This window comes from Carya illinoinensis, chromosome 7 (genome assembly GCF_018687715.1).
Source record: "Carya illinoinensis cultivar Pawnee chromosome 7, C.illinoinensisPawnee_v1, whole genome shotgun sequence".
Classification (NCBI taxonomy): Eukaryota; Viridiplantae; Streptophyta; class Magnoliopsida; order Fagales; family Juglandaceae; genus Carya; species Carya illinoinensis.
Window position 1 is genome coordinate 29,591,381 of NC_056758.1, and position 70,448 is coordinate 29,661,828.

General features: G+C 36.9%; 6 protein-coding genes across 18 annotated transcripts; 2 read left to right on the forward strand and 4 right to left on the reverse strand.

Annotated features, from left to right (window-relative positions):
* The first annotated feature begins 11,382 nt into the window (after positions 1–11,382).
* On the forward strand, positions 11,383–14,904 carry LOC122317377 (APO protein 3, mitochondrial-like). Of its 2 annotated transcripts, none has more exons than XM_043134442.1 (4): positions 11,383–11,647; positions 12,400–12,799; positions 13,477–13,907; positions 14,213–14,904. In XM_043134442.1, exons 2-4 carry the CDS (start codon positions 12,426–12,428, stop codon positions 14,620–14,622), a joined length of 1,215 nt encoding a protein of 404 aa, XP_042990376.1. In that variant the 5' UTR covers positions 11,383–11,647; positions 12,400–12,425; the 3' UTR covers positions 14,623–14,904. The 2 variants fall into 2 exon arrangements, with proteins under 2 accessions (XP_042990376.1, XP_042990377.1); XM_043134443.1 differs by lacking the exon at positions 11,383–11,647 and adding an exon at positions 11,672–12,126.
* Positions 14,905–16,364: 1,460 nt separating this feature from the next.
* Positions 16,365–29,108, forward strand: LOC122315668 (E3 ubiquitin-protein ligase RFI2). Of its 2 annotated transcripts, none has more exons than XM_043131734.1 (6): positions 16,365–16,861; positions 19,283–19,455; positions 26,186–26,244; positions 27,461–27,486; positions 27,587–27,968; positions 28,440–28,582. In XM_043131734.1, exons 1-6 carry the CDS (start codon positions 16,657–16,659, stop codon positions 28,444–28,446), a joined length of 852 nt encoding a protein of 283 aa, XP_042987668.1. In that variant the 5' UTR covers positions 16,365–16,656; the 3' UTR covers positions 28,447–28,582. The 2 variants fall into 2 exon arrangements, with proteins under 2 accessions (XP_042987668.1, XP_042987667.1); XM_043131733.1 differs by having other exon boundaries at positions 16,368–16,861; positions 28,435–29,108.
* A 589-nt stretch (positions 29,109–29,697) lies between these two features.
* LOC122315667 (beta-glucosidase 11-like) lies at positions 29,698–35,665 on the reverse strand. 3 transcript variants are annotated; one of them, XM_043131731.1, is made up of 13 exons: positions 35,390–35,654; positions 35,139–35,202; positions 34,077–34,132; positions 33,751–33,826; positions 33,573–33,644; positions 33,353–33,440; positions 32,980–33,238; positions 32,735–32,850; positions 32,253–32,473; positions 31,943–31,971; positions 31,750–31,837; positions 31,030–31,120; positions 29,698–30,168 (listed from the first exon to the last, which is right to left on the reverse strand). In XM_043131731.1, the coding sequence occupies exons 1-13, from the start codon at positions 35,525–35,527 to the stop codon at positions 29,925–29,927; spliced, it is 1,542 nt and encodes a 513-aa protein (XP_042987665.1). In that variant the 5' UTR covers positions 35,528–35,654; the 3' UTR covers positions 29,698–29,924. The 3 variants fall into 3 exon arrangements, with proteins under 3 accessions (XP_042987665.1, XP_042987664.1, XP_042987666.1); XM_043131730.1 differs by having other exon boundaries at positions 32,735–32,868; positions 35,390–35,643; XM_043131732.1 differs by lacking the exon at positions 31,943–31,971 and having other exon boundaries at positions 31,750–31,864; positions 32,248–32,473; positions 35,390–35,665.
* Positions 35,666–38,041: 2,376 nt separating this feature from the next.
* Positions 38,042–39,433, reverse strand: LOC122314770 (phytochrome A-associated F-box protein-like). The gene has a single exon (XM_043130352.1). It carries the CDS (start codon positions 39,162–39,164, stop codon positions 38,190–38,192), a length of 975 nt encoding a protein of 324 aa, XP_042986286.1. The 5' UTR covers positions 39,165–39,433; the 3' UTR covers positions 38,042–38,189.
* Positions 39,434–41,605: 2,172 nt separating this feature from the next.
* Positions 41,606–47,709, reverse strand: LOC122315607 (serine/arginine-rich-splicing factor SR34-like). Of its 9 annotated transcripts, none has more exons than XR_006244072.1 (16): positions 47,553–47,709; positions 47,100–47,191; positions 46,578–46,643; positions 46,427–46,501; positions 46,221–46,332; positions 46,084–46,130; positions 45,844–45,925; positions 45,043–45,092; positions 44,682–44,738; positions 44,465–44,598; positions 44,271–44,384; positions 43,109–43,196; positions 42,838–43,015; positions 42,516–42,549; positions 42,083–42,171; positions 41,606–41,896 (listed from the first exon to the last, which is right to left on the reverse strand). XR_006244072.1 is itself a non-coding variant. In XM_043131619.1 (14 exons), exons 2-14 carry the CDS (start codon positions 47,184–47,186, stop codon positions 41,893–41,895), a joined length of 951 nt encoding a protein of 316 aa, XP_042987553.1. In that variant the 5' UTR covers positions 47,187–47,191; positions 47,553–47,709; the 3' UTR covers positions 41,606–41,892. The 9 variants fall into 9 exon arrangements, 4 of the variants coding, with proteins under 4 accessions (XP_042987553.1, XP_042987555.1, XP_042987554.1 ...); XR_006244071.1 differs by having other exon boundaries at positions 42,516–42,629; XR_006244073.1 differs by lacking the exon at positions 42,838–43,015.
* Positions 47,710–63,682: 15,973 nt separating this feature from the next.
* LOC122315609 (NADH dehydrogenase [ubiquinone] iron-sulfur protein 5-B) lies at positions 63,683–66,094 on the reverse strand. The gene is made up of 2 exons (XM_043131623.1): positions 65,819–66,094; positions 63,683–63,948 (listed from the first exon to the last, which is right to left on the reverse strand). Exons 1-2 carry the CDS (start codon positions 65,966–65,968, stop codon positions 63,844–63,846), a joined length of 255 nt encoding a protein of 84 aa, XP_042987557.1. The 5' UTR covers positions 65,969–66,094; the 3' UTR covers positions 63,683–63,843.
* Between the last annotated feature and the right edge of the window lie 4,354 nt (positions 66,095–70,448).

The window sequence follows — 70,448 nt, forward strand, 5'->3', positions numbered from 1 at the left end:
GGAACGAGAAAGGGTTCAGATACAAGGTCAACATCGGCAGATAACAGCAGAGGTTCATCGTTTACTAGAAAAATAGGGACAATCTACTGTTAATCTCGCTGGCTTAGTAAGAAAACTTTTGACAATGTGTGTCCAGCATATCTTGTATTTCTTTTGACTAAATAAGATTTGAAGATAAAATAGTTTGTCTTATTCTTTATGCTATCTCTATAAAATCAGTCCTGAAGTTCATCTAATCCGCATCAAGTTTTCATCTCATCTCTATAACTCATCTGCATTCCTTCAGCATTCTCGTTTTAAGCCTTCTATTCTTTTCTCAATGGCTCATTCTTCTAACATTTCTCTAGATCCATCCATGAGGCATTCTGCATCTCAACCTCCTGTTCTTTCTGCAGCTACCATTGGTGCCATGTTGCAGCAAGAAAATAATAATCTGACTAATAAGTCAGATTCTGATGCTATTTATGACTTGGTGAGTCTTGGGACTCGCTACTCTTCCTCTATTGTGGCTTTTTCTCAGCGGCTACAAGCCAAAAATCACGAAGTTGAAAAGCTCAAAGAACAAATTGTTGTACTTCAACAAATTGTTCAAGAGTCTCACACAAGGGAAGGAATCATTCGGCAGAAGAATAAACAGTTGAAATCTTTATTAGATTCTTCATTCCGCTTGCCGGTTCCCATGAATAAGAATGACATGATATTGTATGAAGAGAATGAGCGTCTCAAACATGAGGCTAAGAATCTCAAATTTATGTAAAAGTATAAAAAAAATCTATCTCTATTTTTATTGACTCTGGTCTATCTTTTAAGAGATATTCATAGCATGCATCATACCTATTTCTCTTCTGATCATACATAATCTATCTTCTGGTAAAGGTTTTGTGAAAATATCTGCTAACTGATCGTGTGTGTTTGTGAACTCTAACATTATATCACCTTTTTGCACATGATCTCGAAGAAAATGATACCTTATTTCAATATGCTTAGTTCTAGAATGTTGTATTGGGTTCTTTGAAAGATTTATAGCACTTGTATTATCACATTTGATTGGAATGTGATTATACATGAGTTTAAAATCTTCAAGTTGTTGCTTCATGTAGAGAACTTGAGCACAACAACTACCCGCAGCAACATATTCTGCCTCAGCAGTAGATAGTGCAACAGAATTTTGTTTTTTACTAAACCAGGAAACTAATGCATGACCTAAGAAATGGCATGCTCCACTAGTGCTTTTTCGATCTATTTTACAGCCAGCATAATCTGCATCTGTGTAGCTGATTAGATCGAAAGATGTGTGCTTAGGGTACCATAACCCTAGGTTAATTGTACCACTAAGATATCTAAGAATGCGCTTAACTGCAATTAAATGTGATTCTTTTGGAGATGATTGAAAACGTGCACATAAGCACACACTAAACATAATATCTGGTCTACTGGCTGTTAAATATAATAAGCTACCAATCATACCTCGATATATCTTCGAGTCAACTGGCTTACCGGATTCATCTTTATCAAGTTTAGTTGATGGGCTCATTGGTGTTCCAATTTCCTTAGCATTTTCCATCCCAAACTTCTTCAGTAATTCCTTAATATATTTTGATTGATTGATGAATGTCCCACTTTTTGTTTGCTTAATTTGCAATCCGAGAAAGAATATAAGTTCACCCATTATGCTCATCTCAAATTCTTCCTGCATAGTCTTATCAAAAACTTGACACATATTTTCATTAGTAGCACCGAATATTATATCATCAACATAAATCTGAATCAAAAGAATATCATCATTTTCATATTTAATGAAAAGAGTTGTGTCGATTTTTCCTCTTGAAAAACCTTTTTCAATCAAGAAACCACTGAGTCTCTCGTACCAAGCTCTAGGAGCTTGTTTAAGTCCATATAGTGCTTTTGTGAGTTTGAAAACATGATTTGGGGAAATATGATTTTCAAAACCTGGAGGTTGCTCAACATATACCTCTTCATTTATAAAACCATTTAAGAAAGCACTTTTAACATCCATTTGAAAAAGTTTGAAATCTTTATAACAAGCATATGCAAGTAGCATTCGAATAGCTTCTAATCTTGCGACAGGTGCATATGTCTCATCATAATCGATTCCTTCTTCTTGATTAAAACCTTGGGCTACAAGTCGAGCCTTATTTCTAGTAATGACTCCAGACTCATCTTTCTTGTTTCTAAAAACTCATTTTGTTCCAATAATAGTATAATTTTTGGGTCTAGGAACAAGTGTCCAAACATCATTTCTTTCAAATTGATTCAACTCTTCTTGCATAGCTAGAATCCAAGATTCATCAAGAAGTGCGTCATCAATATTTTTGGGTTCAATTTGAGATAGAAAAGCAGTATGATTACAAATATTTCTAAGAGATGATCGAGTACTTACACCTTGTGAAGGTTCTCCCAAAATTTGTTCAACTGGATGATCTTTCACAAATTTCCACTGTTTGGTTGCATCTTGTATTAAATTTTGATGATCTTTCCTGATGGCTCCATGTTGAACTTCCTCTATTGCTTTCTCTTTGTTGAGATTGAGACTTTCTGTGTTATTTATACCTTCTGTTTCTTCATCAATAGATTTCTTGGAGAGTGGAGAATTAGATTCATCAAATACTACATGCATAGATTCTTGTACAGTTAAAGTCTTTTTGTTGAATACTCTATAAGCTTTACTATTAGTAGAATACCCGAGAAAAATACCTTCATCAGATTTTGCATCAAACTTGCCTAAATTATCTCTGTCATTCAAAATAAAACATTTGCATCCAAATACATGAAAGTAACCAATGTTGGGCTTTTTCTCATTCCAAAGCTCATAGGGGGTTTTATCTAATTTAGACCTTAACATAACTCTATTTATAACATAACATGCAGTACTTACCGCTTCGGCCCAAAAATAACTAGGCAAGTTGTTCTCATTGAGCATTGTTCTTGCCATCTCTTGAAGAGATCTATTTTTCCTCTCTACTACCCCATTTTGTTGAGGAGTTCGAGGAGCAGAAAAATTATGAATAAAACCGTTTTCATCACAAAATGTTTCAATATTTTTATTAACAAACTCTTTTCCCCTATCACTTCGGATACTTGAAATAGTATAGCCCTTTTCATTTTGAATTCTCTTGCATAACTTGGTAAAGGCATTATGTGCCTCATCTTTATGAGCAAGAAAGATGACCCAAGTATATCTAGAGAAATCATCAACAATAACAAATGCATAATATTTTCCTCCTAGACTTGCAACTCTATTTGGTCCAAAAAGATCCATGTGTATCAGTTGCAATGGTCTAGTAGTGGAAATATGTTTCTTAGTTTTAAAAGAAGTTTTTGTTTGTTTACCAAATTGACATGCATCACAAATTTTGTCTTTAAGAAAATATGTTTTTGGTAAACCTCTCACAAGATCATTTTTTGAAAGTTTGGAAATAAGTTCCATGTTGGCATGACCTAATCTTCTATGCCATAACCAACTAGTTTCATTTTGAGCTGACAAGCAAATAGCATCTTGTGAGGTAATTTCTTCAAAATCAATTGTATAAACATTATTGTTTCTAAAAGCAATAAAACAAATATTACAATCATGATCATTCAAAATAATGCATTTATCCATTTTGAAAGTAACTGTAAATCCTTTATCACATAATTGACTTATGCTCAAAAGATTATGTTTTAAACCTTCAACAAGTAGAACATCTTCAATTATGAGAGAAGATTCATTACCAATTTTACCTATTCCCACGATCTTTCCTTTCGAGTTGTCTCCAAATGTCACGTGTCCTTCTTCTTTAGATCTAAAATCAAAGAACTTAGTCTTGTCTCCCGTCATGTGTCTTGAACATCCACTATCTAAAAACCACTTATTTTTGCTTGTGGATGACTTCATGCATACCTATAAAAACAATTAAAATGATTTTTCTTGGTACCCAAGTTCTTTGGGTCCTTTATTTATTAGTATTAGAAGAAACAAGATTTTTAGGTACCCATATGGCCCTAATAGTCATTGTATGATTTCTTCTAATAGGACAAGTATGATAATTATGACCATTTCTATTACAAAAATTACAAATAGCATGTGACATATATGAAAAACTTGAATGATTATAATAATATCCTTTTTTGACAAAATTATTTTTATGAAAAGAATTTTGAATATTAGTCTTTGAGGTAGAATGATTATCAAAGAAATTTTTATAAGGTTTGTATTTTTGTTTTGGCATATATCCCAAACCTGCCTTGTCAAAAACACATCTTTGACTACCAAGAAGTTTTTCAAAATTTCTTTTTCCATTCGTAAAGTTTTCAATAATATTTTCTAAATCGGTTTTCTTCTTATTCAATTCAAGATTTTCATCTTTCAAAATGATACTTTCTTTTCTTAAAATTTCAATTTCGTTTGTTAAAGAAGAATTTTTCTTTTTCAAAGCAGTATACTTGATACCCAATTTTTCAAATTCCTCATAAATCTCTTCTAAAACATTTTGCAATTCTTCATATGAAGGATTTTCAATATTATCAAGATTTGTTACCTCAATGTCATCTTTAGCCATAAGACAAAGATTTGCTGATTCTTCATTGCTTGCTTCACTATCTGAGCTACTTGAATCATCATCCCATGTAGCTTTCATTGCTTTCTTGCCCTTGTTTCGATCTTTCTTTAGCAGAGGACAATCTGGCTTGATATGACCAGGTTTATTGCATTTATAACAAATTAAAGTGTCGTTTTTACCTGAATCTTTCTTGGAAAACTTTTTGAAAGATTTCCTCGGAGGAGTTCTATTTTTCTTCAAGAACCTCTGAATTCTTCTTGTTATCATCGCAACTTCTTCATCTTTATCGTCATTGTCCTCATCTTCATCACTTTCACTTTCATGAGGAACAGCTTTAAGTGCTAAGCTCTTCTTTGGTTTTCCTTCTTCTTCTCCTCTTTTCAATGTGTACTCATGGGTGATAAGTGACCCGATGAGTTCATTGACTTCGAGCTTCTTGAGGTCTCTAGCTTCAAGAATCGCTGTAACTTTTGATTCCCAACGTTTTGGTAAAGAGTTGAGAATTTTTCTTACTATCTCCACCTTGGAATAAACTTTGCCAAGAGCTGTCAAGCTGTTTATGATGTTAGTAAAACGAGTGTGCATACTAGAAATAGATTCATCATCATTCATCTTAAACATTTCATATTCATGAGTAAGAATATAAATTTTTGATTCCTTGACTTGCGAAGTTCCTTCATAGGTTACTTCCAAGTTATCCCAAATTTCCTTTGCCGTAGCGCAATTCATTATTCTATTAAACTCATTTCCATTAAGAGCATTATATAATAAATTCATAGCAGTTAAATTTAAAGTATAAAGTCTATCGTCTTCACGATCAAACTCTTCTTCTTCCTTTTTGACCTTTACTCCACCAACCACTTTTGTTGGAATATAAGGTCCATTTACAATACATTTCCATATTTCTCTACCTTGAGCTTGAAGAAATATTCTCATTCTAACTTTCCAGAATGAGTAATTATCTCCACAAAAGAGTGGAGGCCGACTACTAGATTGACCTTCACCAAATGAAGCTGCAATGTTAGCCATAAGATCTTAACTCAAAAGATAGTTAATCTTATAATAGAGCTCTTAGCTCTGATACCAATTGTTGCCCAGATGACTAACACAAGAGGGGGGGTGAATTGAGTTGTATTAAAAAAAATAACAATTATAAATCAAATATATAATATAAAATATAAACAAAATATGAAATAACAATAAATATAAAGAGTAAGGGTAAGAGAGAAGCAAACTCAGTATGTTAACGAGGTTCGGCCCCACTGCCTACGTCCTCGCCTCAAGCTACCCCTTGAGGATTCCCAAATTCACTATTCAACCTCCTTCAGGTGGAGATAGAAACCTGTTACACCTTTGAACAACACCGCTACAAAGGATCCGTGTAGAACACCCTCTACACTTGCAATCACCTTACACGTGGTGATTCAACTATTCCCTGTGTAGAATACTTTCTACACACACAAGGGTTATACACACCCTTTTTCTGATACAAAAGCTGATAGTGGGTAGGTTATCAGAAAACACTCCTCAACGAGTGAAATAAGAACAATACAGCGCAAGCTATATCTCTCAAAATGAACAAGGATTAAGGCTCAATGTTTAGAGAAGAGAGAATGAAAGCTTTGAATGAATGTTGTATACTCTTGGTGTTGTAAATGTGAAACTCTCAAATGATCTATTTATAGGCATATGAAACTTCATATTCAAATTTAAAAAGATTCACATGTCAAAGACAACATCATTCACTTTTTCAAAAAATTCAAATAAAAGGTTCTTCTTTTTCAATTGTCAAAGACAACATCATTCACTTTTTCAAAAAAATCAAACCTAATCTTTTACTTTTGGCATATGACAAAATGAGCACACTTTCATTTTCAAAAAATTCAAACCTAATCTTTTACTTTTTGTATAAGTCTAAAAAAGCATCAATCACTTTTGAAAATATTCAAATAAAACATGCACATGTGAAAGATGACAATCAATCATCTTTAATATTTTCAAAGTTCAACCCTTTAATCAAGGCATGCACATGCAAAAGATGACAATCAATCATCTTTCAAAATTTTCAAATTTAATTTTCAAAAATATTCATGCACATGTGGAAAATGTATTTTAATGCTTTATGATAAAATATTAATTTTGAGCATTAATCCTAATTTCGAATTTTGAAGAGATTTACAACATTACTCTATAATTTTAATGTGAACTTGTTCCCTTCTTGCTCATGCTTGTTTCCTTGATGTGCTTGACTCCATTGTGTAGACAACTTGAGCTTGAGACTTCTTTATTCTTTGAATTCATTTGTTATCATCAAAATCCATGTGTAGATTTATAATCACATGAAACTTGAAACCTTGAGTTCAACAATATTAATGCATCCACCAAACATGTATGCACATGGCAAAACATGTATATGATCCAAAACCATTCATTTAAAAAAATAACTACCTACAATTTTTTCAGAAAATGACCCAATCATAAATCTACCATTTTCTGGATCCACAATTTTTCCAGAAAATGGTTCACATATCCATTTATTAAAAACCGTAATTTTCTCATAAAATGGCCCATTAACCAATTAACAATATAGGCGGAAATCGTAAGTGGGACCCTACCACCATCCCTACAACATGTGCCGTAGGTGAGAATCACAAGTGGGACTACCATCATCCCTACAGCTCTTACTGTAGGCAGGAATTGCAGGCGGAACTATCATTATCCCTACTTACCACCATCCTTATTGCGTGCACCGTAGGCGGGAATCATAGGTGGGACTCTACCACCGTCTCTGCTTATCACCATCCTTATATTTCCTTTATTCTCTCTTTCAATCTATAAAAGTACTGTAGGATGGAATCACAGGCGGGACTCTACCACCATCCTTGCTTACCACTATCTCTACCGCGTGCACTGTAAGCTGGAATCACAAGTGTGACTACCACTATCCCTGCTTACCACAATCCCTACAGCTCCCACTGTAGGAGATAATTGCAGGCTGAACTACCACCATTTCTGATTACCACAATCCTTACAGCGTGCACCATAACCAGGAATCACAGGCGGGACTCTACTACTGTCATTGTTTACCACCATCCCTACAATTCCTTTATCCTTTCTCTTAATCCTTAGCAATCATTTATCACAAATCAACCCAAATTCTTTTCTTACATGAAAACCTAGTTTTTATGTACAACATATAAATATGCATGCCCTAATGTAATAAAAATCATGATACCAAAAAAACATAATACACGCAAGCACAATTCATCTCAATAAACAAACCATCCTTAAATCCAACCCGGCTCCCATACTCCTTGACTCCAAGTCTGGCACAACCAACCAACTGCAGAAAAGTTGTTAATGCAACAATATAATTAAATCTCAAGAAATTCTTTGAAAAATCACTTACAGTGCTAAAATATAATTGTTGAAGGATCACATAGGTGCTAGAAGTGGCAGCACTGTCACACAACAGTGCAAATTGGACAAAAGCCGTGGGTCTCAAAATACCTAATTTTGAACAAGAACAAACGAAGACTTGAGATGGCTAGAGAAGAGTTTAGAGGTGTTGGTGAAACTACTGGTGGTGGTTGGCTACGAGTGGCGGCGTGAGCGGTAGTTGAATGCTAAAATACCCAAATCAAAAAATGAGATGAAAGGGCTTCAATGGTAGCAGATTAGGGATGAATTTGGGTGTTTTGGGTGATTAGAGGGCCAACAGTGGTGTGATGAAAAACTGGTGGCTAATGGTGGTGCGACGGCAGCAGGTGAGATCAAGGGAGATATGGCTTGGAGATGTGCGTGGGGGCTAAAGGTGGCGAGGGAGGAGTTGAAAATGGGTGGGAGAGTTTGCCAGCCCAAGGAGAAGAGATTGAGAGGGGTGGTGTCGCTCATGGACAGTGCACTACGGCACTGTGGGCAGTCGAAAAAAACGGATGGAGAGATGGGAGGGGAGTTGTCGCGCGTGGGAGGAGAAAGAAGCAAAGGAAAAGAAGAAGAAAAAAGGAAAGAAGGAGAAAGAGGAAAAAGAAGAAAGAAAAAGGGGAAAAAAGGTGGGGAAAGAAATGATGTCCAATCCTCACAATTTGGATCACAAAATTGATCTAACGAAAATAATTTCAAAATAATAACTTAAATTAAAAACACAATAACTAAATAAAATAAAATAGTAAATCCAACAATAAAATAATTTAAAACAAAGAGCAATTTAAATAATATAATAGTAATTATTAACAAGGAAGACACATTGAAATAAATTTCACAACTTAAAATATCATAAAATAATATAATAAAACTCCTATAAATTTTAAAACAAGAGGACTGATAATAAAATAAAATAAATAATTATTTACTTAAAATACGCATAAACATGGGATATCACACCATTAACCATTTAGCGTGAGGGCTCTAGTTTGCACAAAATTCATCAAAACCCTCCAAAGTGGATGGAGATGGACTAAGCCCAAACAATTGGATGGGTTGGCCCTTCCAATTGAATTGCATAGTCAGTTTAGAGAAATCTCACAATGTAGGTCTAAGAGTGCATAGCCAATTAACACCTAGAACCAAATCACAGCCACCTAAGGTTAGTACATAAAGGATTGTAGAAAAATGGTGGCCTTGTAAGTTGAATGGAGCTATCACACAACAACGCGAGCAAGACAGGTGCTCTCCATTTGCCATCATAATTGTCATACTATGCCCCTCATGCATGGGCAGTTGCGGCGCATTGCTACACATGGTTCCACAAAAGTATGCGTGCTGCATGTGTCAATTAACATAGTCACCTATTAAGCACCAAGAGAGCCTAATAACCACATGGTTTTGGGTGTGGGGGTACCCAAAATTGCATGCAAGAAAATTTCTACCACATCCCCCACTTGTAGAAGCATCCTCACTAGTCTCCATTACTGAGGTAATTGGGTTTACTTTACTAGGTTCACCACTACCATCCTCTTCTAGTCCTTCCAGCAAGAACACCTTAGGGGCCCTACAGTTGTGGCTTAACGCCCACTTATCATCATAGTAGTAACAAAACTCACAATCTCTACGCTCTTTCATTTGGGCCGAGGTAATGTGTTGGATAGGTAGGTTGGGCTTGTGTTGGGGTGGATGAAATGATTGATTAATTAGATTGGGTTGTGAAGGTGGCCCAATGAGTCTTTGTGGGTTAGTGGGATTAGGGGCTGGTAACCTAGGAAAATTATTTCCAAGGTTTGTGAGGTTAGGGGTGGGCATGTCTCCATACTTCTTCCTAATAGAGTCGGGCTAGCTCAAATGCAATGGGTAGGTTGTTAGGCCTAAACATGGTGACCATAATTCCAATATCATCCTGAAGGCCACTCAAAAGCTATTGACCCAAACTCTTCATAAAGGCTAGCAATTAGGTTAGAGAGTAGCTCAAATTGTGTCTAGCAATCCTCCACCATAAAGACCTACATGAGTTTAGTGAATTCCACCACAGGGTCATCAAAAAAGGTAGGGGCAAAATAGACTCTTAAGGCATGTGCAAACTTGGCTCAGAAATGGACTAAATGGGATTCAAGCAACCATTGGTAGCAAGTCAGGGCTTTTCTTTCCATGTGGAAGGAGGCCAAATGAATTTTTTATGGGGTAGGGGTGTGGTAGTAGGCAAAAAACTATTGAGGTCGAAAAATCCAACCAGTAGGGTCAATTCCATCAAACTTTGGAAAATGTAAACACATAGTGCGACTATAGATTCCACTTGGGGTATCAAAAAGAGGGTTGTGATGGCTAAGGCCAATTGTGGTAGAGTTCGGTTCATGGTAGTATTGGAACTTGGAAGCAACAAGTTAGTGTTGTGGGTAACGTGCAATGGGTGGGCAAGAATATGGGATAATGTGGTAAAGCTTGAGGCCAAGTTTACAACTTGCTGGATCGACTCTTCCAACAAGTTCTGTTGTCTCACCTGGACTATAGCCAATTGTGTTTGTGTATCTCTCAAGCTTGCATTTTTAGTCCTAAGTTGAGTAATGGCTTTTGAAAACTAGGAAAATCGAGTACGTTTTGCCATGGGACTCGACCTAGCTCTAGATACTACTATCAAGATTCTTAACTAAAACAAGTAAATATTAAGCACTTTGAGGGGCAAAATTCTCCAAACTTGCCATGGGCTTAAATTGGATACTTTATTAATTCAGAAAATGACACTTAAATACCACTCAACTCCATAACATGCCTAAGCAACACGACGAGACTCATTGCGGTCCAACCATGGCCCACAAAAAATAAAGACCTGTTCATAAAATACATAACTGCCGCAAGACTCTTAGGAAACACATGATCCTTTTGAAATAAAAACTAGGGCTATAAGATTATCCGTCTAGATCGAAAAAACTGATCAGATCGAATAAAAAAGATAGTCTTATTGATCGGTCTTGAGGTGTGATTTTTTTGGACCGAACTAAATCGAGACAGACCAAATGTGTATATATATATTTAATGTTTTTTTATATATAATATATTCTTTATAGAGTAGTTATATAAATTAATTATGTAAATTTCATGTAAGGGATTACTATTGATCATATATAATGAAATTATCTAATATTCATTAACTATATATAAAATGTTAAAGAGATCACTTAATTTTAATTTTTTATTAATTTAATTAATTTTATTGTAAAAAAAAGAAAAAGAGAAAAAAATATTCATAAATCGAATCCGACTGATAGTTAATGATCTGGTCCGGTAAATATGATGGATCCAAATTTTCTATTCATGACCAACCGGACCGGACCATTTCAGACCCATTACACTCCTAAATTAAAATCACCTCGTATCAAAGCCACGGTCACACGATTACTTGGACGGCTCAGATGAAGGCACGCATGGGGGTAACATGACACATTTCCGCCAATGGCCCAATGCCACTTCTCCCGCCTCTCCAGCTGCTGTGTACGGGACCCCGAACTCCTGGTCATTGAAGCACTTCACCGTCCCGCTCAGCCTCTCAACCCCCCTTCTTCGCCGCCAGGCCCTCCACCAAACAAACCCTAAAGAATCACACACACCAAAACCAAACCCTATAAAACTTCAAGGGTGTGTGTCCAGGCACATCAATTCAGGTTTGTCTGTCCATTCTTTCAAAACATTGACTCTCATTTATTCCATCTGTGGTTGGTTGGTGCATCAAGATTTCATTTTGCAAAAAGAGAAAGAAAAAGCAACGTGTGGAGTAAAGAGAAAGAAAAAGCAACGTGTGGAGTGGGGCGTGCCAACAGATTCATTTGGAGCATTTTCAATCTTATAATTTATAATCCTATAGTCTGAAACGTGAAAATTGGTGGAAGATTGAGGGAATTTATAATCCTTCGTGGGGATAAAGCTGAAAAAGCGTAAACAGTTTGATTTCATTTTCTGAGTAAAAAGTATGTCTGCAGCGTACAGCAGTCTTCTGTAGACAACCTGTTTGCTTAAACGCTGCAGTTGCTGTGCTGCATTTTTGTCTCTTCCAGATCCACATACCAGAATACCTAGTCTTTCCAAGATGTTAAACTGACTTGCCAAATAGTGATTCGATAACATCAACTTCAATGTAACTAATGTAAATATCTGAATTTCTAAGCCAGTTTTTATTAATCTGAATGGTTTGAGAATGATGCTTATTTTGATAACTTATATAGAGAAATGCTGATTTTGTCATCTCCAATCACACCAACTGATATATCGTAATTTAAGTGACTTTCATCTTAGTGGTTGACTTCTAAATCCGTTTAAAACGTGACAGATCAGTTAGTATGATTGAAGATGACAAAAATTAGGATGAAGAGTAAGATTAGTCCATTATAAATGTAATCTTTTTAATTTATCCTTTCAGATATGGGTCAATTATCATGAGCCGAGATGTTGCTTATGCGAGTTAGGAATGCAGTAAACTTGCTTAACATATGTACGGAAAGATCTGCTGAAAACTTTATTGATGTTGGCAAGCATTTCCCTGCTTGTTATACGACTGGTTCAACTTGCTCGGAGCTGCCAATAAAACGTAAGAAGTCTGAGAGGAAGCCATTGGTGACGAGTGTTAATGAACTCAAGCGTGAAGCCAGGTTGAGGAGGAAAGAGAGGCAGAAGGTGCAAGAAGTTATTCTACAACCTCCCGAAAATGGGCTTTTGGTCAAGGGACTAGTTCCAGTTGCTCGTCAACTGTATAGTGCCAGAGCCAAGCTTCATGTTTGTGTCTCAAGGGTTGTCAACAACATTACTATATACACTTGCAGGTAAAGTAGATTTTTTTAGGTTTTGATTTAATACACCCTTTATATAAGATGTGTGGCTTTTAATTAGATGGGACTGCTGCAAAATATGCTTGAAGTGAAAGTTTAAGGAAAATGAGACTAGAAGATTTGAGTAATGGTGTTCTTTGAGGGTTGTCGAAAAATGGCCTTCTTAAAAGATTCATGAAATAAAGCATTTTTAATGCAACATTTTTTATTTTCAGTCCATTGGCACAGAACAATTACTATGCTATAATTTTTTATATGTAATGTTGGGCTACCGATAAATAAGGATATGTAATGTTGGGCTATCTTGATATAACCTTTTGAAAACATAGATGACAGAATATTTTAAAATGCAATTCTGAGAAACAATGGGCAATGTGTTAACATTGCTCCCACAATTCCGATTCTGTTTTGTCCTTAATTTGTTTTGGAAGTGGAGTAATTAGATCATTATCTATGGGGCAATTACTTATTAAAAAAATTATTTTGTTTCGTATGCAAATCTGGATATGCTTTGTCCCTCATTTTTTAAATTAGGAGTGGAGCAATAAGATCAATACCTGTGGGTAGATATAATAAATCCCTCATTATTGGCTGATTTTCATTGTTTCACTCACTTTCTTTTTTTTTTTCAAAAACAATCATCTTGTGTGATGGCCTTTTGTTGTATGCAGCTTATGTGGAGAAGTTCATGTTGGTCATCCACCACACAGAATTAGGACATGCAATGTCGCAGGGAGCCTAACTAACAAGGAGCACACATGGGAAAAGGGGGGCATTGGGCATGTTTTGCCCCTGGTAGAATCATTTCATCTATATGACCGGATTGGTAGAGCTGTTTCACACAATGAGCGTCTTGAAGTGGACCGCATTCCTGCACTTCTAGAACTGTGTGTTCAAGCAGGTGTTGACATTCCTGAGTACCCTACAAGGAGAAGGGCATGCCCTATTTACAGTCTTGCTGGTAGAGTTATAGATTTTGAGCGGAGGTTTCCCAAAGAGGATTCACCTGGCAAAGATATTAACACGTATGGGTTTTGGGATAAGAAAAGGAACTTGAATAACGATGACAAATTTATGGACTTGCATTCTGATGACATACAAGGTTTGTTATCTTCTTAACTACTCTTTCCTAAGTGGTAGAAATTTACAACTCATTTTATAACAACAGAAATCACAAAAATGGGTGAGGGTCTATGTACTATTGATATGGAGACTTTGTTGTCTTGTGCTATTATTCCAGTTTTCAAATTTGTTTCACTTAATAGTCCTGAATATTTTTTAATCAAATCAGTCTCCAAGGCCTCATTAATATTTACTCAAGTATACGTTAATCAACACAAAAAAGCTTATAGGTTGTTAACCATTGTTTTGTACAAGCATCTTATGTGTTAGCAAATCTATGCACAGCTATATCTGTTCAAGGCATGGAAGAATGGGAAAAAATGCGATCAGGAGCATCGAAACTTATGGAGAAGTATGCTGTCCAGACTTGTGGATATTGTTCAGAGGTGCAAGTGGGGCCTAAAGGTCATAGGGTAAGGAATTGCCAAGCTTTTAAACACCAGATGAGGGATGGGCAACATGCATGGCAAGAGGCAACAGTTGATGATTTAATTCCTCCAGTTTATGTGTGGCATGTTCGAGATGGGCAGCGTGGTGAGTTGCTTGTTAATGGTTTGAAGAGGTACTATGGGATGTTGCCTGCAGTGGTTGAACTTTTTGCTCAAGCTGGGGCACATGTGGGCGATCACTATTCTGGTGTCATGAGAGAAGATGTTGCAGTTCCTGATGTGGATGAAGAAAAGTTGGTTGTGTAAGGTCGAATATCATTCGGGTCAGATGCTACCTACGCATTTGAAAAAGAAGCTACTCTATCAAATGCACATGTCCTGTCCATGATATGTCCGAAGACTTGCAGGACTTGACGACTTGTACATAGTGTCCCTATTCACTAGTTTTGTACGTATTTTCTAGGATGCATGGGAGTGGCCAATATCTCTCTTGGGAAAAAATCGATGAAGGTTTTTATAAATGGAAAATGCTATTCTTCCCGCTGATAGCTCCCGCTAGGGGCTACTGCTGGGATTTTTTATTTTTTATATTTTTATTTAATGATTAAGTAAGTATTTTTTAATAATTTTATGATTTTTTTAAATATTTAAAAATGTTAAAAAATATAAGTGAAAAAAAAGTACACAAGATAAACTAGCGAGAGCACCTAACCGTGGCTGTAGAGCCATCCTTTATATATATTCAGTTTGTTTCTATTTTTTCCATCTTTTGCCTTCTGCTATCTATAATTGGCATACAAGCTTACTGAGTAGTTTTTTTTTTTTTGTTTATCCGTTTGGAGTAGGCAGGATTTCACCTCTTGGCGCAAATCTCTTGGTCCATAAGGAGAATGGGTCAAAGACTCGCGTCACTGTTATTCACCAGCACTTGTAGCTGTCGGGCCCCGGGGATTACAACGTCGGTTGCAGGCTCCTTGGACCGTAAATATACAAAGGACATAAATCACGAGACCCTGTGAATATTCCGAATTAATTATTCACTTTTAAAACATGAAACTACGTTAATATGAACTCATCATTAATATTCAATGAAAATTAAATATTATATTTCATATTGTTCAACTCAAAAGGATAATATCTCCAATTAAGCTTATTTAAACCAAAGTATTAAGCAAAAAATAAATTTTTAGTTAAATTTCTATTTTTATTTAAAATAAATAATATTTTAATGAATAATGCTATATATAATTATGGTGTACACAATTGCCATACAGTCACTCTGAGAAAGATTGGTTTATTATTAAAAATATTAATTTTTTTATTTTATATGAATTTCATATTTATTCATTTTTTTAAAATAATTACACGGCGCTTGAATACTCACGACTATAATTATTATATCTCCATTTTAATATAGTTTCTATCTATTCATGTCCTTCTATCGTTAACCCTTTTAAGAGAAATTTTCGAGATTTCTTATCATTAACATAAAGCTAAAGAAGCATAAATGTTGACATTGACACAATTTTAGATTATTTATTTATTTATTATCTAATACTTCAAAGTATGCTAACTTAATTAAATAAAGTATTTTTCGTTTTACAAATTTAGCTATTATTGTCAGGTTTATATAATCTTACAAAACTAACTCATTTGCGTAACCCCAAAAAAGTTATTTATATTACAATTTTTCGTACAATGTTAGTGTATTTTTTTGAGATGTTAGGAAATATATTACTATTGATATGATTTTCTTAAATTAAAATTAAATCTTCTATTCATGGAATTCAAAATATTTTCATGAGGAAAAAAAAAAAACCCTTTGAGAAGTAAATTCTTTCCTGTTTTTCTATTTATGGATTTAAAAAAATTTCCATGAAATATGGATAGATATATGGCTTCCTTAAAAAGATCGAAAATCTATTTGCACTTATTGAGGCGGGATTTCTTGACTTAAAAACTAAGCCATCCGAGTTAACATGCGCCACTGGTAGCGATCTAGAGTATTACGGTATTAGCACAAGTACTTAATTCGGAACTCGGACAATCTAAAACGTCGCCACTACAAGTAGCAAATAAACATGATGTAATAGCAGCGACGTTGTTCTCCCAGAAACCCGGACCAATTTCCGGTGCTTGTTTTCTTGAGATGTAATCATTTTCCGGTGCTTGTTAGTTAAATTATTCCACATTAGATTCCAAGGTAGTCAATGTGAATTCCAATTTCCAAACCACGTAATCCGACAGGTACGAGAGAAGGGAGAAACAGAAAGAGGGAGGGAGAGAGAGATTCGGATTTTTGGCGGATATATAGGTTGTGGGTTTTGGTTAGTGGAGGAAATGGTGGGCTTGGAACGACAAGCTGCTCATCACCATCGTCTTCAAATGGATGGTGATGGTGATGGTGGTGGTGGTGGTGGTGATGGTGCCGGGGTTGTGGCGCCTAAAGCTTCTGGGGTTTCATGCTCAATTTGCTTGGATTTGGTGTCCGATGATGGGGGCAGATCGAGGGCTAAGCTGCAATGTGGGCATGAGTTCCATCTGGGTAAGCGACATTTGTCTTCTTCTTTTCCTTTCCTTGGGTCTTCTTGTTTTGTTCAGTCGGTTGAAGAAAACTTGTTCGGTGATTGGAATTGTTGAAACTTATGGCCAAAATTGGTCTCTGGGTATGTCTTTAAACGGAATTATAACAAAATATTCTGGGGTTTATGGAGAAATGGAATTGAATTTATGAAGAGTATTGTGTCATTATAAATTTAGAATTAGCGGCTGTTTGGAGTTGCTGTTGTGGCGTTTTGAATGCTTCAGACGGAATCCTTCTTGGCATGGCTGTGTACTTGGATTTTTGAAGGACCTCTTCATGGTGTCAAAGTTTACTTCATGTAGACCCTTGGTTGAGTTACTAAGGGAATTGAGCGTGCTGGAAAAATCTTTTGAAAATAAAGCATAGGAAACCGTGAGCAAAATTGACTAGGAATCTTAATTCCCAGTAGGTGAGATATAAGATTTTTTTTCAATGCTTGCTTTTGATAAATGGTACAAAATCGATGTATCATGGGAAAATGTTTTTGAACATGAACGGATATTTTAGCAAGAGATGAAGGATCTCAGGCTTTGATGGTCGGAGAAATTTGTGGTAGTAGAAAACGGGCCAACAATTTTTCTTTATCTTGGAACCGATTCTTTCTGTAAGGCACATTAATTTTATACTGCTTTTCTTTTCTCTTTTGGGATTAGAGTGATTGCTGTGTTAGTTTCTAGGCGATATGGAACTAGGCCTGTTTCATCATACAAATATTGAACATCAAGCAAAAACTTGTACATAAAATGAACAGTGTTTTGTAGTCAGCCTTTTGAAATGGATGAGTATATCCTCCAAGCTCTATATACTACTTTCTTTAGTAAGGCAAGAATATGATAGTCTACCCAATAGTTTTCACACGAAGCTTCTATTAGCATCATTTATATATTGAATTGATGCAATTATATAGATTTTTAAATCTTTTTCCACACTAATTGCCTGAAGCAATCTTTCTCCCATTCAAATTCTCATGTTCCAGAGAATCATTTGCTGCTTTTTTTTTTTTTTTACCTTCTTGTATCATAAGGTTAATTATATCAATCTTTATATTGAGTTTATGTAAAGCTCTACAAAGAAGTGGTGGCACAACTCTAAGGTTGTTGGGAACTAAAGGTGAGAGGGTATTGAGTTCAAAGGGAGGGAAACTATTGTGCTGTATCGAATTGGGAGCCTCATTTCATAGGAAGTTGAAATTGCGGGGCATTAATGCATATTTTTTAACTGGTAACTGGAGAATTTCTCATGGCCTCTACTTATCAAAAAAGGAATTTCTCATGGCCTCTGTGTGTGAGGGAGGGAGTAATCAATTCAGTGAACCCACACTTTAAAATCTAGAGAAGAAACTGGACTTACCAACTTTTTGAAATGTTGAGTTGATGACATCACCAACTGCATGGGCCTTGTTGTTTCATGTTAATTTAAAGTCTCACAAGTATGTTCTTTTAGATTTACTCATCAAAAAAGGTTTGTTCTTTTAGATTAATTATAAAAATATGTCCGTTCTTTGAGATTTGTTATTCCATGAGGCTTTACACATTTGACATGCCGCAGCATCTTCAGTTTATCAAGAAAGTATGTTGACTGTCATTATGGCAGCCGGTTATGTAAAGTTATTGGATGAGCTCAAATGTTGCTGCTGTTCCGTCAAGAATCGTTTTCTCTACATTTCACCCTTTTCTAACAATAGCATCATTATACCAGTTTTTGTTTGCTCAATTAGTTCGTTACTTTAGTACTATTCTTGGATGGGAATTATTGAGCCAATCAAGAAATACTTTTGAATATTTATATCAATGATATATACCCTTGGCAAAAGATGAATATGCATCAATACAACTGAAAAGAGATGCAATTTTCCATTATGGAAAATTATGAATACATGATGCATATTTTTGATTTTATTTGAAAAATTACTGTATCATATGCTTATATTGCTAGAAAGGGTTGGTTTTATTTTCACTCATATAATGTGCATGCACACGTGCACCAACACATATACATCTGGTGGTACCAATGGTTAGTGAGCGTAAATTTGATGCACTTTTAAATGAGAAATAATAATTTATATATATTTAATAACTCTTTGACTAATGTTTTCCTGCTAGCAATTAATTTTTGTATGGATGTTAGTGCCTTCATGGTGGTTGGTCTATAATACCTTTCAATTTAAGGAAGGTTAGTATCTATGAGGAACTTATAAAAAAAAAAGGGTTAGTATCTATGAGGAGGAAATATGATGTCATTTCTTCAAACCTTGGAAGAGATCAGTGTAACTAATTCCTTTTCAAGACCACCTCATATGGTATCCCCACTGTTGACAATGTTCCCTATTTATGTCATGCATGCATTTACATGTTACACATTCTTCTCTATCATATTCTGCAGATTGCATTGGCTCTGCATTCAATATGAAAGGAGAAATGCAGTGCCCAAATTGCCGAAAGGTTGAGAAAGGCCAATGGTTATATGCAAATGGCTCTAGTCATTCATTTCCAGAGTTTGGCATGGATGACTGGAATCCTGATGAGGATCCCTATGACCTACATTACTTTGAAATGGTAAGAAAAACACTACTTATTTCTCTTCTTTTTTTTTTTCAAACCTATCAAAAAAAAAAAAAAAACACATTTTCTTTTCATCAGTATTATCTTTGCAAAGACACAACTAATATTACCTTTCCCCCATATATTTGTCTGTCTGTTTTAATATGGATTTGGACTAATACATCTCTTTCTAGCTCATGGGGTAGGCGACTTTTTTTTATTAGTAACAAATTTTGTTAATGAGAATAGGTATAGCCCAAGTACATATGGGGTATACAAGAGTTTACACATAGTTAAGAGGAAGAGATAGAAACAAGAAAATTATTAAAATCTAGACCATTGCAATCTACAACATTTTCCCATAGTAATAAAGTTTTCACGAAGAACAATCTAATCTCCTCTAGTGTTCGCTCCTTATCTTCAAAAGTCCGGTAATTTTGTTCCTTCCATAGGAACCAAAGAATGCATATAGGCACCATCTTCCACACAGCTGTGAGTTGTGAAATTCTGCCCAAATTCTTCCACCTGTCTAAGAGCTTAACCACTGTAGCAGGCATCACCCAAGCTACATTCAATCTTCTAAAGGCATCATCCCATACTGATCTAGTGACCTCACAATGCAGTAGAAGATCCATAGTCTCGCCATTTTTCCTGCACATACAACACCAATCCACAACAATCACTCAACGTTACCGTAAGTTATCCATAGTCAAGATCTTGCCAGAGATGCTATCCAAGCAAAAAAAAAATAGTCTTGAATTATTTCTCCAAATACTTTTCCATGGAAAGCAATTGTGTTGTGGGTTTGGGTCTTATAGAAGGAGAAGACAGCAAAAGCCCCTTTTCTAGCAGGCATCCACCACAATTTATCAATTCCTTGAGTGCTCAATCTTCATTTGCCTCTTGTACCTCCCTAGTACTCCAACACCCCCCCCCCCCCCCCCCCCCCCCCCCCCCCCCCCCCCCCCCAAAAAAAAAAGGCCCATATTTATAATCAATCGCCATCTTCCATAAAGCTTCCATCTTCGTGTTATATAGCCACAACCATTTCCCAAGAAGAGCCCCGATTGAATACCCTCATGCTTCTAATTCCCAACCTGCCAATAGAAATTGGAGAGCATACCTTATCCCACTTGATCAAGTGGAACTTAAACTCGTCCCCCAAACCGCTCCATAAAAAATCTTTCTGAAATTTCTCTATTCGGATGGCCACACTTGCTGGAATTGGGAACAAAGATAAGAGATGAGTTGGTAAATTGGACAGTGTGCTATTGATTAGGGTGGTCCTACCACCTTACAAATATAGTCTCTTCCAACCTTCCAATCTGCGTTTAATCTTCTCTATTACTTCATCTCATATAGATTTAGCCTTGGAAGAAGCTCCCAAAGAGAGACCAAGGTATTTCATGGGGAATGAGGAGACCTTGCATCCAAGAATATGGGCCAACCTCCGATGATTACGAACATTTCCCACTAGAACCAACTCTGACTTGGAAAGATTCACTTTTAATCCAGACATTGCTTAGAAGCAAACTAAGATTCACCCTTAAAGAGCAAATATGATTTTGGTCTACGTTACAAAATTTTACAAATGAGAAATGTTAAGAGTCCCCCGATTGGTGTCACCAATCGAAAATCCAGCCATATAGCCATTGTCGACCATTGCAGATATCATTCTACTAAGCACCCCTACAACAATGACAAAGAGAGTAGGGACAATGGATCACTCTATCTTAGGCCACATAAACAAGCAAAGAAACCAATTGGAATGCCATTCACCAAAACTAAGAACCTCGCAGTCGAGATGCAATACCTAATCGATGAGCACCATCTCTCCTCAAATCCACACCTTGCAAGCAGGTATATTAGGAACTCCCAATTAACATGATCGTATGTCTTCTCCATATTCAGCTTACATAAAACATTCGGTTCTCCAGATTTTAATCTGTTGTCTAAACATTCGTTGGATATTAACACTGGATCCAACATTTGTCTTCCCTTAATAAAGGTGTTCTGGGGTCTTGAAATAATCCTCCTCAAAACCTCCCCCAAGCGGGTTGCTAAAACCTTGGATAGAGTTTTATACACCCCATTCACAAGACTAATAGGTCGAAAGTCTTTAACACACAAAGCCCCAACCTTCTTGAGAATAAGCACAATAAAAATGGCATTGAGACTTTTCTCAAACTTATCGAATGAAACAAATTACTGGAAAACCTTCATCATATCATCCTTCACCACACTTAGTAGGATTGGAAGAATCCCATATAGAAACCACCTGGACTAGGTGCTTTGTCTTGGACCATCTTTCTCACCACTTCATAAACCTTCGTCTTGTCAAAAGGCCATTCCAACAAGGCAACACTTTGTTGCTCAATGGTCTCAAATAGCATACATCAAGTTTTGGCCTCCACTCTAATTGCTTAGTAAGCAATTGCTCAAAAAAACCAGCAACATGCTTCTGAATCACTGGAAGCTTCGTTAACACAGCACCATCAATGTTTAGCATCTCAATGGTGTTAGTCCTCCTATGTGAATTGGCCACTCTGTAGAAGAACTTTGTGCTTCGATCTCCTCTTGTAACTCCTCCAATGGAGAATTTTTCAATCGCTTACATCTCCAAAAACTTGTGCATTCCATAACTTAAGATATCTTTTTAAAGCTTTCAGCTTACCTGCAAAATAAAACTTAGGGTGCTATGGATTAGATAGGAGGACCACCATTGCTTGACCCTTTCCACAAAACTTTCAATTTTCAAACACATATTCTCGCACTTGAAGTACCTACTCCCTTCGCAAATGCCTCCACAATCCAACAAGATGGGAAAATGGTCTAAACAAAGATGGGTTTGCCTTTTGTAACATCACTCCAGATAATGAGTTTCCCAATTCAAGGATACTAAAAAATTGTCTAATCTAGACCATGTTTGGTTGTTTAACCATGTGTATGTTTCGCCCATGAGAGGAATGTCCACCAAACCCAAATCAAATATAAATTCTGAAAACTCCATCGTTGTAGGTCGAAGCCTATTCTCTCCCGATCTCTCGCTTGGGAACCTTGCAACATTGAAATTGCCTCCTATGCACCAAGGCATGTCTAGGGTTGTAATCAAGTCGAGCTGAGCTGGTCTTTGGCTTGCCGAGCTCGGCTTGACTTAAAAAACTTGAGCTCAAGCTCATCCCAAAAAGGAGCTCGAGCTTAGCTCGAGTTGTTTATTTTTTTCTATTTTTTGAATAAGATTTAAGAATTAATAAATTAGATTAATAAAAAATAAAAAACTGAATATTGAATTTGCAAAACTAACAAATAGAACCTCTATTAAATTATAAGATTTTAAAAATTCATAAATAATTGATAAATAACTAGTTGATATTTATCCATAATAACAATATATTATATGCCTAAATAAATTTTTAATACATATACATAATATGATAGCATATATCTATTTCATATATGGTTCCCACATACTAATATATGAAATTATTAAATCTTATCGACTAATTATTGTACAACTTATAAAATATAGCTATGAAGTATATTCAATATATAGGCATAAGTAATTAGGTTACATATTATATATTTAATTATAAAAGTACTATGCTTATATTATTAGCTAATACATATATATGTATATATGTATTAGCTAATAAATATATACATACATACATATATATGTATATATATGTGTGTATGTATATATTTATCAATATATGAATGAGTTTTAATCAAGTTAAGTTAACGAGTCGGCTCAGGCATAAACGAGCTGGCCTTAACGAGTCTTAGCTGAGTCGAATTGAGTTTGTCGGGTATGTGTCATTTACTAATCGAGCAGGTATTTGCTTTCACAGGCGGGCTTTTTTTTCACTAGTCGAGTTTGATTTGAGTTTAACCAAGTAAATATCGAGCAGGCTATTGAACAAACTAATTCATTTACAACCCTAGGCATGTCCCACAAACTACGCAACCCAGCAACCTCCTCCTATAAAAAGGCTTCTTTGACTACCTAGATTCGACCCATAAATTCTGGCAAGGGCCCACATAAAGTCGTCTTCCACATTTTTAAACGAACATGCTACTGTGTATTCCCCAATGTATTCCTCAATTTTATTCACTACCCTTCGATCCCACATAACTAATATTCCACTTGAGGCCCCAAGAGATGCAAGATAAATCCAGTCAACATATGGATAGTTCCACAAGCTACGCACCATGCTTCTTGAAATACTTTCCAACTTAGTTTCTTGCAAGCAAATAATGTGCGCCCTCCATTGCTGAAGCAGATTTTTTATCCGTAGACGCTTGTTTTACTCATTAAGTCCTCGACCATTCCAAGATACTATCTTTGGTTTCATAAAGAAACTATCAGCCTGTTCCCTTTGGCTTTTCCTTTGCTTGAGTTGCCCTCATAATTAATTGACCATGTAACCCCAAGGGGTTGGCCTAAGTGGTGAAGGCCTTGGTCTTGGGGTTTCATTCCCTTCAAGGTCCAAGGTTCAACACCTCATGGGTGCAAACAATCCTTTGGAGCCACACCCCCTGGTGAAAAGCCAGCGATTTAACCAATTCCGTGTAGGGAAACTTCCGAGGGTGCGGTGCATGGGACCGGGGTTTATTCTATAGGGATGGGTCCAAAGGGCCCTGCCTTGGAGAGGTTCCCCGACATCAAAAAAAAAAAAAAAATTAATTGACCATGTCAATCTGTTTAGCTCCCGCTGTGTTTTAGATCCTTACTTCTTAGACTGAGCATGTCCTTCTTCAATGGCTGTGAGCAATTCCATAAATTGTTTCTCAAACCCCTCACACTCAAGCCCCACACAATTTTGAATTTTCTTCACCTTGTGTAACACCCAGCCAGAGGAAACTGATCTAGGCTGACACCACATCAGAGAGTTTAGAGGAATGGGTTCATCTGCCATCTCAATGCCTTCCCTTGGTGCCCACTGCAACTCCATCAAGTCCCCCATCTCTCCTTTAGAAGACATAGACCTACCCTTACAGTCTTGATCCTCATTCATAGCTGCCAGTAATCGTAGGTCACCCACAAGCTTAGCACCACCCTCCATAAGTATCCCGACCCTATGCAAGTCCTTCTCCAAAGATGACGTCCCTTGGGACTCCAATGGAGGATCCCTGCCCTCTGTCGTCACTTTCTATCCCTTATGGGCCTACGAACCACCACCGAACGGTGGCTTAGCCCTATGCTCCGTAAGCTCGATAATCTGTAGATCCTTCGCCGGGGATGATGTTCCCTGAAACTCCTTCACCAAAGGTTTTTTCTGGGTCGAGGAACCAATGCCGAATGGTAAGTTTTGAACCGCAGCTATGGCTGTTACCACCACCGAACAGTGGCTTATGGGCCTACGAACCACCACCGAATGGTGGCTTAGCCCTATGCTCCGTAAGCTCGATAATCTGTAGATCCTTTGCCGGGGATGATGTTCCCTGAGACTCCTTCACCAAAGGTTTTTTCTGGGTCGAGGAACCAACGCCGAATGGTAAGTTTTGAACCGCAGCTATGGCTGTTACCACCTCTACTGCCATTTCCTCTGCTGTTTTTCCCATTTGAGCCTCCGAGAGCATTTCGTTGGCCTGTCGCATGAGGCTTTTCCGGCATGGGTAGGTGGTTCCCAATGGCCAACGGCCCTACAAGTTCACCTCTTCCTTGGGCCTGCCACCTAAATCGGGATAAGTCATGGCCTGATTTGTTTTTCCCTTTTTCTCAGCCCCTTGCTAGAGGCCCATTGGAGCAGCCCACTACACTGGGTTACCCGTTTGTTTCCCCTTCGCCCATCAAAGCCCAAGGGTCCTTCATAGCATTGGGTCATTGGGTTTAAATTCTGGGCCATTGGATTGGCTTCATAATTTATTCCACCTAGGCCTCTATCTGCATCCAAGCCCATTCCCCTTCCATTCTCAACTTTGCGAATAAAACTGTCCACTTTCTCCTGCAAATCCATCAACTGCAATTTCATCTCCCATAGAGTATGACAAACACCACCCCCTGCCAAAACTCCATCGTGCCTAACAACAACACCACCCTTCCAATGAGCAACGGGTGTGCCTGCCACTTCCATATAACCTCCTCCTCCCCTGTACTGAGTTGGGACCACTACAGTCAATTGCTTCAGCACCTCCTTGTAGGAGTGATGCTGAGCCTCCACTGTCAGCCCCAAGGCCACCTTCTTTCCTCTAGAGTTTTCCTCCCTTTGACCAGTACCCAACCTCCCTCTATATTGACTGGTGTTACCTCCATCCTTCAGATGTGGCCCCAAATGTAAAAATTTTATTATATTTTATTTTACTTTTGAAAAAAATTGGCACAAAATGAAGAAAAGACAGAAGGTTAGCAGTTACCGCACATCTGACACAAAAGAAAGGAATTACTTACAAAATAAAGAGGTGTTGGCTTTATGCAGTAGGTGAAAAAGTAAAGTGGTCAATTGACAAGGCCGCAAAAAGATACGAGTGATGAAGGGCATGAAAAACATATGAAAGAAACTCATTTTTTTCCTCATTTCTCCCACTTACCTATTGTCAATGCTGTATGCTTATCATATACTCACTTTAATCGTTTCTTCTTTTACCATTGGGGACTTCCACAAGATAAAATAAGAATAAGCTCTTTCAAAGTTTAAAAATATATATTGGCAGAGAGATACTCATTTCCTTGCATATCATATACATGCACGGCATCTCACCACGTTCAAATCTCTGATTTTTGTTCTTCAAATGTCCTTTGCAGCCATTTAGAGTTCAGTGGTGTCCATTTGGTGAATTAGAGCGAATTCCTCCATCTTTTGAGTAAGACTAGATCTCCCTTGTGTGGTTTTATATTTGATATTCTTTTCTTTAATTCCTGATGCAGTTTATGCAAGTTACAAATACATTTTAGCGTGGATCACTGAAGGAGCTTTTTTTCTTGCACTAGAGTACATCCTTTTCTTTTTAACATTTGGGGCCTACAATTGGTAATAGTAATTATAACTTGGCTAAAAAGCAAAAGCAGGAATTTTGATTGGGAGGATAAAGTGTGTACAATCAGGGCACTGAATTCTCTCATATTAGTGATCTAAATTCCCTTGGAAATGTATTTGGAGATCTAAGGTGCCCAGTAAGGTTGCATTTTTCTGCTGGTTGGGAAAAATTTTGACCACGGACAACTTGAGAAAGCATGGATTGTTTGTGGTGGATTGGTGCTTTATGTGTAAGAAAGATGGTGAATCTGTTGACCATCTATTTATTCATTGTGAGGTGGCTAAGACTTTGTGGGATGAGATTTTTGGTAGGACGGGTATTGCTTGGGTGATGCCTAAGCAAGTGGTGGATCTTTTTGCTTGTTGACAAGGTTTTAAGGGGAGTCATCGCATTGTTTCCATATGGAAGATTATCCATTCATGTTAGATGTGGTGCTTATGGTTGGAAGAAATGGGTGATGTTTTGAAGATAGAGAACGCACGATGGGAGAACTTAGAGAGTTTTTCTTTAGTACTTTGTGTTTTTGGGCCAAGGCTCTTGTATTGAATGGAGATAATATTCATGATTTGCTTTTAGCCTTTTCTAATCCCTAGCTTCTATTTAGGTGTTTTCTCTTGTATACTTCTTGTGTACTTGGGCTATGCCTATTTGCTTGTCAATAAAATTCTCTTATTACTTATAAAAAAAGCATACAGATTTAGATCACTTCAAAAGTAGTATTAGATTTCTGAGAGTCTATATTATAATGCTTTTTTTATAGGTAAACAAAAACTTTATTAATAAATTCATTATAATGCTTCTTACTGGTATGTTGTTTTTTATATTGAGCTAAGCATTCTCATTGGATTTAATATCTGGTGTTTTTTGTTTTCGGGAAATTTTTTTTTTTTGATAAGTTTGTTTTCGGGAATTTTAGGTTGAACTTGAATAGCATTTACTTTTCTGAACAATTTCACATCTATTTTGTGGTTAAAAACATGGCCAGCTTCTTTCCCAATGTTTTTATTCATCGTTGTCTCTGATGTGTTGATACTATCTTCAGGGAAGTGGAATCTCCATCGACCACCTGTAAGTGTCCCGCTGTTATTATTGGTTTTTCCACATTTAAAATTTATGAACTTTCCTTTCTTCCTATATGACATATGAATGTGATTTCTCCTCCACATAGATCACAACTTGCAGGAACACCATGGCACGCCCGCTGAGCCAATTGCCACATCACCTCTAGCTCCTCATTACGTTGCATACGTTGGACCAATTCCACCTGCATCCTCAAGATCTAGTGATAGCATTGATGAACCTAACTTCATTTATCCCTGGAATGGTCTATCTGGACATAATGAGATATTTAATCCCCATACTTTTCCCACCAGTAGCATCCAATTCCATGCTTGGGGCCATCATTCCCCTCCGTTCTCCCAATTTGGTAGCCATATCAATGGTGCTGATCCAGCTTCTGTTCCACCTGTGATACGGGTATCTACTCACGGTGATTCTGATCCTATTACAAGCTCCAGATTTCATTCATACCCACTTCTCTATGCTCATGGGTGAGCCTTCTACGCTGAGGTTCCTCCTTTCTTTCTTTCTTTCTTTCTTTCTTTCTTTTTTACTTTTCTTTTCGTGGGGGTGGAAGGCTTTAAGCTCAGAGAATGGATATCTAGGGTTTTTCCATTTGGGATGGAAAAGGAAATAGTTTTGCATTATTGCTCCGCAAGTCAATGACCTTCTTGTGACATAACTTTTAGTGCTGATAGTTGTGAGAAACGGGTTCTCGTTGCTAACAAGGCAGAGGGTATTTCCCACAATGCAAATTGTAGATGTCTTTTTTGTCGTTCTCTTTTCGAAAATACAATCTATTCTAACAGATATAAATGGCATATTCTATCATATCAATTGTCAGAGTGAAATGTCCAGATCTTTACTTTTAAAAAAAGCCCTATCTGTTTTTATTATTTATTTATTTATTATTTTTATGAGCGGTACTCTAAATATTCTCTGCCTATATCTTTGTAGGTCAGGTCCTAGGGTGGGAAACTCATTTGTCTCCACAGGTGTTCCTCATTATCCAGGAGCCAATGCTCAAGCCCATGAAGTGATCCATCTTTCCCATGCCTTCCATCTTCAGCAACGACCTAGCAATTCACCAGGCATTCCCTCACATAGCACTCCTGTGGTGAGGAGAATCGAGGGTCCTGGGGTTTTGCCTCTAATAGTGCCTGCCCCCATACAACCTGATCGCAGTGGCAGTTTTCATATCATTCCTCAACCTCCTTCAGTACCAAACTTTCATGAAGCAGAAAATCTTTTGCCTAATCGATATGATGCATGGGAAAGAGAGCACTTGTCTCATTTCCCACCATTGGCATCAGACAGGGACTCAGTATGGGGATCATCTCATCAAACTACAGCTGACTCTGATTCTGTTAGCAGGCCTAGCGGTGTGTGGCGTAGTCACTGGTCCTAGAGGGTGTGCTCCCCTACTGTAGTTGCACAAGTTTGTAAACCAATTTACCCCTTCGAAACTCCCAAACGAATTCAATCTAAATTATGATGGGAACTTAACTGTGGGTATTCCCAAGCATTTGCCCATTTTTTTGTACATTTCTTAAGAACTTGTTTTGTCTCGTAAACACAGATCCTGTAAATCTCTTGGCGTTCTAGTGTCGCTAGAACTTTAGTTTCTTTCCCGGAATTTGTTCATTTAACTTCATATGGGTGGTTGCATTGCATTGACTTTGTTAAATTTCCCAGGAAGTAGAGGGATTCGCCATGTTGGAATCAGATGCTGTAATTCCAAACAGCTTTTGTATTCTAGGGTAGTATTCTCTTTCAGTTTTGTCAACTGGTGAAGAATGACGTGGATCCCCCATTATGAAATAGATGGAAATTCATTGAAATACTGAGCCTATTTAGGCATTTTAAAAGAAAATGAAAAAGTTGCCTTCAGACGACCTAGAAATAAAAAATCAGGAGTTTCCTTTTTTTTTTTTTTTTTTGATATTGGGGATTGGGGAGGGTGATCGAACCCAAGACCTCTCTTATGGAGGCTGGGTCTTATGCCATCTCAGCCACACGCACTTGGCAAAATTAGGAGTTTCTTGAAAAGGAATTGTGGGGGTGTTTTTGAAATTGTCGATTCAAGTTACCTTCACAGGTGATGAAGAGCCTCTACAAATCCACTAAAGAAGTTTTAGGTTTTTCACACACAGCTCCCAAAAGTGATGCAGGTGATTGTCATTGATTCTCAAACCTCCACCCCTTCCCACCACAAAAACAGAAGAAAAAGAACAAGTCTTTTGAATAATCTTTCTATCATGTTCTTCATACAAGTGAATGTTTGCTTACTGAAACAGAAGATATGAGAAGGGAGAGTAGCATTCTGCCCATCTGTTAAATAATTGTTTAATAATCTTACCCTCATAAGCAAGACAAGTACACAACTGGTACGAGCATTTGCACCCAACACCACTACCAGTGTACCATATTAGATATACGTAAAGAAATTACTGAAGGTGAGCATGAGAAGGAGTTGAGAGATTCTTCTTAAGTTCAATTACTCCATCTAGGCTGATGCTTTCTCCCTTCAAAAACTGCGAGTACCATTTTGCAGATAGCTTGGGGTATCTTCTCAGATCCGGATCATCCAAATCTACATAGTACAAGCCATAGCTTGATCCAAAGCCATCCAATAACTCGAACACATCCATGAAAGCCCATGCAAAATACCCTCTCGTGTTTGATCCATTTCTTCCAGAATTTTATGAAAGGAATGAAGGGAAGGAAAGAGAAAAGAGGAAAGAATTACATGATGTACAAAAATATATCATATCCAATAACAAAATTTGAATAAACCAAGAGTAGACCGACAATGAGACAACAGATGGTTCTATTTCAAGTGTAAGAAGCATAAATAACCTCAATGTATGCTCTTTTTCAAATATTTATGCAATTTTAAGTTATAAAGTGGAGATTTCGATTATGTGTGTGCATACCCAATTAATGATCGAATACACGGGTGTTTGACAAATTATAAACAACTAAGCGATGAATTTAAGCCATAGTAGTACCTGAACGATAATGGTCAGTTGGATATATTATTGGTTGTAAGAGTGCTCCAGAATGTGAGCTAATAGTTGATTAGAAGAAATTGGTCTCACATTGACCTAAATTTTTGCCAGAATCATCTGAACCACTCTTAAAACGATGACGCATTCATTTGAGTCCAGTTTATTAAGGGCGCATCCAGTCATTGCAGAAGAATTGTGATCAAGTCTTGCACTTCTCTTACTCTTACTTCTCTTTGAGGAAATTTGTATGTCCGTGTGTATTCATTAGGAAAGCGAGGGTGTGTGTGCGTGCATATATAGGAAGTGCAAATAATGAAAGCTATTGTTTTTTATTGTGACTACAGTTGGTGCTCTGCATCTTAAAAAGCCTTACTTCCCTGTCACAAATGGATGGATTGAGATATCAATATGTGCCTAGGGAGAGAGAGAGGTCCATTTTTTTAGTCCTCAATATTAAATCTCGAAGTTTAAAATCTTAGTTCTTTTTGGAATGCATGAAGGAATAATTTTATCCAGTGGTAGTTAGCTAGGCAATGCATACCTCAATGCATCAAGCACACCTCCAATGTATCCATGCATATATTTCACCCTTGATATGTCATCCAATGTTGAATTTCGTTTCATCCGCTGACCTAACATGAGATGCCATCCCAGCTTCAACGAATAAATCATGCATGATACATGATGAAAAGACATTGCATAATGGGTGTTACAATCCTAACCAACCAACAATTTTATAGTGCGGATCACAATGACAAAACTAATTATAAGATGGTTGAGTAATTCTTGATAATTTCCTGCAAACCGCAGCTATTCTAGAGGTAGGAATTTAGGAAACATGTGGCCAAAGAGATTAATCACTATGACACTATCCCATCCTCAACGCATGATGGACAATTATCTAATGGGTTTAAGAGACCATACAAATTGGCATGATTAAAAAATATATCAACATTTTGTTCAACATTATTGTTCTGTTAATACCATTCATGTGCGCAGGGGGGTTGGGGGCAAATGTTTTCGGCTGTCCTAGGGTGAAGGTTTGCATTGAGTTTGGTCCATATAGGAATCATCATAAAGTTTCATAATTTACAAAAATCATCTCATGATTGTGGTAAAATTATGGTATGGGAGACTTTTTGACCAAACATAATGCCCACTTCTGAAAGGAACAAGAGAAGAAAACAAAAACAATTCTCAACGAGAAACTACCCTACCCTGTGTGTGTGTGTGTGTGTGTGTGTGAGAGAGAGAGAGAGACCATTCTCATAAATGTAAATAGGAGGGTTGCCGTAAACTTGCTTGACATACTCCAGCACTCCTCGCAGACCCCAGGGTGCAATTGGAAACTTAGTAAAATAAAGCTGGTTAGTGAAGTGTAAACAATTTAAACCAACACAATCCTACCTTCAGGCTGAAAACTTCTACTCCATGTTTTATCTTTCAACTCTCACCTCAAATGCCGAGGAATTCCTCTGAATTTCTGACACAACCAGAGGAGGAGTTATTTGTGTTCATCTTTTGTAAGATGCATATGGAAATACAGCAATAATATTTATCAGAAAATGCCTGGATCACTTGGTTGGGTACATTGGCAGAGTCTTAATTAATTGATCTAAACACGTATCAAGGCAGAATAATACGGAATTAATGTGCCACTATGTGGAAATAGAGTAATAAATCAGTGAGTGAAACTGACTCGGTGAATGTGACCAGTTGTAGACTGAAAATTGTTCATTTGTAATGATAAGCAAAGAGACTTACGGATTAGTTCTATTGCAGCATCCAAGTCGTAGTCTCTATATTCCATTTTCAGGCTGCTGCATCTGTCTCTGACATACATGTTGTTGTAATGTATTAACCCTATGAAGTCAAATGAACCCTTTACCAGTTTGGATTCAAGATTTGTGAAGGCTGGAAGTCTAGAACCCACATTTTGCTTCATTGTAGTTGGATAGTCTCCAAACACCAAAGGATCTAGAAACCTGCGACACAAAGCAGGTGCACTACAGTCAAAGCCTTTAAATAGTCCCAAAAACAACATAAAACTTGACTAGAGGAATTCCTCCATTGCCCCAACTCTTACTACTTTTTGGCCCACATAAAATTGAAATTACAGTTAATAGAAGTTAAAATGAAAGGTTTTTTGATGGGTTTAAATAACAAATGAATAAAGCAAAGCGTAGAGAGACCCATTATATAAACAATAAATGAGATGAGGAAAAAGAAAGGTTTAAAGAGGTTACCAGCCAACATGGAAATCAATGGCTCGTTGAGTTGCAATTGCATCTTCTTTTGTATCTGTCAGAGGAGCTAGCCACCAAGCATAGATGCTGAGCCCTATGAATCCATGTTGTTTGTCCTGCATCAAAGTACCTGTCTTTGTAACAAACCCAATTTTAGTTTCATAAGAGTAAAATATATGGACACTGTTGATGAATTGACATATCATATATTGAAACTCCTCTTATGAAAAGCTTTAGATAGATACCTTATACTTTGTCATGTACAATCTTGCAGCCGAAGCATGTGCCAACAAGATATTATGGGCAGCTGTGTATGGCTCAGATGAAGAATTTCCCTTGGAGCAGGGAAACACCCCAAATGGAGGAGAACATCGCTGAGGAGGTGTAAATCCCTGATCATAACCTCCCAGGACATACACATTCGGCTCGTTAATGGTGCTCCAATAAAAAACCCTATCTCCAAACTCTCGGAAGCACATCTCCGCATAAGAAGTAAAGTCTATCCTGCATCCAGATATAGATCATTTGATAGCATTGATTCCTATGCCATACTTGGCGAGAGAATATACCCCAAGCACAAAAGGAAAAATCGAAACTTGCAAGATTTAGGAACATTACACAATCTCTCGACTAACCCATCCTCCATACTCGTCTTCAAGTGCCTGAGGAAGATCATAATTGTGTAATGTAACATGTGGTTGAATTCCTGCACAATCAAAGAGGAAAATCAATGTTTTGGAAAAAAAAAAAAAAAATCCCAAGGTATGGTTAGGTTAGCAATTTGGGAACACCGAGCAACTAGATTTTAACTTCATTATAAAGGAAATTTGGCTTTAACCATGGCTAACTAGTTCATCGATGAGATTGTTGTAATATTCCAAACCCTTTGGATTGACAGGTCCTCTTCCATCTGAAAGGATAGCACAAGCATTTTTGTATAAATATATAATCAAAAAACAATTACTAGGAATATGATGGTTCTTATTTAGTAGAGCATCATAGTCTGGTGATCATACTTGGAATAAGTCTTGACCATGAGATCGAAAATCTATAGGCATCTAGGCCTGTGTCCACCATGAGCTGCACATCTTCCTGCAAGAGATATAGGAACCTGATTGTAAGTCGACTGAACTACAGAAAAAAAAAAAAAAAAAAAAAAAAAATGAAGATGTTGTTGGTTCAGCCACAGCTGTACAAACATGAAAGGAAATTTTTCTTTCCTTTATGACATTGAAAGCATTAATTGACCTCAGAAAAAAATCTATGATGCATTCCTAATAAAGATAAAAGCCCATGAATCATTCCTATTAAAGGATCTTCAATCGAAACATGTAGAATAAACCTTATACTTGTGATATCCATCACATGCTACATCTCCAGTGGCACCATGTGCTCTCCCTGTAAGTTTGAAAAGGAAAATTACAATCATCAGTCCACCAAGTTTTTATCTTTGGGCATATTGATGATTTTTCTTTTATTCTCTTTCCAATGCCCACGGTGCAGAAAGTTCGAGTAATGTTAGTTCATGTTTAGGCTTTAACAATTAAAAAGATGGATTACCAGTCTCATGGGTATAACCCAACATCATGGTCATGATAAGTAGCAGAGAATGATAGGCTACTAAGTTTGTAGTTCCGTAGATAATATGCAAAATGATTTCGATCATACTATGAAAATTGATCTTGCTTTTCAACCATGAAATTATATACATTAATGTAAAATTTACAGATTTAAAATATAGGCAAAAGATTTGAATAACAAGTAATGTTGCTAATTGTATGCGACTTTACTTGTTCATAGCAAAACTCCCTTAACTAGCAGCTGCTGCAAAACAAAAGTCTATATTGCATTGCAAGAACAGTTCCCATGCATGCTGGTTCTTTTTGTTTGAATGAGTAACTGATACACACATACATGATCCTTGCATAACCCTTTTCATAGCTATATTTTATAAGAGGATATTTTAAGAAAATAATTACTTGTTTTAAGTTTTTTTTTTTTTTTTTAAATGACCACTTCAGAAAAAGGTTGTGTTCCAGTTTGGTTAGCCAGATGAGGTGTTTTGCCTATCTAAACAGTTTTGTTTTTTTGTTTTTTTTTTTAAGTTTTGAAAATATTTACCAAATAAATAGTAAGTAAAACAGAATAAAACTGATAGCAAACAGTACAAAACTGACAGAAACAGTAACTGAATATTGCTTATCCCATCTCATCAACGTAACCAAACGAGGCCTAAAAAGCTGTGTTACATAGTTTTTGTTTATTCCGTAATAATGAATGGATTTGGAGGTACCGTTTGTCCGGTTTCCAACCTTGCAGTACTTGTGAAAATTAGTCTAATGACAAAAATAGGTCAAATATTTTATTTTAAAAAAAAAATTAAAAAAAAAAATAGACTGAGTACCGGCATGTGCATAGGTGTCCCAAATGCTGGGAGTCCTCCCATCTTCGCTTGCTGCTCCCTCCACCTTTCAAACATGAGACATGCATGCATGAATCATTCATCAAAAATATAACTTTTCTCTTTTATTTTCCCTTTTATTGTTCTATCCTTCTAATCATGGATGGATTTAGCTAAGAACAAACAGAACCAGACTTCACAAAGCACAAGAACCATGGAAGCCATGAATTGCAAAAAGACAGAGATTAACTGACCTGATAAGCCGAGGTACCTGCACCGAAAACAAAATCAGGTGGGAAGTCATCCCTGCTAAAGTAATTGGAGCTATAAACTCCCAGTAGTAATGCTACATTCAGCACAAAATTTATTAGCAACAAAGAGAGCTTCATCATTTTCCACCTTATTATTAGCACCTTTTTCTATCACTGGCCGCATAATGTATTAGAATATTTATTTCAGGTTGTTCAGAGAGAGAGAGAGAGAGAGAGAGCGCATAAAGTCCTTTGTCGCGATCTGATTGATGATAATTCATTCATTTGCTTCCATACAAGTTTTGTCACGTATGGCTTGTATAAAGTTTTGCATGCACGACAATGCGACATATACATATCAGATAATGGAGAGAAACGTGGTCGTTTTGCCTTACCAAATTCCGTTAAACCGGCTAGTTATGTTGTCTCTAGAAACAGTGTTTGTAACGAAACTGATAAAAACAAAAAACAAAAAACAAAAAAAAAAAAAGGTTCCGAAAATTGATTTGGCTACTACCAACGTCTAACTCCCATACCTATCTGGCTGTCTGTCACCGAGCAAAGCCCTTTACAATCCAATCATTTCAAGAACTTTTAACTTTTGGAGAGTAATCATTTCACTTTGTTTTTGTACTTGGCATGACTCGAATTAGGAAAATGGATGTTCATTCATTGTTACTTGGTGTTTTCCATTTTTCACTTTGTGAGGTAATTAAGGCAATTGAGCTCTCTTACAAATTAAATTATTTTTTTATTAAAAATTAAATTCTATGAGACATATCTACATCCAAAATCATTCTAAGATATATAGATAGCACATCGATTGAAATTCAAGAACCAACATTATCAAATTAGTTTTATGGCATATGGCTAGACATTTAGGACAAGTTTAAGGAGTGAAATAATATGAGAATTTTGTAAATAGTAAAAAGATAGTTACAAATAGTAGTGAGAAAGTTTGAATTAAGTATTTTTTGAATTTTGAGAAATGAGAGAAAAAAAATTGAATAAAAAATATTATAAAATTAAAATATTATAAAAATATAGTTTTATAATATTATTTTTGTTTGGAGATTTAAAAAAGTTAGAATTGTTTTTTTATTTTTTATATAAAAGTTTAAAAAAGTTGTAACGAATAGTTTAAAAATTTTACATTTGAATTATGTTTGGAAATAAGATGGGATGCGATGCGATGAGATGAAATGAGATTAAATAAAAATTTTATGTCTCAGCTAAGGCTCCCAACCTGCCCTTAGTTACCAGCCTTGTAGAAGGAAGACACTACAATTTTAGAATAAAATTATGACTAGTACTTTATTTTTTTTTTTAAGATTTTAAATTTTTTAAATGATTCGTAACTTGGTAGATAAACAAAAATAAATAAATTGTGAGATTCAAACCAAGTCCATAGATTTAAAATTATACCAGCTAATTTGTAATCTTGTGAGTCAATAAAAAAATATTCCACTCACCAAACCTTATCATGGTCAGCTTTGCCTACCATAGGCGGCGGCTAACTTGACAATTCTATCCCAAAAAAAACAAAGAAAATGAAAAAAACATCACATCTATTCATCAACCTTTTCTTCCCATCGTCTTACCTTCCCTCTTTTCATTTGAAGTTATCTCGTGGGGCAAAGAGCCACCAGACTGGAGGAGGCATCTTCCAATCCTAACATAACATGATCTAATAACATGATAATATAGAGTAAACTTTAAGATCCTGAGTATTGAAGCACACTCCTGCAATTCATAGCAATTCATTGAGAACCCAGCTGATGCTTGATGCTAAACAGATTAAGAAGATGAAAAAATCAATTTGCAAGCCCGGTTCTTGACATATCTAACCCATTATTGATGTAGAAACATTTCACATCAACTAACATAAAAAGTAATGGTATTTTGACCTTTTTAACTGCAATATATTCCACAACAAGTAGAACACTTTTAATTTCTTTCAATATCCGTAATAACCTGCAAGGGCACATCCTCCGCCCTTTTTATAAGCTCTCTAACAACAAGTGTCTTTATATAGTTGTATAACTCTATCTTTAATCATACGGGATAATCAAAGAGCAATATCGATCAACCATGATTGGCATTCCACTCAGAGCTGCAACTTCTATAAACTATGAGAAACCAACAGTAAATGAGTAGGGAAAGACTAACTGACGAGAGAAAGCTTTCTGCTACTCCTAGCAGTATTTTGAAAGCCTAAGCAGGATACATATAGATATATATATATATATATATATATATAATTATATATATCCATTACCAGCTTCATGTACATACCTCTGCTCACCATGTTCACTGCCAACAACAGAGAAACCAACCTGCATGCTGATATTGAGATAGTGAAAAACAAAACTAATCACTTGATTCTAAATAGCTTGAGTTTGCAAAACCCTTTACTGGAATTACATCTCGTTTCAGGAAGCTCATCAGGAATTTTTTAGTGTCAACATTTTTACAATCCACTGTCACAATATTATCTTGGCAAAAACACAAGAAAATAACAGGAAACGGTAAATTGGAACGTATAAAATAGAAAAATGTTATGTGAAAGTTGTATGTATATCAGAAACATAACAAACACGCATAATATCACCACAATTGTGTTAAGACAATCCAATAAGTTCATAACAATCAGCATACGTAAAAACCTTCATATTCATTAAAACACAACGGGGATCCCTTAGTTCCACAAATTCTTCAATCATTAGATATGCGAATGAGAAATGATATAACCAATAAACCACAACAAAGATACCCACAACATAGAAATAAATGTTTGACAGCACTAGGTGTATAATGGCCAATCCGTCCACGCTCCAGAGACATGCCCATTCTCACAGACATAAGCTCGAACAACCGGCTCACCATCGTCGTAGTACCCGAAAGTTCGTCTCAAACAATACGCGGAGTGCAGACCCCAAGTCTCTTTGCAGGGACAGAACGCGCAATTCAGACCGACCTTGCTCCTATTCCCATCGCTTATGGTTCTCCACACCCGTGACCTCTTGAAGTTTTTGAAAATTCCTCTGAAAAGCATATAATTCCGCTTCTCCTCGAAGTGAACACACCCCGGCCAACCACAAACGTAAAGACAATCATCCCGGAACTGTCTAGCGAGGAGCTTGCTCCCTTGCTCGCGGCTCAAATTCCAAACTCCAGAAGCCAAATGCGAGCGCATAGACCGATAAATCTTCCTCCTCTTCGACGCCGTGAACTCTCCTCCCACCGTAACAACTTCACCACCAACAGCGTGGGAAACATCTTGGGAATCCGAAACGTTGTAAACAGTATCATAACACAGGTCGTCAAAGAGTGACCAGGAACAAGCAGCTGTTGGATTAGCCTTATCTATATGATGGCTAGGACAAGGGGCAGTGGAGGATGTTGGGATATTTGATCGTGCAATGGGATACGTGCTTCGGTTCTCGTTCCGACCGAGTTCTCGTTCGAGGCCGAAATACGAGTTCTCGAGGAGCACGCCGGCGTGGAAGAGGCCCGGGCAGCAGACGGCGATCTTATGAAGCGCGGCCCAGCCGCCGGGAGGGCAGGAGGAGCTGGCGACGGAGGAGGAGAGGAGATCGGAGACAACGGAGGGGATGGCGGTGGAGCACTTGTGCCGCCAGCAAACGGTGCGGATCAGAGACGAGAATTTGGTGCAGACGCAGGCGAGGCGGGCCCATATGCGCGGGTCGTCATCAAGCTTGAAGAAGATGCCGAGCACGATGTCTTCCGATAGCTTTGAGAACACGGTGTCCGTCATTATTGATTGGTTACTATGGATATATTGAAATGGGCGTGGATTTATAGAGAAACTGTGAGATAGGTATGGATTTTTTTCTTGAAAAAAAAAAAAAAAAGTTAATATTGCGGAGATTCTCAGGAGATATGAAATTATGAATCGGGGGTTTTGAAGAGAACGAGAGTGAGAGACGAGGGCTCGATTGTTGTGTGCGAAACTAGTGTCGCGGCGAGGGACCGAGTTTATCCTGTGTCGTGCGAGGGACGAGGACGAGGATCGAGAGATATAGACGCCTATATTGAATTTATGATGTGTTATTACTATAGGTCTAATTAATTTACCAACAAGGATTAATAAAGTTTAGAACATACCAAATTCGTGTAATCTTTCAAAAATCTCATAATAGAAAAGTTGAATAGTTTAGGTTTTAATTTTATTAAAAACCTTGCACAAGATTTCTATAAATTACTCTTTTTAATATTTTATTTATATTCTCAAGGCAAACAAGTAGGAATTGTAATATATAATACGTTAACTCAATACCAATATAATACAAAATTAACGGATTTATATTTTATATAAAAGGGTTTGAGTCAAAACGAATTAATCTGTCAAGACACGATTAATAAATAAGTCAATTCATCCACAATAACTCATTTAAATTTTATTTCAAAATTACAATTAGTAGGTAGTCTTGTTGTTTTTTTAAGATATGGTGAATACTAAAAAATATAGTGGAGGAGATAGAATATCCCAGATCCAAATAACCAAATTCAGCCTATCAAAGAGCCCCTCTACTAAAAGATAGGTGAATGAAAGAAGAAAAGGGAGGAGACAAAGAGTGTCAAAAAGGACTAGACCACTTCTAGGGGACATTCTTGGACTTCAACTCCTTTAGCTTCTTCAACCTCTCGATAAGGAGATGAGCGAGGAGATCTCCATTGTATAGAGAGGAAGATAGAACATGAGAGACTATAAATAAACATATTATAGTGAACTATCTCCTCCCCAAAACTCCCTGGACGTAGATTTTACGTTGAACCACGTAAATTTGGATGTCATTGTCTTTTTATCTTCTCTATATTTATTTACTGATCATCGCTATGTATGTATGTACTGACGCTGTACAACCACACCAAACCAACACCGGGGGCTCCACTCTATACCAATCGATGCCCAAAGAGTCTCAACAAGCTGGGAATGAATATTTCTCTCATTCTGACCTGTTGCACTATCTTTAGACATTAACATATAGATTTAAATTTTTATGTAAAATTATATTAAAATTCAACTCATTTACTTAAAAATGAGTTAAAATGGATCATATGGTATTAACCCATTTTTGATTAATAATTAAATAAATCATGTCATCCGTTACTTAAATGCATCGTGTTATGGTTTAAAAGTCTGGTCCATTTAGCTTAATGGATTATATTCAAATTGACCTATATAGTCAAATATCCATGACTTAAAACAAAACCAACACAAATTGTCACTTAGGACAAGTAAACCAGAGTTGATAGAATATCTATCATATATTCTCATTTTTCTAATTTTGAGCAGAATGTGTTAACTCGTTATATTTTAAACTAGTTTACGAATAAATTCGAGACGAAACCGGTATCTCCTCCCTCCTTCCCTAGTCAACGCGAGGGGTGGGAACTGGTTGCTTTCGCATTGGATGCGTAATGAATGGGCAACAAAGGAAGCCGTCAAAGGACGCTTCCAATTGGCATTTCCTACACTTGTTTTAAGTTGGCTCCATATATAGCCGAATACCTTACGTAACCACCTTACTCAGTGACTGAAGGACAAGGACAGACATTAACAACGCCAATAAGTTAGTGACTATATTTGTATCCATACCGTTTTCACAAAGATTCGACACAAGACAGCATAATAATGATTAATGAATGAGATTTGCCAAAGCAGAAGGCTTCTAAACTTGAAAATGATGCGCATTGCCACAAGCCAAGCCACCCAAAAACAATCTGACTCTGGGCAGGAACTGCTTTTGAGCATTTTCAGAACGACTACATTATGCGGTTATTTAAAAAATAATAATAATAATAATTATTATTATTAAAAAAAACCAGTAATTCTATTGGCAGGCACGCATCGTACACATCTGTTGATAAAAAGTTAAAAATTAAAAAAAAAAAGTTCTAAAAACAAAATGCCAGTAGCTTGCTGGTAAATTCCAAACAAGGCCAAAAGGAAATGGTCGGAGAACCCTACCGATACAAGTAAAATCTCTCCTTTTTTTAGCCGTTGTAAAGGGCATACCAAAATTATGTCCACACTAAAATCACCCTAAAGAATGTTTGGGACAAACATGGCCACTAAGAAGCAGAGTAATTTCCTGGAACATTTTACAGCAATCAATAAATCCTTACCCGTAAACACACAAAATTTAAAAAATGATAATGATTACAGTATATGGTTTGCATAAAGAAAGAGGCTGAGGTATCAATATCCAACACCCTAAAATTATGAAAATATGGAATTTAGCAAATCTCATCTGCAATACAAATATGGTGAATGTGCAAGTTTCAATCTAGAGGCTTCAAAAGGATTTAGAAATCATTTTGACAGTTTAGAAAACAACCACAAAATCCAGTCTGAAGTCTGCCCATGAAAGGTCTGGCTATTGCTTGCCTAGGATACTTTACTGGAAAAGTTTTTTTCAACAATAAAAAGGCACACTCATAGAATCTTCAGGAATCAACAGATCACCTGCAATCAGATCTCACCTGCCAAACAAGTTTGCAATCAGCATTCTGGTCGAAGCCAACACACATATACAAGTTGAGAATATCACATATACAAGTAGAAAATATCACGTATATAAACAAAGAACAATAAAACAAAGATGCTGACATAAGATAGTAACATGGTTCCATCAATGAGCAGAAAAGAATTATTAAGGGTAAGGGGACCTGGATAAACTCTTGCTCCTGCTCCTGCTCCTGCTCCTGCTCCTGCTTGCACTGTGCCTCTTTGGGCTTTTACTCTTTCGTTTCTGACGCTGAAAAAGAGGTAAGATGAAGTGTTTTCTTTAAAAAAATATGTAATAGAAGATCGAACTAAATCCAATACCAAGATTCTAGGACTGGACATTGATTCAGAGAACAGGTCTGTTAAAATGGCAGGTAATATAGATACCTATTCAATCACGATACTTTCGAAAACATTTTTAAAAACTTATCAAGTTAGATGAGGCTCTAATAATTAAAATATCCCAATACCATATCTCTGTACCAATGATCCAGCCACCCATTAAATGAGGGCATGTTGCAACATTTCTAATTGGCCTATTAATATTCAGCATCACAAAAAAAAAATTTGTTCAAACAGAAATAAAAAACATACCGAAGGCACTGGAGATCTGGATCTTGATCGAGATCTGCAAAAGTTCCAGAAACAACCCATTTTAAAATCCACACGTTCCTTTTACCAAATTTGATCCAATAGCCCTTGATGCCTCTTCCACGGAGTTACCATATCCAAACGGATACATGGAAAAGCCATAAATATTTAGCAGTTCAACAAGGAAAAATATCAGGCCGATATATATAATTCCAGCCTATAAATGCAACCTAAATTCATAAAGAAAATATCGTAATGAAAGCATCACAAGGTATTTTCAAGACACCAGTGGACTGACAGGGAAGAGAATTTGTCCCTACTGTACCACAAAAATCCAGAGAAGCCAGATAGTGCGGCCTATTAGCTTTGGCAAATGTTGGAGCAGAAAATGATAATGAAATCGTCTCTACTGCTCATTGTTGGTGCTATTCAAATCCCAATGGCATTTAGTTCACAGATATCCAGCTTTAAAAATTGCAACCATGATCTCCTTTGTTCCCAATCTAGCACCCATGGACAGTTGCAATGCTAAAAAGAATTAGAACAAAGAGGCACCATCAAGGTTTCCAAAGCTGCCCATCTAAAAAACAGCATACCTCCACAACCAAAAGAGTTGCAGGCAACTGAACCATATCCCATCAAGATCCTAATTTCCAATCCCCACTTCGCAGCATGTATCCATATCTAAAAAACAAAAAGGCAATTTTCACACAAACAAAGGAAAGAAGAAGAAAAATGAACATTGACGTGCACTTGCTCCATCACCCCAACCTTTGAAGGCAGAAATAGTGAAGATATTAATGTGAAACTAAAACAACAAATGAAAGAACGTGTATGACAACCAAGAGAACCTGTTTGAAAACTCAAACAAGTTTTCCAGCACAATACCACATCAATCTAAAGAGAACGCAAGTATTTCTTCCCCCCACTTGAAAAGTATACCTTGAAATGTGACAGAAATACAACTCCCAGATTGCATTTGCTATAAATAGCATGCACATCAATGCATGCCTAAAAAAGAATTGACCACATATTCAGTAATGACAGTGGAGTCAAGATTGCAAACGGCCCCGTTTGGAAATTGAGATGGTTTCAACCCATCTCATCTCATCTCAATATCCAAACACCACTCAAACACAAACACTTTTCAATTTCAACTTTTCATCTTTTTCACCTAATCATTACAACTTTCCCAAACTTCCAAACGAAACACAAAAACAATTCAATTTTTTCAAAGCTCAAAACAAAATAATATTAAAAAATTATATTCTAACAATATTTTCACTTTATAAATTTTTTTTCAAAATTTTCTCTCCTTTCCCAAATCCCATAAAATATATCAACTCAAACCATTTCACTACTATTCGTAAATTATTTCACTACTATTCATTAATTATTTCACTTTTATTCATAGATTTCTTATCTCATCTCATCTCAACATCCAAATGACGCATTAGTGACTAATTTATATTTGAAGGCGAACCAGGTGCAACTAAGGTTTGCCCAAAGAAATGCAAAGACGCATTCAAAGAGACAACAACTGCAACACAAGCATGAAGGGAGAAAAAAAAAATCAAAAGATTTCATCCCTAAAGATGCCCCAAAAAGTCACAAGCCCCCAGACAGATCAATAAATCAGTCAACAAGATAACAGTATCTCATAAATATCTTCCATCTTTAAAAAAAATGACACCTATTAGCATCTAGTGTGATACGTTTGGCTTTAAAAAAACACCTATGGGAGAGAAAAATACATACCCTGACATAGAACGAGACTTTGATCCAGCACGAGAACGGGAGGGAGATCTAGAGACAGATCTCGACTGCTCTCTAGCAGGTGAGCGGCGAGAAGATTTGGTTTTTGGAGACTTGCTGCATTACAATCAGAGTTACCAAAAAGGATAATAACTCCAAGACATACTACGGTATCTACAACTTTATAGTGGTCAAACCTCTTGCTCTTGCCGTGACTAATACTTCGGCTACGACTGCGACTGCGACTGCGGCTATAGCTCTTGCCTCTCGAATAAGATTGACCACGACTAGGGCTCCTAGAGGCATCCCTCTTTGAATCATATTCCTTTACCTGTAAACAAATGCAATAATAAACAAAGACGAGTACAAAGAGCGGGAAACTAAAATATTCAAAGTATCAAAGTTAATACATACACGGACATATGCCTTAGAAAATGCATTTCGAAACTCAGAGTCATCAAGTTTTTTTACCTGCATTGGAGAGAAGTAAAAAAATTCAGACATTACTTGTTTGTTTTTTCACAACACTTCACAACATCTCATCTCATCTTATATAATCATTAAAACTTTCCCAAATTCCCACGCAAAATAAAATAAACTATTCAGCTTTTCAAATCTCAAAACAAAAATAATATTAAAAAAATATATTCTAACAATATTTTATTTAATTTTCATCTTTTATCTCAACTCATGAGGCCTTAATTTTGAGTGAACTCAAGCTCGTTGGAGGCCATTCAAATTGGTCATCAACAATCAAGAAAGAGATTTAACTTACTGCATACTTCATGTCTTCATAGTTTGTGTAATCCACAACCCCTGTTGTGCCTATAAAAGAATCAAAACAAAGATTTAGAATAAAAATTAAAAATTAAAATTAATAAAGAATAAAAAAAAAAAAAAAGTCAATCCCATGTTTTCTTCTAAGATCTTGGCTAGAACACCGGTATCAAAGTACAAAACAAACAAATTCAAATTGAAGATAAAAGTCTTTTTTCAACAATAAAAATGCAATTTTATTCAATCTGACAAGGTGGTGACATCCAAGCACACAGTATACAATCTATAGGCCTAAGAATTCGAAGAAAATCCTGATATCGAATATCAATAATACAAATATGAGTGACCAAACAAAGAAATAGGTTTTTAAATGAAAAAAAAAAAAAGGTGTCCACTGATTGCTCAGAGTCCTCAAAACACCGACCATTTTGTTCTTTTCCTAGACACCACCTTAGGCAAAAAGGAATCAATTTCCATAAAACTTCACAATGATGAAATATGGCTCCATAAAGAATATATATATATATATAAAAGCAGACAACAATCACAAAAGCCCATCACTTCCTGTCAGAAATCTGTATAAAAAAAACAAGTCCTTTTGAAAACAAGGAATTCAGCATAGCTCCCATTAGACAGAGAAATTTCTAACTGCAAATTAACTTTCTTTCAAATTCTTCCTCCATATTAAAATGAAGGCAAGATAATGAACACCAATAGAAAGCAAGAACCATCAAAACTAAAAGTCTAGAATCATATCAAAATCTGAAAACACCATCTCATATGAAACTTCAAACAAGACCATTAGGTGTTGATTGTGTTCTACCACCATTCTCACGGAAGACTTGGGAGAAACAAACATCCCCAGCTTGTCGCATGTGATCCTGATACAAGGCAGTGAGATTAATTTGAAATTGAACATTTCAGGAAATTTTTAACTCTACCAAATACTTCACATGCACATACACATACACATACACATACATACAGCAGAATAGTTATAATCAGGAGCAGTTGCGAATTGTTCAACATTAATGCTCACCTTAAGGTCTTGCCATGAAGCAGAAGGGGGCAATCCAGTGACGAGCACTATATGATGGAACAAAGAACAACTTCAGATGACATAGTATTCGCAATAAATAACAAAGTAACATAGTGTTGAATAAAATACACACACACCACGAAATTCAGAGCGCCTGGATACTCCACCACGTCCACTCCGCCCACTGCTATGACTACTATAACGATCTCTTGATGACGAATGCCCACGGCCACCATGTGCAAGTTCCACCTATAAAGATGTGAGGATATTCAAGATAAGCAGAGAGCATGGACATCATGCAGTAAAAGCGAGCACCATGAACGCACAAATAAAATTGACTAACCCGTAGCCGATGCCCATCAAAATCATAGCCATCACGACCACGAATGGCATCTTCAGCATCTTGAGCATCTTCAAACTGTAACAAACACTATTAATAAGGGGAAAGAAAATAAAACAAAGAAACCATACAATTCAAGAAGCACTAATCTCACCTCAACAAAAGCATAACCCGGGGGCCTAGGCGGTACCTTCAGATCGATGTGGGCTATGCGTCCATACTGAGACATGAAATCTTCTTAAATAACCAAGATCAACCATTCTCATTAATCAAAGCAAAGATATACAAATTATTCGAGTCCATCTGCAACTCGCATACATCAATCTATTAATAAAAGATACATAAACCATAACCCAGTAAAAGCATTCAGACCTCAGCTCAGAGAGAGCTATATAATTCTCGCCTTACCTTTCCATGTCTATTTTAAAGCCTACAGATTCTAAGTTCAGGTTCATTAAACACGACACCGATACACACTCTTTTTTTTTTCTTCTTTTTTTAATGGATAAGAAAATTTTTATTGAGACAAGTAACAAGGCAAAGCCAAGTACGTAGGAAGTATACAAATACTGAACCTAATTACAATTACATGTCCATTTTCCGCCCAGTATTGCGAAAAGCTAAAAACATGTCACGGTCGAACCAATCCAAAGATTTACCATAACAACTAAGTTACCTTGTAAAATAAGTCCTCCACTTCTCTCTCACGAATATCAGCTGGAAGATTGCCGACATAGAGAGTCCGGCTCGCACGGCTACTCATTTTTCCTGAGACAAATAAATCTATCAAAAACCATAAACCCAACTAAATTAAACCCGGAAAAAAAAAGTAGCAATAAAGATATATAACAAAATGGCTCCATTTGGTTGTTCAGAAATTTCAGTAAAAGAAAACAGCATAAAAGTCACAAATCTGAGTCTTTTCATCAAAGAAACCTAATATAGAGATAAGTAGTTTAGGAAATACATCAAACATCGATGAGACAAAGGCATCTAGAAACGCAGAATCCAAAACTCAAAACTTAGTTCCCTTTTCGATTTCCCATGCCTTTCTCGGCCATAAAACCGGGGAAAGCGACCTGAGAATCGGGGTTACCAGGGTTCGAATATGGCGGATGAGATGACTAACCTTCACAGCGCAGACGCGACGAAAGGATCTGATTAGGGTTTTGAGTCGGGAGAATGAGGGAGAGGTACAACAATGCAGGATAAGTAAACGAACTGTGGTTAGGTAAAGGTGTTACCCAAATGTACGACTCTCAGAGTATTCATCCGATCCTTATAAAATTTTATATAATTTAATTAAAAATTACATCTTTTAAATTTTATTCATTTTCTAAAAATTTGATACATCTTATTCTATATCTCTATCTCTATTCTATTAAATAATATTTCTTTATTTTTATTATTTTTTTCTCTCACCTATTTATAATTGTAACTACTAACGCTTTTATCTTATTATTTATTTTTCAAATATCATTTTTTACTAAATATTTATATAATTTTGACTACCAAATACAATATTATTTTTCAAACTGAAATCTGTATTATAGAAATAGTAATTTTTTTTAATATGTACATTTTCTAACATCATGGTATTTTTTTAATATCTACTCTTTATCAATTTATCTAATAGTAAGACCTAATCACGTATTGATGATAAAAATTTGTCATTTTTGTAACGATAATATTTTGTGTCTTTTCTCCAACTATAATATTTTTTGTCTTTTCTCCAACGATAAATTTTTTTTGTCTTCTATCAAACGATAACATTTTTTGTCCTATATTTAACAGTAATTTTTTCCTCTATAAATACGCATTTTGCTAACATTCACATTCTCACAAACTCAAGTCTCATTTGATCTAAAGAATCGAAATTCAACAGTCTCTCATGATCTCTCACTCCTTTCATCAAATGGCTCGTACATTCTTTTGCAAATTACTCACATACATATACTCTGAAAATGATAGCGATATTATTCTTAATGACGAGACCGATGGACAGTCAACGAGGCATCGTGGCAATCGCCAACGCCGTAAGTTTATTCGGCGTGATCATATTAAGGCCATGAGCACCTATTCCGCAATTATTTCACAGAAAATTCAGTATATCCCTCGAATCTATTTCGAATGAGATTTCGGAAGAGTCGTCACATATTTCTCCATATTCTAAATGAGGTAGAGTCTTACAAATCATACTTTGTCCAAAAAAGAGATAATGCCAAAAGACTCGGTTTATCTTCTATGTAAAAAATAACTGCAGCACTTAGAATGCAGGCATATGGGGTTACTGGAGATTTTATGGATAAATACATACATATTGGTAAAAGTACCGTAATGGAGAGTCTCAAAAAATTCTCTGAGACAATAATAAGTATTTTTTCAAATGAATATCTATAATCTCCAAATGCCAATGATTTACCCAATTGCTTGTTGTTGCTAAACAATAGGATTTCTAGGAATGCTGGGAAGCATTGACTGCATGCATTGAAAGTGAAAAAATTGTCCTGCAGCTTGAAAAGGTATGTACTCTAGCTATATCCGCGAACCAATTATTATTTTAGAAACAGTTGTTTCATATAATTTATGGATATGGCATGGATTTTTTTGTATACCCAGTTCACATAACGACATTAATGTACTATAGAGATCTTTTATTTTCATAAAATTTGCCCAAGGGCGTGCTCCTCTAGTCAATTACACAATCAATGGCAACAACTACATTATAGGGTATTACCTTGCGGATAGTATTTAGTCCAAGTGATGAACTTTTGTGAAGACGATTCCATCATTACAAGGGAATAAGAAGAAAAATTTTATGAAAGCACAATAATCCGCAAGAAAATATGTCAAGTATGCATTCGAGGTACTTCAACAACGATTTGAGATCATTCATAGACCTTCTCGAATGTTCAAAGTGAATGAACTAACAAATATAATGAAAAACATGTGTTATTCTACATAATATGATCATTAAAGATGAGCATAATGATAGTAAGGGTCCGAACATTGAGTATGATCAACTTGATGATGAAGTCCCGGAACTGTCACGCAATCATACAATTGAGCTTACAGATTTCATCCAACGTCACCATCATATTAGAGACAGCTCGGCACATCATCAGCTCCAAGCAGATCTAATTGAACATCAATAGCTATTATATTCCTAACAGTAAGCATGTCATATTATATTATGATATTTTCTTCATGTTATTAGTGACTATGTTTGAGTTAATTTTCGCTGCATTTGTATTTCCTTCATGTTAGTATTGACTATATTAATGGTAATCTAATTTGTGTTCGTATTTCCTTCATGTAAATAATGACTATATTTGAGATCATTTGTAATTGTTTCTGAAATTGTAATGGCCAATTTCTTTATTTAAAAATATCAATTTACATCACAAAAAATACAAAAGTTTAGTATCAATAATATACTTATCCATCATTGTCCGAAATATAAAATAAAAAAATAAACATTTTACAAAAATAAAGTCAATCAATCCAAATATGCTGTAGCATTGGGTCTCGCCATGATTTTCCTCTGCAATTGCTGAAAATATAACCGTTGCATTTCTATCATGGCACTCACGTCCATCATCATAATGCGTTGATCTGCTTCCTTCAACGTGAGCTCCACTTTCTACGCCTCCAACCTCAGTCTTTCATCCTCTTGACGGATTTTATTTAACTATTTTTCCTGATCAATTACCATATTCTCGCCCTTAAACCTCAGTCTTTCATCCTCGAGAGGTAATTTTTTTTCCTCTTTTTCCTTGTCATACTCCATCTTCTTGGCATTAAGGCGATAAAATGTTTTCTCTTAAGCACATGACTCCTCGAAAAATGTATATTTCATCTTTCTGAGTTCAAAATTTTCCTCTGCTTGCCTGCCTTGGGCTTTTCGTTTTCCTTTCTCAGCTTTCCTTCTCATTAGTCGGTCCAATTTGATCATCTCATTCTCCATCACATTATCCGCCTCGAGATTAAAGACTAAATCTAATGCAGCGTCCGAACATCAAGTCGAGGTCAGGGACGGGGACATCGTCTTCCTTCGCTTTGGATCCTTCTTTGTGGAAAGCCAAATCCACCTAGACTAGTCCTTCAACAGGTTCCAACAATACTCAAATTGAAATGAGCATTTTTCTAACGATTGTTACATAACCTTAACCTTGTCAAACTTGCATGTAAGAAAAAAATTTCATGTTAAACTAATGTACACGAAAATTAATTGTTTGTAAAAGAAGTAAGAGTATGGAAATTCTATCTTATTTTGTTCGGTCATGCCACTTTGATTCAACCCTTCAACCTGAGTTAGTTTTGTGCAAAATTTATTTGTCACATTTTGAATAACCGACCACCGATGTATTAAAGACTTTATTGTCCGGTCATTTGTGGTTTCTTTAAATTCATGAAAATACTCAAATATTTTTTTCCAAAGTTATGAGTGTTTTTGGTCTGCTCCCTGCATGACATCAAGGCTACAATTCAACCATGCAGAGACAAGTAACTTGTCTTATTCGGAGGTGAAGTTTGCACCCCTGACTGATTTCCTAACACCGATAGGATTGTTATGGGGTAAGGGTGGAGAGGCCTCAATAGTTATAGGAGAGTTTCCACTTTACCCACCGTAACTTTGGTCCAGTTGAAAATCTTAACTTAGGAGGTTGGTGAAATACATATGTCCAGGATCTTGTGAATCTATATCTAAAAATTTATTGAAATGTTAAAACATGTAACAGCATGAAGTTTGGGGTTTATCCATCGCCGGCTCAGAAACCGAATGATGACATATTAGAAATTTGGCCACCCTCTCGTGGCTGCAACAACCGGTTGCCACTATTTGTTGGCAGTTTGGGTTACCTAACCATTGAGGAAATGATCATAAATTTCTTGTATCTCCACCAAACTTTGTCATCATCAGAGCCGAGGGTCATTAGTTTTCACATTACTTCCCTATCACAAAATAACACAAAACAATAACCAAATAGCATGCAAATCATAATAATAGTAAATAAGAGCATCCTCATCCCATTTATTAATATATCTAATATATTAATAAATAAAAAGGGTCAGAATGGTGTAAATATTGATAGCAAGCTAGGAGCCCAACATCGAATGGCTGCAAAACCCCACCCGAACCTCAATTGCCTTTTGTGGAAAATACCACAAACTGCAATATGGTTATTCGAGTGAGGATTACCCCGCCATATCGATGAGATTCCATTAACACTTGTGAATTAACTCTCACTATAACACTATCATCACAGCCTAATAACAATTTCCCTCTCTCGAAAGATATGAAACACTACAAATGATCCAACAACACAAAACAAATTACCCTCAAGAAAGAAATCAGGTCTAATCCACAAGACTTAAACAAAGAAAGCAGGTTTTATCTAGTACATTAAAAAATATGGAAATCTTTAAAGGATATTCAATCCCTTCTTGGCATTTCAAGTTAATGTGACATTGATACAATATATACCATTCATATAAAACTAGCAATAATACCATCACATAATCAAGATGTCATCTTTGCTAATTCCTGTAATGCATTACAAAAGATAATACCATCACATAAAAAGTTTGATAAATGAATCTCAATATCTGATATTAACTTATATTCAGGAGTAAAAACAACAATGTTCCTACCAAAATTTGATTGAGCAACAGATCGTTACAATGGCCATGGAAGTTTTCCTTCTATCTCGAGCGTGCTACGCTCACTAAGATCACCATTAATCCATATAAATGGGGAGAACATTTTACATCTATATCATAGGCAAAAATAACAAAGCCAAACCTAACTGAACATATTTACCTCATCGAAGCAAACAGATTGAAAAGATGTAGAAAGAAAAGCACCACAAGAAACCTAGCTGAACATATTTACCTCATTGAAGCAAAGAAAGCACCACACACTCTAAAAGAAAGTAAACAAGTTAACTAGACATAGTCCTCAAGGCATAAGCTTCTAAGTATTAAGAAAAAAAAAAAAAAAAAGATTAGAGTTACAAATTTTTGTATGTATTTGAATATTTTTCACCCTTCATTAAAGAAGAAATCCAATTAAAAAAGCAGTAGAGAAAGGCAAACAGACCCTCTCCATACAAGCCGTGCTTTGTTTTGTTTTAACTAATTTCTTTCTCCACATTAAAGACCAAATAGAAAAAACTAAAGCTACCACAAGTCTAAGAACAAATCCTACACAGCCAATTTTGGATCATTTACTTTGATCATAAAATGTACAATCCACCCTCTGGAATATTCCAAATGGGAAGAACCTATAGATGAACAATTATACTCTATACAGCTCTCAATCTGTAATTTCAAGCACAATCCAGAGCAATAACCAATGTCCTCCTTGCCATATAATTAAAACCATTTGAAACAAACCCCATTACCAAGACTCTAACATAGAACATACCAGGTATGTATGTTTACAGACCAATCTATTACAAAGTAAAACCATTCACACATGCCAATTACTTTGCACTGAAACACAATATTCTATGCATAGAAATGCTACCAACCATACTCGCAATGTGCAAGAAAAAAAGATGAATGGTTTTATTCTCACTTCCACAAAAAAAAAAAAAAAAAAAAAAAAAAAAAAGTGTGAACGATTTACCAAGTGATTCAATGTAGCAGTGTTTGAAAATGAACTCAAGTGGTTCATGTATTTCTAGAACTGGTTTACTACGAGGTGTACCATTCGAAAATGCACAAAAAAATAAAAGCAACAAAAGAATATCAGAGCAAGGATTGAGACACCAAAAATTGATTCAACAATTCCTCGAAAAGATGAATACCAGAGTAAGGATTGAGCAAATAAACAAATCCAAAAATAGCCCAAAATCTTCAACGTAATCGAGAGAAATATCTGTGTGAAAGCCAAAAACTCCACGCACCAAATCCACCAAATTCTCCTCAAAACCAAAAACCCAACAACCAAATCCTCAAAAAGCCACAATCACAACCCTCTGTTTTTCACCGATTCAAAGATCTCTCACAAACTTCAGGGAAGAGATTTTTCATGACATCGGGAGGAAGAAAAATGGGAAGAGAGAAATAGAGAATGAGAGAGAAAGGAAAAGAAAAATAGAAGAAAATGAGGGAAGAGAGAAACATACAATGAAAATTTTCACTTACAAAAATTATCGATGGAGAGCTACAATCGATGGAGATGTGTTGTAAGGGAGGGGCCAACCGTTTGCCTAGCGGGAGAGAAGAAGACGCGGGATGAAGGGAAAACCGAATGGGGTTTGGCAATAATGGGGGTGTACAGTGAATCACCAAATATGGAAAATTCCTATACAAACCATAAACCCTAACCGAAAAATGGAGATTGGGATGGGGAGGAGTTTTTGGCCCAAACCCTATAATTTTTCATAAATTATGGGGATAGAGGAGATATGCAGACCCGGATGGGGATGCTCTTAGACGTTGTGCGCTTTCGATGTGTTCTCTTTTTTTTTCCTAATCAAGTTTTCATTAAAAGAAAATAAAATACAAACTAGTAGTCTATGGAGGGTCTTTTCTACTATCAATATACAGAATCACAGATAACTAGAAGGAATAATAGCTAAAAGAATGCTACCAAACTTAAAGTTGGTTGCAGCTCATTGCGCCACCGAGTGATCAAATTGATTTTAAAATCGATCAATTTTTTTAAAGAACAACGTTTGTGAGTAATCAATGTAGATGCAATATCCTCAGTAATTGTAGAGATTCTCCAGTCAGTGAGATCTCCCCCAATAGCTTAAATCACCAATTGAGAATCACCTTCCAGAGAGATTGAAGGAAAATTTAGATGATTTGCCAATCTGATAGCCAACTTTGCTGCTAATTCTTCCGCTAAGACTAGTATTATAGAAGTGTTCTCCTCTATCCATATCTCTATGATTTCTCCTTCCAAATTTCTACAAATAGCTGAAACTGTTGAAAATAAATTTCTAACTGCTATGTCAAAAGAAATACTAAAATGATTCAGAGGGGGACGCTGCCATATTTCCACCGTTTTGATGCTCTTTGCAGAGAGAATTCAACTTGATTGTGAGCTAAATCATTTCGCAGTCGCCATATAAAGTCTAGGATCAGAGCAACGAAAATCTGAAAATGGTGTTCTTGTTGAGAGGTTAAACCCAGTTTCATCTTTGGGTTAAGGATGAGAATGATCCAGTCTTTCATAGAACTTATGACCAAAGAAGAGAGATTAAGGGGCCAACTACTCTAACTCCAGAGAATTCTAGTGATTGGACATTCAATAAAGAGATAAAATTCAATAAAGAGATAAAGTAATGATTCTTATGAGGGATAAAGTTTTTGAGTCTCTCTTTTGTGGGAAGAATATCCCAAACTATTTTCCAAAGAATGAGCTTATGGCGGTCATAGATCTTCAGCTTCTAAATTTTATCCCAGGAAAAGCTTGAAAGCATATTCATTGCTATATTCCCAATCTTAGAAACAAGATATAAATTGTTTTTAAGGAGAATTTTCCATTTTTATTTTTTGTCCAGATCAGATTATCTACTTTATGAGTAGAGGTTGGTAAAGATATTTTTTATATTTCTATTATGTAGTCTCGTTGAAATAAGGTTTGCATTTTCTAAGTATCCCAAGTATTAGTGACTCAGTTTATCAAATCTGAGAGTTTGAGAGTTTGTGAGGATTCCGTAATGTGGCTAAGAGGGAAGGGCTTAAAATTTTCCAAAGTTGGTATCTTGGGATCTAGCCATGTCCTTACTGATGAACCCATAAAATTTTGAAAACAATTACATTTTTCTAATAGAGTCATTGTCTTGAGAATGCCTTTCCAAAGATTTGAGTCCAATGCCTTCATTATGCTTGTTCAAAAGTACTGGAGTTTAAATATTTCTTTGAGATGAGTGTTTTCCAAATACTGGTATTGGATTGACTCATTTCCCATCCCATTTTTGCTAGTAAAACTGCGTTCAAATTTTTCATGAGACGTAGTCCTACGCCTCATACTTTTTTTAGTTGACAAATGGACTTCCAAGATTTCAGGTATAGCTTGTACTTTTAATCTTTCTTTGTTCCTCACCAAAAATTTTTAAAGATGGTATTAAGAGATTTACATACTGACTTTGGAAGTTTATGAGTTGACATTTGATATGTTGACATGGTACTCGCTACTGTTTTGATGAGCATAGTTCTTCCTATTTGAGATAATACCTTTGCTTTCCACCCTGCAAGTTTATTGTTTATTTTTGCCATCATTTCTTTATAGTCTTCTTTCTTTGATCTGCTGAATGAAGTCCGAATCCCCAAATATTTCATTCTGGATGAAGTTTCCTTGTATGGTAGATTGGCCAAGGCTGTCGCTCTTATCGTGCTATTGGTGTTTCGAGTGATAAAAATTAAGGACTTTTGTTGGTTAACTTTTTGCCCAAACCAAAATTGGTATTTTTCCAGATTGTCTCTAATTGATCTTGTTGTTTTCTTTTTTGTTTTCTCAAAAATAATTAGATCATCAGTAAAGAATAGATGGGAAATAGAAGGGCTATTTCGACTAATTTTGATACCTTCGATGTGCCCCGTAGCTTCAAATCTCACTATGAGTCTTGATAGCACCTATGTGCATAGAATAAAAAGGAAAGGAGAAATGGAGTCACCGTGCCTAAGGCCTAGTTGAGCTAGGGAAAAAATCTCTCGGGGAGCCATTAATGAGGATAGAGAATGTAGCCGTCATAATTCACTTATTGATTAAATTGATCCATGACACGCTATATCCCAAAGCTTTCATTTTTGTAAACAAAAACTTTCATTCTACATAATCGAAAGCTTTTTCCATATCCAACTTCAGAGCCACTTGTCCCTTTTTCTCAGGAGATTTTTTGAGGTAGTGAAACATTTCATGGGCAATGATTGAATTTTCTTTAATAGTGCGACTAGGGATGAAGGTTGTTTGAAGAGGAGAAATAATGCTTGGGAGGGTTTTCTTCAAACGATTACCAAATTTTTGTGATGGTTTTGTAGATGACATTTGTCAAGCTGATTGGCCTATAGTGCTAGGGGGGCGTTTGGATTTTCAATTTTAGGAATGAGGGGCAATGTTCGTGTGATTCATTTGCTTTAGCAATTTTCCACTTCTGAAAAAACTTTGAATAGCTGCAATTACCTCTTTTTTAACAATCTTCCAATAGTGTTTGTAGAAGAGGATCATCATTCCGTTTGGACTAGGAGCTTTATAGTTGGGGATTTGTTTTAATGCTCCGTATATTTCTTTTTTAGAGGGCAAAGTTGTGAGTAGTTCATTATCATGATCCGATATTTGCTCCTCAAAAAGATTTTCAAGATCTTCTGGGATGGTGGTGTTTGAAGAAATATAAATTGTCCTGAATGGTTAATGAAAATTGATTCAATAATATCTTGGTCCATTGTCCAGTTACCTGGACATATTTTTATGGAATTAATTCTATTTCTTCTTCTTCTGATTGCTATTAAGATGTAGTGTTTTCTCTCTTTGCAAGCCCAAGTGAGTTGGAGGATTACTTTGCAGTTAATTAAGCTCCTATTTGATATGCTGAATATTTACCCGAATTTTCCTGAAGTAAACCCTGTTCCAGTGCTTGAGAGTTTCTTTAGTTGTCTTAATCTTGCTACAGAGTATAAAAGCTAGATTGCCACTGAAGTTTTTCTGTCTCGCTTCTTGGATGATAAGACTAATTGGAGGATCCCGCGTCCAAATATCTTCAAACTTTGAATGATGTCACTATTCTCCCTATTTTTGTTGTATTCATTAAAAGAGGGTGATGACCTGGGGCTGAATTTGTCAGGTGTTGGATAGTTTCATCTAGAAATAGAAGTCGCCATTGTGAGTTTGCTGTTCCACGATCCAACCTTTCTCTAATCATTGTAGTACCATGTCGGTTATTTGTCCATGTGAAAGTAAGCCCTGAGAATCCAATGTCTATGAGACCATGAGTTGTTTCAATCCACCTTTTGATGTTGAGGTGATTGGGCATCCCCCATATTTGTCAAATTGGCTTATTAAATCATTGAAATCACCAATACAAAGCCATGGTCTAGGGAATGATTTATGAGTTGAGTCAAGTAGCTCCCAAAAGTGAGCTTTTTGTTTTGCCATTGAGCTGGTGCATATACAAAAGTAGCTAGCCAAGAATTGTTAGGGGATCAGAGTAAATCAAAATAAATATTGCATTAGTGATAACATGAACCAGTTCAATATTAACACCCGGTCTCCAAAGCAGCAAAATGCCTCCTTTTTTTCCTAAGGCAAGGAGATTTACAAAATGGTGGAAACCTAGACTATTTAGAATAGTAGTGGTGCGATTATCCATCACCATGGTTTCTGACAAAAAAATAATATCCGGATTATGCATTCAAATATTTGCCCTTATACTTCTGATTGCTTTGGAGCGGACAAGACCCATGCAATTCCATACCATATCTCTCATGCGTAAATTGGAGGCTTGGAGCTTGCCTCGTCAACTTTTTTTGGATATTTAGGAGTCGCCACCTTTTAGTAGTTCGGTTGTAGGGCTTTGCTTTAGCAGTTATTTTTTACTTCTTTGCTTTTCCTAATTTCTTAGTTTGCATTGATAAGAGCATGACTGTCATTTTCCTTATTCTCTTGATTAATCTCTTTCCCTAGTTCCAATTCTTGAGTAGAAATTTCAGAAGTTAGTAATTTCTAATTTGGTTGATGATCTGCTTCTTCACTTGGGGACTTTTCTCTTTTTGATACTAGCACATGTAAAGAGGCCACGAGATTGAGAAGAGGCAGACCAAAAAAGGGGTGTGGACTTGCAGTAATGGTCACTGGGAGACTGTCCATGTAAATTGGCTAGGTCGGTTTCACTAAAATACTTGAGGGATGGGCTTGAGAAAAATTAAAGGGTTTTTCTTTAAGTATTGTTTTATAGAAATGAACAAGCCTGGATCCATGAGATGGAGTTAGATGATTTTCGTTGGGTGGGTTGGGAGAGATGAGATGGACCGGATTGTAAGAGATAGTAGGAACAAAGTTTGTTATTTTGGGCTTTGGGTATAAAGGGTTCCTTTGGGCCTTAAAAAGAGGGCTATGAGGATTTGGGCTGATGAATTGAGATTGAGGGATATTGGGCCTAATTAGTGATGGCTCCACAAATGAATTAGAAAGTTTTTCCGAATTGCGGGTTGTAGAGTGACCAGAAGAGGACCCAAAATGTTCCATACAGGCTGTATTAATACCTATGGGATACAAAATGGTTTCAGCTTGTGTATCCAATAATTGAGCCACAGAGAAAAAAGGAACTGGCCCAGCCCGTTGTTGCTAACTTTGAAGAGCTTTAAATCCCATGACTGTTTTTTGTATCTTCAACCGCTAACTTGCCCATGCGTCTGTGTTAAAAACAGAGGGATACGTGAAGCTTTGCAGTGCCGACTCCATTAAGTTGGAATAGAGAAGTTGGGTCGTTGTCAATTGTGAATTGTGATGCGAATGAATGATTGATGGAATCAGATTAGGTGAAAAAGAGTTAACACTTGGTGCAATAGAGTAAAAGCAAGTTGTTACCGAGCTTTTATTATCAACAATGGTTGTATTGCTATAGTGGTCAAGGCTCTTTCGTGCATCGATTCTCTCTGAGGCAATTTCGGGTATGTGCCACCAGATTTGCTATGCTGCCATTGCATCGCCTCCTGGAGTGTATCTTCAACCCTTATCGAGCACTTGGAGTTAAGAGAATCCATTTCCCAGTAATGTTCTTCATCTTTCGATTAAGAGACTCTTGTTGTATTTTGCCCCTTCTAATAAGTGTATTTGTTGTGTTTGTGAGGAGATCCTTGGGTAAGCTTACCCATATTGGTGCTAGCGAAGGAGGAATTGCTCTGATGGTGGTTTGAATGGTTTCAATTGGCAGCTCCCATTTCTCATTGTTAGCATCTATGGAGTTTGTCTCTTCAATCATCAATCCTTTGCCTATATCAATTTTTTTCACTCCTTTTCCTTCTTTGTAATTAGTGATTGAGAGAATTGTTGAACTACCCATTTGAGCTTGTTTGAAACCCGCATAAATTCCTTCTATAATAATTTCCTGGTTTATGAGAAGTGGGTTTGGCATGATCGAGTTTGGGACATCCAACATCATATTTTTCCCCCAAATTCGAAGTATGCTGGGGATTGTCATTATTAATTCCATTCTCTATTAAGTTTCCCAACCGGAAGAAATTGGGCATTATGGCTTGATCTTAATGGGTGAAATATAAAGAGGGACTTTGAAATTCAGCTCTAAGCCAGGTCATAGGGAAGTTGGTTGGGGATTTCTTTTAGGAACGCGCAGAAGACTTGAGAATGTCCAATACGACTACATGCATAGCAAAGGTCTGAAAAAGGGTTCAAATTTTAGAGATACCCAAGTATCAATGTTGTACTCCCTTGGGAGCCAAAAGCCTATTTTCAAATGCTTTGTAATGTCAATCTCAACCTTGATTCTAAGTGACTTTTTGCATGCAATACCAAACTGGGGGTCCACATTCACTTCCAGAAAGTTCCCCAATGCATTTCCTATCTTTTCAGCATTTTTTTCATTCGTATAATCTCTTGTTAAACCATGAAAAATGAAAGTGTTAAAACTTATCTCTTGCCATGTAGAACCTGTTGACCATGGCTTGAGGATGAGAAGTTGACCTTTAATATTCCAAGGGGCCTAATTCCAAACTCTTTGCTTATCACCTTCGGATTAGAAGGTGAATAGAAAAAGGTTGACATCCAAATCTTCAATGTGGGACTTTTTGAAAAAACTCCAAATTGCTTTGAAGGTTGAATGAAGGGAAATTCTATTCAGAGGACGAGTTGCCAGTATCTAGGGCTGTGCAAATTTCCGAGATTTCCGACTCCGCTCCGAATTCCGCTCCGAATTCGACTCCGACGGAGTCGGAGTTCTCGGAATTCGGAGTCGGAGTCGGAGTTACTCCGACTCTCATAGTCGGAGTCGGAATCGGAGTCCGGAGGCCTTGTTGACTCCGAACTCCGACTCCGAACTCCGACTATTTATACTTTATATATTATATATTGTATTATGAATATTATGTAGTCAGGTAGCTCAATGGTTGAGGCTCGGTTTTGTTTCTCCGGATCCTGTGTTCGAATCCCCTCATGCACCATTACACATTTTGCAACTATTTTTTTTAGGAAAACCTTAAAGTTTAAACGACGCCGTTTTTAATAGGAGAACGTCACCCCTACTTCGATCTCGTCCTCCCAAATTCCCAATCAACCCTCGCTGGAGATCTCGTTTCCGAGCAAAAGCAACGCCAAACACCAGCCGGATGCAAGAAGGAGAGGTCGACGGAAGGAGAGAAAACGACGGAAGGAGAGGTCGACGGAAGGAGAGGTCGACGGAAGGAGAGAAAACGACGTCGTGAGGAAGAGGAAGTGAAGGTAGCGGTCGTCAAGAAGGAGAGGTCGACGGAATCGAAGGATACGACCGGTGATCTTCAAGGGATTTTTGGGACGGTGATCTTCGGAAGCCATCGGAATTCCGATCGGAGTTCCTAACTCCGAACTCCGATCGGAGTCGAACTCCGACTCCTCGTCGGAGTCGGAGTCGAAGTGAACTTCCGGTTCCGACTCCAGTCGGAGTCGGAGGTCGGAAATGGCAATTCCGACTCCGTCGGAGTCGGAGCCCAGGCCTACCAGTATCCTTTCAATAAGAGCTAGTTCTGAGCTTTCATTTGTACTATTTGTTTCTGGAATAAGGTTGAGATCTTTCCAAGAAAGGGCCTTTGTTTGTTGTATCATATTTTCCACATCCATGTTGTGATTCAGAATCGAGAGTTTTGGTTCATGGGAAGAAAAAAGTCTCAAAAATATGTGTAAGTAAAAAGGAAGATATCATTCAGTGTAGAGAGACTCTAGTGAGAGAGTAAACTTTTTTTCTGCTTTTGATGTGTTCTGATTGTGGTTCTTTATATCTAAAAAAAACCGTGGTCTCAGACTCTTATTGGTGATTTCATCATATTTTAAAAATTTATTTATTACTTTTTATTTATCTATCAATTAATTAATATTACAATATAGACTAATGAAATAATAATACAGTTAATACTTAAAAAAATAATGAATATTATCTTTATTTTTCATGATTCATTTTATTTTTTATTTTTATGTGTTTGACGGACTATAGAGGGTTCTTTTAGTTTAATTTTCAATCATTTCGAAATGGGAGAAAATATACTTTACACTAGGGTTGCTACCTGGACCCTCCAGACGGTGGCTACCTTGGCTCCATCCTCTCTTGGGGGGCCCATTTGGATGTTGGGGGGCGGATTGGCCTTAGAAGTGACAATATGTGACACAACCCGTGAATTTAACACGACATAATACGAGATTAGTAAGTATGGATTTGATGTTAATGGATTTTGGTCAAAACGAATTGACTTGTTAAAATACGATTTATAAAAAGATTGATAACGGGTCAATCAGCTTAACATGAAACAATTTCGTTATGGCTCGTTTAGAGTTTTACTCACATCCACAATTTTATTATTGTTGGATTGAAATATTAGTACTTATCAATATGTTTATATTTTTATTGTTATAATTGTAATTCTGAATATATACTCGTATTTTAATATTGGGATTGTAATATTGATTTTATTACAAGTTAAATTTTGAAAAATATTGATTTTTTTTTTTTGTTAGTGAGTAGTTTAATTGTTTGTTTAGATATTGTGGTTACTAATAGATATAAATTTTAACTTTTATATAAAATTATATTAAGTAGGTTAAATGGGTTATGTGAATTAGTTCAATCTATTTACATAAAATAAGTTGAAATAAGTCATGTCGTGTTGATCAATTTCTAATTAATTATTAAACGGGTCAAAACGAGTGACACGATATGATCTGTTATTTAAATGAATCGTATTAGAGTTTGAATATATTACAAGTTTATCTTAACGAGTCAGGATCGGTTTGAACCATATAGTCGAATATCCATAACTTAACACAACTCGGACACGAATTGCCACCCTAATTGGCTCCCACTGTCATTCTTCCCATCCCGCCTACTACCCACCCATGGCGAAACACAACCAGAAAATAACAACAAAATTCAAAATCAACCCAGAGAGAGGGGGGAAGATTAAAAGAAAAAAATCTAATGTAAAACGATGTCATTTTATTTATAAAACAAAAAATAAAATCTAAGATAAAAATATGTTTTATTAAAAAAATATTATCGAGGATTTTACACTTTGCATCCCAAACTACAAACACTTAACATATTGTACCTTCAATTTATAAAATACTAGCAGTGTGGACCATCTATTAAGATTTGACTATAGTCATAATCTAATTAGGGTGCAAAGAATTACTCTGTTATAATTAAAGAGTTTGGAGTTTGGAGTGTAAATCAAGAGTAGTTCTATCAAAACTATAAAATATAAAATGTGAAAATATATGAAAGATGTGAGCCATTTGAATGCGACATGCAAATTACATGCACTATGATTTTAACTTTTCCTGCATACAATCGGTGTGCTTGGGTTGCGCTCTTATGATTATTAATAAATAAATTTTTATTTATTAAAATATTGTTACTTAAAAATTATATAAGAACTTACTTAATTCAAGTTGTTATATGTCATTTACTTATAAAAATGTTATTAATAGTCTTTTTTTTATTGGCACGAGTATCCCAAATAGCTTCCCAACTAATCCCAAGATTGTTTGCACTTAAAGAAATTTTATCACCTAAAGGGAGCATACCCAAAAGCTCAAAACGTTTACCATTCAAGCCAACATCCAGATTTTTTAACAATTACTCTTTTACCTATCTCATGAGTCATGACTAGATTTTGTACAAATTATTTATTTCCACATATCTTTCACTTTACCAGAAAGAAAGAAAGAAAAAAAAAAATAACAAACCTATGTGATAATCATGTATCCTCTACACGATGGAGAACGATGATAAAAACCAATTTGCGCTGCTTAAAATTACCATTCTATTGAGATGGCGCAAGTTGGCCGAACACCCACGGAAGATTTAAAAAAAAAAAAAAAAAAAACTTTACCATTCTCTTGTCTCCTGGATGATTGCCATAAATTATATCATCGTGGAAAGCAAATTGATTAGAACTCTTGAGATTAGGATTCCGGATTCACTTTACCTGATCACCAATGAAGTCGCAATACTAGAGTGCGTAGCAAGAGTGTATTCAATTCATTACTCAAAACACAAGACCTTCCAGATTCACCAAGAAAATCAGTTGAGAATATGCAGCTCAAGCAAAGAACAAGTTGATATTTATCTTGTTGCACGTACCAAAGAAGTGCACAACATCCAGGATGAACAAAAACAAAATAATATAAGCAACTTATGAATACAACATCTTCGTACGATCTTTATTCTTGAATCTACGAAAATGACCAATTATGGGCAGAACTAATGATGATGTTTGTCAAAACCCTCTTTACCATCTTTGGCATTCCGTGCAGCTACTCGCAGTTTGCGCTGCTCCTCCTTATAGATCCGATTTCTTCGTTGAAACTGCAATAAAGTTCCAGATAATGGGACTCAATAGAGATTTTTTATTTATTTTTATTAGTAAACAGTAGTATTAATAGGAATATGCATAGCCCAAGTACACAAGATGGTATTCAAGAAATAAGACCTATCTATGTCGCTATAGAGGTGACGAGGTGACAAGTGACCATATGAGTCAAATTGTTATTTCATTGGTTTTTCATGCATGTCCTCCCAGGTAGCAATAATCATCTATTCTTCCTTCATTCAGATGTTAAGATCGTATAGCAAATCAATAAGACACTAACACTTACTAAATGTAAGCATTAGACCTGCACAAAATAATAGAGGGCCACTGGATCAAATTATTTTCTTAATGATCAGGGTGAAGCTAGTAGTAGTCGCTCATGTGATATGACATTTAGTATTTCCTTTGCTGTAATTTTAAGGATAAATCAATAAAGCTTCTTAACTGGTCCCATCATCCTACTCGTTGAACAAAATCTATGATTCAATAGGAATTATTGAACGAGAACAAGAACAGGAACAAGAAATGTTAAAAGGTAAAGTAGAGCCCACTTATCATTTTTAACTTTCAGTTATTGAACTTGCAATAATTTTCCTGAAGAAATTTCTTGATTGAAATATCATTAGATCCTTTAATGCTGAAAGTAAAAAATTGTGTTCCACGTAATGTTCACCTCCTAATCTTTGAAAGGCATATAAAAGCAATTATTAAGCCATATGATATGAAATGTGGAATTTATTCCTACAAACAGAAAATTGTGTGCTTTTACCTAAGAGGGGTCTGAGATGTTACATATAAAACGAAACTAGCTACTGTATGATGCAGGATTTACAAGTTCTAGTCATGACAAAGAATGGGGGATGAGCAACATTTTAGCTATGTTGAGATTTAAGGTTTCATTTTACAAAGATGCGATATATGTAAAATATAAACCCTAGAGGATGAGAAACAATGTTTGACAAAATAACATGTAATCAACCATGACGGCCTTGACAATGACAAAACGGAGCAGAAAGGAGCAACCAAGAGTTCAACACTCTCAAGATGTGGATGGGGGGCAAAAGGCACAGCGCAGTTGATAAAGTTATGCAGATAGTATGAAGATTGACAAGTTTGGATCTTAATAGGATTTAATTCAGTGGCAGCTGTAATGGGCATTATTCTCTGTTTTTGTTCCCCAGAACGTATATCAGATCTTTCTTGTAGTTAGAGTTATCCTTACAGAAGTTTATTCTGATATTCTTAATTTTTAGTCTCTCCACTCTCCTAATCAACGCTAACGAAGCCAAATCAAGGCATTCTATAAACATTAGGCACTAAATGGGAAATTCGTAGAATATCCGACGAAAGTACTGGGTAATCAACTAGTAATAATATTGTTTTCTTAAGATCCCAACAATGTTAGTGTGCAGAACATAGGCATGTCAAATCATATACAAACATCAATGTGTGTTTCATTTCTTAAATTGACCAGCTATCGTACCGTGAATAATGCCTAGCACCAAAACAAATATAATGTTTTAAGCAACACAAGGCTTTCCGGAACAGGCTTGTCAAATTTTTCAAAAACCTAGTAATGCCAATAAATAAAAAAATCCCCCATCCGATTCAGATAAGCCCTTGCACGCATATTTTGCGATATATGCTTTAAATAGATATATGAGCTAAAATAAGATTAGAATCTGAATCGAATGCACTGATTTTAGGGTTTACACGACAGATCAAAAAAGACCAAATTCAGACAAGTAAATCAAGCACATTGATCTAAGGCTCCTTGAGCTTCGTACTCCGATCGGTGAATGGAAAGGGACGTTATGATGAACAGTATTTGATGAATGAAAGGGTAGAAAGGGAAATAGCGCAAACCTCTTTGGAGTGGTGAAGGCACTCGAGGTAGTCTTCGCGGAGGAGAGCACAGACCTTGGGCTCACGGCAGCGAGACATGCACTCGCTGAAGTCCACCCAGAAATCGTAGCATCGGCCTTTGTGCCCTGAGATACCCCATCCCGACGCCATCCTCTCTTCCTCTCCCCGCCAAACGTGGATTTGCGACGGTGTTTAGGGGTAAGCAAGCTCTAGCTCTAGCTGTGATTCTTGTGCCTAAATTACCACAATGCCATAAAAGTAACAGAAATTTTTATTTTCTTAATAAAGACAGACGGCAATGGATCAGGCCCACGTCGGACTATTATAAGAGAGTAGGTTTGAAAGGAATATGAGAAATTTAAATTTTAGATATTATTTTTTCATACTATTGTTAAGGACATATTTCATCATCTTGAACATATCGTTCACTTGCATGATGTAAGGAAACGCCAGCATAATAGGCTTGAAACACTCTGATACTTAAGTCAATAAAAATCTCACTCAAATAATTAATATTTAAATTGTTTTTGGGATTACCTGACATATATAGAGGTTTTCTGTTGGATTAGATCAATTATATGAGATCACCCTTATGTCATGTCTATCTTGTTCAATGTTTATCAACTTAGAATATCTCTAAGTAACCGAAACAACCACATACATGCATGAAATTCTTACCCTCCCAAGTAAGGCATGTAGCTTGTAGATCCCTACTGGGCCTAGGTTTTCCAATTTGAGCAGGTTGACAGAGAGCCTTTTCCGTTGGGCTAGAAGCACCAAATGGGCCCTCCAACTACCCGGCTAATTCTCGCTCCAAGGCATGGGAAATTTATGTTCTGAAATCTTACTATATTATATATTTTCCTCTCTTTTTTTTTTTTAAAGGCTTTCACATTTCAGGTCCCTTTAACCACCTCTGAACCTGTCTCCAAACCATTAATTACCCCGTTGTCCTATCACGTTTCCTTTTCTGGCCGCTTCCAATTTTCAAGAATCAAGGATACTCATGACTCACCGCTGATGTGGCAACATTTACGGATTTACATGCAACGGTTACCCTTCCACTCCCTTGTTAGGCCATGATGCTTATGGCGGTTAACCCTTCACATTTGCCTTTTCAAATATATTTCCCTTGAGTCTTTTATCTTTCCTTCTTTCAGTACACTTTCTTATGCCTTTCTTGTTCGTGCTTTCTCTCTGACTCCATTTATTCTTCCTAGCTTATTCCTTCCTCTTCGTTCATTTGCTACTCTTCACTCCTTCTTTTTCCTGGTTGAACACGATGGCAACTTTTCTCAATCGTCACACGTATTAGATATCTCAACCTTCGAGGGATATGGGTGGTGCTTAGCCCTCAAGCAAAGGGATTTAACAGCGATTCAGGAAGAATATCACATTTTCAAAATAGCAGTGCTGGACATTCCCCCACAAGGGTGTTGCGACGATGAAGGTTTGTCAAGCGGGTCACCCTGACTATGCCTTTGTTGGCTCATGGGTTAAGGCTTCCCTTCTATCACCCCCTTCGCAACATCCTGGACCTTCTGAGTTTGGCTCCTACACAGCTTCATCCCTTCACATTAAGGGTCTATCTATGCACTTGCATAGTATTTCGCATGTCCCTAGAGCCCATTGGGGAATTTTACCCCGATCTGACCGCTCAAGAATTTCTGTCATTCTACAACTTAAGGCCAGCTATCAAGGATAATGTCATTAGCTTCCGCAAGAAAGATAAAGGACAGACATTGACCCTGTTTAAAACTCAATATTCCAATGCGAAGAATTGGATGTGTAAGTTTTTCTTCATCACTGGCCAAGGCTGGGGGCTTCCCGCCTCTGAAACCCCCAAGCGAGATTTCTCATTTAGGGCTAATTGGGGTGCACTTCCTGATGAAAAAGGTTTGTGGGCGAGCATGGAGCCCTTGTCTGACCAAGAAATGGCCCAAATTGAAACTGTTTGTTTCTAGGCTGAGACTTACCCTGAGTATCTTTGGATTGACTTCTTGATGTCCCCCAATCGTTCCCACGTTCAAGGGTGTTTGTTCTTAATTTTAGCTGCAGTTCACCCCTCTCCGCCAAAGAAATCCCCAAAAAAGGACAAGAAGGACAGCCAAGCTGTGCAAGAGAAGAAAAAAAAGAAGGGGCGAACCAAGAAGAAAGAGGAGAAAGAAAAGAAGGAAAAGAAAAGTAAGAAAGAAAAGAAAGAGAAGGAAAAAGAAAAGAAAAGAATAAAAAAGAAAAAGAAGAGATGAGGCAAAGAAAGAGGGCTCGCTCCGAAGATGCCCCCTTCCTTACCTCAAAAAATAAAAAAAAAAAAAGGATTCTAACACCCTCGGAGGGTGACCATGTACAAGCATCCACCCCGCTAGCTACTACTCCGCTCTCTGTGCCTAGCGCCCCTTGTGCGGTTGCACTCCCCTAGCCTGGGAGATGCTGAGGGTTTGCCTAGCTTAGCCCTCTTTGATCTAGCCACTACCTTTTAGCTCGAGACTTCCCAACAAGCGCTCACATTGGCATCCAGTCCCATGTTTGAGTTCCCTGTGTTCAAGGATCTGGTGAGAGAAGGTGAGCTAGACGCCGAGGTTGCCGCCGCCCTCAACCTGGACCCTATCGTGGGAGAAGGAATTCGCCCACCTATGACAGAAAGTCTTGTACATTCCCCAACTGGGAGTGTGCAAGGTGAACTAATGAGTGACTCCCCAGTTGGTGGGGTGAATACTGCTCCTGCCCACACAGAAGGCCTGGCAACGGGGATGAAAACCTGCCTCTTCCCCCCCGCCACGAGGAAGTGGAGGCCAACGACCCCCTTTTAGAGAGCCCACCACCCACTGTTTCTGGGGACACTACCCCTTCGCTGAATATCAGTGGCGAGTGCCTCTCCATTCCTCCCCTCTTCACCCCATCTTTTGGTGGAGACACTGGGTCCCTTCTTATCGAGGGCTTGGGTGGTCTGATGGGAGAAGATGTCTGCTTAATTGAAGCTAATTTGGCTTATACCAGGGCCAACCTCCCATCTATGGGCCTAAGATGTTCCCAAAAAGAAGCGGCAAACTCAACACCAAGACCTAATAGGATTTCTCTGTCAGGAGGTATCCTTGGCCCTGAGGAGATCTTTGGCAGAGAGACCAGTGGCGATGCTTCATCCTCTTCCGTCGACGCCCAAGCTTAGGCCACTGCCAAGATGGCCAGCCGTCTAAAGGACTAGCTTTATAAGGTATTGTCGTCATGGGACTTGTTCTTTTTCTTTGTGTGCTTATTTGCAATTCTGACCCGAGAGTTTTGTCCTTTTGTAGGGAATTAACGGCCTGGCAGAGTGGATTATGGCAGACCAGTCCCGCCTAGAAGAGAAAGTCATGAAAATAGCGAAGGTTGTGCTATGTTGCCAAAATTGTCTTCGAGAAATGGAAGGTGGATAGGGCGGAGTTGGAGGTGCTTGCTGAGAAGAAAAGGGAGTTGGAAATACTGTTGGAGCAGTCAGAGGGCTATTCCCACTCCCTGCACGGCAATTTGGAGATTCTTGCAAATGAAGTCATTGGGTTTCGTGATAATGTACGTCGTGCCCAAGAGGTGAAGGTCAGGGATGACTTCACCTTAAGGCTTCTTAACTCAAAAAGGGATTCCGCTAGGTCCCAGCTCTCTGATGCCCAAAAGGGCTTTGAGTCCGAATTTCCCTGCCTTAATGCTGACCTTCTAGCTCACACTAGGGAGCTAGACTCATCTCGTGAGGAATTGAGCTGTTCGCAGGAATAGAGCCAGGGTCTGGCACAAGAATTGGAGAATGCTGTGAAGAAGACTTGCCTTTCCTCCATTGACGTTTTTGAGGAGCAGGGGGCCTTGACAAAGCTTAAACAACACCATCAGCAGTATAAGGACAGTCATAAGGACTCGAATGAAGAACTTAGAAAGTTAAATTCGGCCTTCCTCACCAAGGACCAAGAACTGATCGAGAAGAAGAAGGAGCTAGCTATTACTTGGGCAGAAGTTGCACGCTTGCACAGCCAATTAGCCTCTGCCCCCGCAACCAGGGACCGTGCCTTTGGCTTTGGTTATAGTTCTAACATTCTGAGGCTCAGGTCTTGCCTCCTGACTGATCCTACTCTTGACCTAGTGGCTCTGCTACTCGCCGTCGTGTTGACACCTTTGGATAGGATGAGATGCCTGATGCTTTTGAAGGCGTCCCTCCGTTGCCACCGCCCACTGGAAATGACGCCCCCAACTTCTTCATTCCTCCCTTTTGTACTTCTTGTAATTTTTCTTATAAACTCCTGTAATAATAACTTTTGGTTTACTTAAAAGCCTGTGATGGCTAATGTTTGTTGTCTTTCTGTTTTACTTACACTGCAAATGTTTTTGTCCTTCCATTTTTCTTGCGTTGAAAATGTTTAAGGTTTGACCGAAGAGACGGCTTGTCATATGTGTTTAAGGGTGGTGTGGCCTCATGGCACCGCAAGCTGTTAAGGCTTGTCATAGGTGTATAAAGGTGGCAAGGTCTAATGACCTCTCTGCACCCCTCTTTTCATGGCATCGCAAGTTGCTAAGATTTGTCATAGGTGTTTAAGGGTAGCGGAGTCTAATGACCTCTGCGTCTTTTATGGCACTGCAAGCTGCTAAGGCTTATCATAGGTGTTTAAGG

What these genes read in the sequence shown, in the direction of transcription:
- LOC122317377 (XM_043134442.1), top strand. Translation starts at nt 12,426, where the DNA reads ATGTTGCTTATGCGAGTTAGGAATGCAGTAAACTTGCTTAACATATGT. An exon ending in ATTACTATATACACTTGCAG is followed by an intron (nt 12,800 to 13,476) that starts GTAAAGTAGATT and finishes TGTTGTATGCAG; the next exon opens with CTTATGTGGAGAAGTTCATG. An exon ending in GCATTCTGATGACATACAAG is followed by an intron (nt 13,908 to 14,212) that starts GTTTGTTATCTT and finishes ATCTATGCACAG; the next exon opens with CTATATCTGTTCAAGGCATG.
- LOC122315668 (XM_043131733.1), top strand. Translation starts at nt 16,657, where the DNA reads ATGGTGGGCTTGGAACGACAAGCTGCTCATCACCATCGTCTTCAAATG. An exon ending in TGGGCATGAGTTCCATCTGG is followed by an intron (nt 16,862 to 19,282) that starts GTAAGCGACATT and finishes CATATTCTGCAG; the next exon opens with ATTGCATTGGCTCTGCATTC. An exon ending in CCACTTCTCTATGCTCATGG is followed by an intron (nt 27,969 to 28,434) that starts GTGAGCCTTCTA and finishes ATATCTTTGTAG; the next exon opens with GTCAGGTCCTAGGGTGGGAA.
- LOC122315667 (XM_043131730.1), bottom strand. Translation starts at nt 35,527, where the DNA reads ATGATGAAGCTCTCTTTGTTGCTAATAAATTTTGTGCTGAATGTAGCA. An exon ending in GGACACCTATGCACATGCCG is followed by an intron (nt 34,133 to 35,138) that starts GTACTCAGTCTA and finishes TCAAACTTACAG; the next exon opens with GGAGAGCACATGGTGCCACT. An exon ending in ATGGATATCACAAGTATAAG is followed by an intron (nt 33,827 to 34,076) that starts GTTTATTCTACA and finishes TATCTCTTGCAG; the next exon opens with GAAGATGTGCAGCTCATGGT.
- LOC122314770 (XM_043130352.1), bottom strand. Translation starts at nt 39,164, where the DNA reads ATGACGGACACCGTGTTCTCAAAGCTATCGGAAGACATCGTGCTCGGC.
- LOC122315607 (XM_043131619.1), bottom strand. Translation starts at nt 47,186, where the DNA reads ATGAGTAGCCGTGCGAGCCGGACTCTCTATGTCGGCAATCTTCCAGCT. An exon ending in CAGGCGCTCTGAATTTCGTG is followed by an intron (nt 46,131 to 46,220) that starts GTGTGTGTGTAT and finishes TCCATCATATAG; the next exon opens with TGCTCGTCACTGGATTGCCC. An exon ending in CTTCATGGCAAGACCTTAAG is followed by an intron (nt 45,926 to 46,083) that starts GTGAGCATTAAT and finishes GCCTTGTATCAG; the next exon opens with GATCACATGCGACAAGCTGG.
- LOC122315609 (XM_043131623.1), bottom strand. Translation starts at nt 65,968, where the DNA reads ATGGCGTCGGGATGGGGTATCTCAGGGCACAAAGGCCGATGCTACGAT. An exon ending in GCCTTCACCACTCCAAAGAG is followed by an intron (nt 63,949 to 65,818) that starts GTTTGCGCTATT and finishes ACTTTATTGCAG; the next exon opens with TTTCAACGAAGAAATCGGAT.